Here is a 66,786-nt window from a genome sequence, read left to right on the forward strand (position 1 = left end):
TTTAAAATTAAAATTAAATTGTATCATTCACACATTCACGCACGGGAATCGAACCCACTATTCCTGCGCGACAGGCACTATCACTTACTGACTACATACAGCCAGAGAATTTTGATTTAGCCTACAAATGTGAATGCAGAACTTAACTTAAACATTTTAAAAATTTAGCCCAGTATAAGTTTACCTCAAGAACCGAATTTTACTGACATCGGATTCGGCAGTTAAAAGAATTGTATCGTCTAATTGTAAACCTAACGTTTTAATTACCTTAATATTCTCAATTCAAATTCAATAACTAGACATCCATAATTCACACGAACGCTTTATAAAATCATTAATAATTCCATTAATACATTATTTACTCATAAATTGTGAAACAATGGCCACGTGCCGGCGCCAGTGACGCCCACAAAACAAAAGAGGTAATAAACCTAGACCACCGGGTAACAGCCAGGTAATGACTCTGAATAGATAATAAACAAAAAAAAAATATTATCTATTTTTTCCCGTTTTTTTTTACCTGAAAATGTGACGGGGGTGGGGTCTGAGAGGCGCGGGGAGCGTGAATGCGGCAGTCTGGCTCGCACCACGCCAGCGAACGCTACTCCGCAACGCAGTGCAGTGAAAAGGCCTAAATACAACGAAATATATTACTCTCTTGGACTAAACAACGTTTACCGTGTTAAGATAAGATTGTTATATTATTTTACTCAGTCTTGTGCGTGCCGTGATCGATCGCGGATAATTAACGTTTTTTTTATATATTTGACGAGTGTATTATCAAGTTTCACAGTCAGTGCGTTCGTAAACAGTTGAAAGTTTGGATTTTGACGTAAATTGGTAAGTTTTTTATTTAGTTTTTTCGTGTATAATTTTATTTGTGGACAGTAATATCGGGTTTAATATGTACAAAGTGTTTTTTTTGTAAAAAAAATATTGATTGTTTTTTTTTTAATAACCTAATTAGGAGTTTGCTACGTGTCAGTATCCTCCAAATAGTAACTTAATCTTTGGGTTAAGTAAGTGTATTTTATTTTACAAATACCCGCGTTGTTAAAAGTGTACTTTTAAATGCAAAACAAAAAGTTTGAACCTAAAATACCAAAAAGCATTTCAAAATGTTATTTCTTTTTAAAATATTCAACTTTGTAAACGTTTTAATGTTACTTGATTTAAAAATAGTAAAATTGCGATGGGTAAATCGTCGCGTGCCACTTTAGGCCTATCTACAATGTCAGTTCATCGATAACATGTCGATATCACGCGTATCTGCTTAATATTTGAATTAGAATTACGAAATATGATCTATTCACTTTCACAACTATGTTATTTGTTATTAACTAATCTTTTTTTATGTATATTGCCTCATAATCTGATTGTTGCGACGCGAAGTCTTGGAAAAAATATTGATAACGTTTCAATAAATAACAGTTAATAACTCATTCTAATATTCAATGAAAAAAATAAATAGATAAAAATAATTCACCTGCAGAATAGGGTTGAATAGAAATACAAAAAAAATAAATAGACTTTGAAAAACTAAACTACTGCAAAGACATGCAGTTTAAAATTAGAATCTTAGAAATACATTTAAAAAACAAGGAAATTGTAAGCTGCCAGTCCGATAATGGAATCGGTCGCGTGATGCCAACAAAAAAGAATCGATACATCTAGCTACCTCGACTATAACTGTAAATATAATTAAATATTTTTCCTATTTTACTTGAAAAATGTACGTATTTTATCTCAGTCCAGTTCCTATAATGATTTATTTATATCAATAGTATTTTCTCACCTTGCCGACGTTGAGTGTGCGAACAAAAATATTATTTATTCGATTTGAATTTAAATTAGAATCGATAAAAAATAATCGTTTGGTGCGTCCCGCGAGTTCTTTCGAGATGTGTCATTGAATGTTTAAAATTAAAATGAATTTGTTGACGTTTTTTGATATTATTAACGACTTTATTTGGAAAAAGAATTGTTGATAGGTAAAATATTGTTATTAATGTTTCTAGTGATAATTAATAGTTTCAAAAATGATTGCCTATTATTTGCTTAGCCTTGTCTTTCGAATAAGTGTTGCCAAACGAAATAAAAACGTTGGTTAAAAAAAAATTGTGTACTTAGGCTTAAATATCATTTACAAAGTGTACTAATTATATTAGAAATTTGGCTTTCTTTGAATCTGCGACGAAATTATGCGGCAGTAGTCAATAAAAGCGTTATTTAAGCTATAGCTTGACATCCATTATTATTTATATTACGGCTTTCTCATAAGCTAATGGCGGCTCTTGTATTTATTCGTAACTTTACGATATCGAGACATACGAGTGTAAACCATGTTATATAGGTAAATTAGTGAATAATTATGAATCCGTTTCACGAAAAGAATCATAGAAATACATATTACAAAAGATAGGCAGTGGGACCTTATGAAAGTTATTAAAAAAAATACAATTTCAACTTGTAAAAATTCTGACCTCTGTATTAATTATATTTTAGTGACTACGTCTCAATATATATACAATATATAACATAAAATCCCGTGTAACATAGCAAACCACTCTAAATTACCATTTCCTTTACAACTAATTAATTTATATGGCCAATATCCGGTACGCCCCACGCCCCTCGTGTTGCCACCCCCAGCTACTCTATAATAAATCATTTTCGCGTGTGGCAACAATTGGGGACGATAAGGGTAAGGGTGCACCTCTATTGTTAGAACGAATTTAATCTGATGATGCGTTGGAAAAAATGTATTTCGTATTATTATTTTTTTTGTTGGTATTTTTCTGTTTGTGATACGTTTTTTTTCAACTGAAATTGAATCGCTATTGTAATGAAATGTACGTAGATTCGTATAAACGTTGAAGCTTGAATATTATCTGATTATAAAACTAGAAAATAGTATTCTTAGATACCTAGGTAATCTATAAGGTCATTATGATGATGATGATGGTGATGATTGGGGGGTGCTAGGTTTTGACAAAGGATTTTTTTAATAATATACTTACAAATTAATTATTTTTATAAAAACTACTCGTTCCTGCGTTTGCAACTTGCCTTGCTTCATATAGCTCGCAAAACTGATAGGTAAAAACTATATATGGCCTAATTGTATAGCAATGTATCGCAATACTCCCGATATATCTGTCTCGTCTAAATGTTTCTTAATTCCGAATTTATATAAACTAAAAGTCAGCCATTATAGTAGCTAATGAAACGAAGATATTTTTATATCGAATCATCTTCTTTCAAGAATTACCGCGTCTTGTATAATAAAGTTAAATCAACGCACAATATTAAAAAAAATATCTATTGTATTGTATGATATTTTACAACTTGCTTGTTTAATTTAAACTTGGACGTTAATAAATAACATTTTAAAACACAATAGTAACAGAATAACTCACTTTGTTGTTAAATAACTCGTTTTTATACTATGAAAAATACTATTCAGAGACAACACTTGTCTACGTATTTATAAAATATATATAAAAAAAGGACACAACCTTGTGACATGATTGTCAAGTTTTTGAAATAAAATCTTTTTCTTCTTGTTGCTGGGTTGTACGAAAATTTTTAGACTTTGTAAATTTACACAATGTATAAATACCCCTTCAAGTGTTACAGTAAAGTAACTTGCTATCTCATACCCACTTCGTTGGTCAGTATTTTTAAGGTCAAAGTATAAATAAATAAATGCGGAAAACATCACATACATTGTTCTGAACCCAAAGTAAGTTGCTAAAGCACTTGTGTTATGGAATTCAGATACAACGAAGGTGCCACAAACAGAACCGAGACAATGTAGAAATGTGAAATTTTACATTGACCCGACCGGGGATCGAACCCGGGACCTCAGAGCTAGCGACACCTTGAAACCGGTGCGTACGCCACTCGACCACGGAGGTCGTCAAGTCAGTATAGCCTTAGACACTCGTAAATAACTTTCAATTGTAAAAACAATTTCTCAAATCACTTTTCTACTAAACCTACGATATACTCTCGCATATTTATCGGGATCGCCCGACTAGTTTCGGACCTAACCGCAGTCTTCTATTGAGTGTTAACGCGACGGCAGGAAATCGTATCTTTATAATCATATTTGTAAGTATAGATAATTCTAAACAAAGCCTCTTCCTATAGCTCAGGTATTAAAATATTAATGAAATTATGTAGTCATGCGAATGAAGCATGAGATATAAGAATGTCTACAATGATTATTAAATCGTAGTGATAATAATTACCGAGAATACTCTAAATTGTGACTATATTACAACCTACCGGCTATTGTAAACTTAGAAATGTATATTATAGAATGCAATAAAGATATTGTGTATTGATTATCTTAGTTTAAGAGTTTAGTAATGAATCGTTTAAATCAGGAATCATTTTTAAACTTCAGTTAAAAGTTATATCTATAGGTTGTGATATGCATAGGCATGAGAAAAGTTGTTGGATGTCTCAATCTATTAGAGTTTTCGTTAAATAAACGTTGTTATTGTTATCATATTTCAACTAAAACTAAACTGACTAGTTGGTTAAAGTTATAAATTGTAACTTAAATAGACTTTGTTTTTATAGACCTCGACTAATGAGGTTTAATACAAAATCAAATCTGAAACAGCTAAGATTTAATATATGAGTACTTGCGCAACTATTGAAAGTTTTAATATAGTAAATTTTCTGGAAACGTCTGATCCCACAACCATATACTTTTTGCAAGAACTTCTAAAAAAAAAAACAATATAAAAAAAGAACCACGCAAACCCAAAATAAAACATCCGAAAAAACCAGAAAACACAATTGCCCACTATAAGTGTAACAATAGGCCTTTCGTATTCATACGGCGACCTCGGTACCAATAGTACCACGTAAAGTACCACCGGGGGCAGCTACCCCCCGTGGGCGTGACGGGGTAAGCCACGCCTACTCGATTTATTACCAGTTACCCCAAGTCAGGGTTGAACACAATTTTATGTGAAGGAAGATTTTGATTCAACCCCGCGACTCACCAAAAAATATATTCGAAATGCAATTTTGAGTAAATTGAAAGTTTTTTTAAAGCTTCATAGTTTGCAAATGTTTTTTTTTAATCATAATTTTATAACACTAAGTAAAGTATATTAATAATGCGATATATTGGACAGTGACATACTATATAAATATTTGGACAGTTAAAAGTATAGACAAATGATGATTATATAATATAAAATTAATTTAACAATCTTCGATACATATTTCAATCTAAGTTGAGTAGAAAGTGTATATAAAATACAATTTACACATTGTGCTTTCCACAAATACTTGAGAACAAGACAGGAATCATAATTTAAGATAGTAATAATCTTAAACTAAATTATATAAATGAGTGAAATATGTTTGTGCACGTTCAATCTTTTGGAAAATAAAATAAAATAAACAAATAAATTCGGACAACATCACATACATTGTTCTGAACCCAAAGTAAGTTGCCAAAGCACTTGTGTTATGGAATTCAGATACAACGAAGGTACCACAAACACCCAGACCCGAGACAATGTAGAAATGTGAATTTTTACATTGACCCGACCGGGGATCGAACCCGGGACCTCAGAGCTAGCGACACCTTGAAACCGGTGCATACGCCACTCGACTACGGAGGTCGTCGCAAATAGTTTTATTACAAAACATTAGTCTTTATCAATTAAATTATGTCTAAAATTCTTCAATTATGAAATTATAAATACAATTTATATACATATTTTCCTTTAATTATCTTTATTAGAATAAAAAATGTAACAACTTATAAACACTTTTGAGGTTTATAGTTTAATCGATAAATTAGTCATTTATCTCTATCTTTTAAGCTCTGATTTGCCTGTTACAATATGTAGTATGTTTATTTTCGATAAAAGTCATACTAAATCCACCCCTTATTATAATACTAGCCTTTAATAGTACAACTGTTGGGTTTCCGAAGCCAAGTTACATTAATCTAAGCAATAACGCCAAAAATCTCGAGAAAGAAGAAAAAGTGTATTGAACTGACAAGTCAAAGTCACGTCACTGGTCGAAAAGAAATGACAATTCTAAAAATTTGTAGTTTTCTAATTATTTTCTCTCATAATACAAATAGCTAGTAGAATATTCTTATGAAAAACTAGCTGTTGCCCGCGACTTCGTCCCCGTGGGTAGAAGATATAAGTTATGATTTATACCTGCCCTGCTATTTTTACATTTTCCATTGTATCTTCGTTCCTATTAGTCGCAGCGTGATGGTTTATAGCCTAAAGCCTTCCTCAATGAATAGTCTATTCAACACAAAAATATTTTTTCAATTTGGACCAGTAGTTCCTGAGATTAGCGCGTTCAAACAAACAAACAAACAAACTCTCCAGCTTTATATATTAGTATAGATATAAACTAAAAATGGAACACCTAATTAAAATGACTTCGTAGGTACCCACGATTCGCTTTAAAATCCTCATTATTCTAAAAGATCTAACATCACTTAATTAGGCAGCTAGCGTAACGTGAGGGGATCCCCGTTAACAAATACACCAACAGACAAACATCCTAATTGGCCATTTGCTGCACTTTGAATCTAATGCCCGATTAACTTGGTAAGGGTTGATTTAGCGATGATAATTCGAGATGATTTTCATCATTAAGCGATGGATGAAACTATGGCGCTTGTTTTGTTTTTTTGGATGGATTTAAAACCTTGTGACGTAGGACAAACATTGAAGATATGTGTACCAGACAACGAGACTTAGGACAAGCATTCGCAGATCACATACCAGGACCCCGATTCTGCTATCTACAATTTCCGATGAATTAATGGAAATTCGATTCAATTGGCATTCGTATTAATTCTAAGCATTTTTCCAACACATTAGAAATTCAGTACGGGGCGGTCAATGCAATGCAATGTAGACAAAAATTGGGACTAGTTTAAGCAAAAGAGGATGATTGTTTTGTAACTAAGTGGCAAATACAGTCGGTAAATTTGCGCTGGTAAAAACAAGATCGGCAGAAATGAAAACTGACATGTTTGATCGTTCTGCTTAGGCTAGTTTTATTAAAAAGAGTGCGATATTTTTTCTTAACAGGGTTAGGTTGTAGTCAGTTGGAAAAAAAGCAAATTAATTAGGAAGTATTTTCAAGTGCAAAAAAAAAAGATTTTCAACTGTATCCGGTAGGATTATCAGCTGAATAAAAGGATAAGTTAATCCATCATTTATCAGATAAAAATATTGATAATTTTTCCAATACATTGTTTCATTTTACAGCAATTTTACATTTATAATCTCGGAACTCTGAAATAAAAAACTTCAATAACGATACCTTTTTCTAGAACCCAAAAAACAAACGAAAATTGATTTTTTACTTTTTCGACATTTCCGTTTAAGAGAGAACACCCTATATTTCACTAATTAGTTAGAAAGGCTTACAAAACTAATAATGCTATACTGATATTCAATTATAATTTGTATCGGTTAATTAACTCCAAATATCGGTGTAATTAAACAAACCGAGCTTATGGTATCTCTAATGTTTTGTTAAAACAATATGAATATATGTCGAAATATCATTTTGTCAGTCAAATGTTAAAGTTGGAAGCTATAACAAATTTAGAAGAAGATTATTTTTTGATATCATTTATGACTTAATTTTTTTACTTTATCAAAAAACATGCCAATATTCTCAAAAGTAAACATCAAATTCGTAGACTCTACTTAATTTGGAAATGTTGTTACTTTAAAGACAGAATTGATATGTCTAATGTCTACAATTAAATAGTAACAATCGAATCGTCTAAATGAATTGCACTGACAAGTCAAAGTCACGTCACTAGTCGAAAATTTTCATAGATTCCTATTCAATACATGAAGCTTATAAAAATTACAGTTTTCAAGGCTTTGGATATAACGAAGTGTCATTGTTCTTTTGTATAATTGAGGCAGTATAATAGGTATTTTTTAGTCGTCTTACAAAAGCAGCCCAGTTCATGTATCCGACGTAACCCCTAGGCGCGATTATTATTTTTTTATCATTATATTAAATACTATCTACTTGTAACATGTGCATTATAATAATGTAGTATTATTTTTAGGTAGCTACTCCAATTACTTTATACCTATTTGTGCCTCTATTTTCTAACTGCTATAGAGTATTTTTTATTGTTCATAACAACCAGTGACGTATATTTTCCACTTTCAAAATACACGTACGAAAACCTGGGGAAAACCTAAACTTGAATGATTTGTTTAAAAAACTTGATAAATATGTCGAATACCTAATCAAATTAACATTGGATTTTCATTTCGTAATTAGATTAGCGAAAATAAATCATCAATTCAATGGTTATCTTTATCCTGACACGTTTGATTCTTATCACGTACATTACACACTTATCAATACTGTTATCGAAAATTTTCGGTAATTATCGATAAAAAAAATATATAACTGATTCGATTTATTTTTATAATAAACAAGTTACATGCGTAATTCTTCAATATTGCCAGATTATAACTTATTTTGTGGTATTTAGATTATATTATTTGAATTGTCAGTTTTTTACTATGGATTTTGAGTTTTTGTCTTAATCTCGGTATTACTAAGTTGGATAGTATGATTAGAGTACTATAGCACCTACTGTGATTGTTTTAAGCTATTTAATTGATTGATGACATTAATTACTTGTTGTTCTATCATAGTTTAGAAAGGGGGGAAGATAAATAAAATCACCATGCAGTCCGATGTATTCAGAAATCGTAAAAGATACAGAGGCTCGAAAGAAAAAGGTATCGGCATTTAACCTAACTATAGGACTTCACACTGGCATTATAAAACATGTCTATTTCTTACAGAGTACTCGTTGTATCTATACTAATAAATAAAACTGAAGAGTTTGTTTGTTTGTTTGAACGCGCTAATCTCGAGAACTACTGGTTCAAACTGAAAAAATATTTTTGTGTTGAATAGAACATTCATCGAGGAAGGTTTTAGGCTATATAACATCACGCTGCAACTAATAGGAGCGAAGATACAATGGAAAATATGGAAAAAAACAGGGCGGGTATAAATCATAACTTATATCTTCTAACCACGCGGACGAAGTCGCGGGCAACTGCTAGTAATATCATATTCAGCTGAAACCTGTGAAGCTAGAACTTGGTAGAAGCATAGATGAGATTTAAATCTTCTGTTGCTAACCTCTTTTGTACTTATCAAAACTTATCTTCAATAGAAGTCTAGGTTATACAATGGTATCAAGATGACCTAAAAATCCATTCAGTGTCGTTTGAATAAAACAGTTTGAGGTTTGATTCGTCGTTTGCATCGCGGTTGACAGTTTACGTAATTCTTTTAAAAGTTCTGTCAAACATTTCCGAGTTTGTAGTTCGATTGATAGACTTTATACATTAATCAATTTATTGATTTAAACTTACATGAACGATGTTACGACTTCGAATAAGGTAACGCTCACTTTGACAGTTGGTTTGACGGACTGTCAAGCATCTTCATCAAACCATTTCAGTGTTTAGGTTGGTGTACTTATAATGATTATAAAATTCTCTAAAACTTTATAACGGTTGAATAAAAACTCTTTTGATAACAATCTTTGTCACGAATTATGATTAGATTATTAATGATTAGCATTAGTTGTATAAATAAATAATAAGATGATGACTGAAAGTGAAATACACCTGAATCATTATCAGTCCTTACATTTTATCGGAAAATCTGGTAAATAATGCTAAATATTTGTATTTTAATATCGTGTAGAAAGGATTAAGAATAAAAACCAGTATTGTTTCTTTGATAATGAGTTGTCAAGTTTATTTGACAGTTGGTCTAGTCGTCAGAGACCCTGACTGCTATACCGGAGGTCGGGGATTTGATTCTCACCCAAGAGTAATTTGTTTAATGACTGCGATATTCTGGATTAATAGATTTCTGGCTGTAAAATTTAAGATTTTCCCAGTACAGGGAAAGGCTAAGTTAACACAGGGTGCTTGTGACGTAACGACTTCGAAAATTTTTAACACAGAAATAACGTCACGCGTACGTTCTATTCACTGTAATTTGAACAATTTATGTTTGTGAGACCAAAGAAAAAATACGTATCCATTATTATTAATTACAAAAAAAAAACATTATTTCTATTATCGTGCAAGTTATAATACATTGCCGGCAATATTAATCATCTTTCAAACCAAAGCTTGACATCCCCGCAATGAATTGCAAATCGCACAATATTTTCGCCTCATTTAAAGAACCTGAATATAGACAAATATCTAAATTCATTAATTGATCAATACGTTGTCAAAGATAATTAGTTTATCATACAGCTTCTGTTCCTTAGTCGATAAATTATCGTTATTTTAATGCCTAATGAACGTGCTTCGTGTATTTGATATCCGCAAGATATCTATCGGCCTTAAAAAATTTAATATTCGCGAGAATAGATAGCACTAATTAATTTTTCAAGTCGCAATCCAGTAGCTATTGTTAATTCATTGTTTTAGAAATTAAATGATTATATCTAATTTCTAAGAATACTTAGGTATACTTAATAAATATTATGAATTTAATTACGAATCACGCACACGAATGATGACAGAAAAAAATGGCCGTCGTGAAAAAATTGACGCGTTTATGTTATCGATAAAGTATTTACTTATACCGAAGTGTTATTTACTTGTATAGTTGTTATAATGTTTAAAACTATTTACAAATGTGACGTTAAACACAACTAAGTACTCGATGATAGTTTATTTTATCTTCTAGTCCTAGTGTATGAATAATCTGTGGACTGTTTTTGCCGCCGAGTCAAAAATTATCACTAATATCAATAACATAAAGTATCATCAGGAAACCTGCATAATTAAGATATTGTCAAGCTGCAACAAGCAACTGAAACATAACAGGTTATACATCAACCACTCTCAGAAGAATGGATCGAACGCGTGTAGACACAGTTTTAGTCTTTTATCAAAAAGATAATTATCTAGTTACTTTTAAAGTCTATTACCTGTATAGTATTTTATAGCATTATAGTCCTAATTACATTCCTATCGTAACTTATTTCCGGAGCGTAATCGAAAAAGATAAAAGTTTATATCAAAGGGATTGCAAAGTAAAGAAGTAAGTATAATCGCGGAAGAAATTATCATTAGATAAATTGAAAAAGGTAATATCTGGTCATTTACGCTCTAGTCATTTCCCAAATTACTTATGAAAGACCATTTCATGATACCCGTCAAATATCTTGTAAAGGCTTCAACTCCAAGTCTTGAAGTACTATTTGACTGCACGGATAGCCGAGTGGTTGAGGTCACCACGCCAAACCCACTGTGCGCCACGTGTCGCGGGCTCGATCCCCGCGTAAGACAAGCGTTTGTGTGATCCACGAATACCTGTTCTGAGTCTGGGTGTCTTTGTGCATGTGATTTGTTTGTTTATGAAACACTCCCCAAAACGATAGAATTCATAATTGCGCGAGTCATTTTTATTTAAGATAAATAACATATTTTTGCTTTGTGGAAACGAGACGACGCTCTATATGGCATATAGCGGTATCTCTTTCCCACATCTGTAATATTTCTACTATAATAGGTGGTTCTAAGTCAGGCAGTCCTGTAATATGAGTTCAGCTGAAACCGGTGAGACTAGAAGCCGATGCTAACATACTTGGGAAAATATGTAAAGACTAATATTTACCAAGCAATTATTTTTTAATTACATTATCTTAGTAAGGGTTTTTCATGATGTTTGTTGATTAGTAGAAGTTTTACGATGATACGAAACATTTTTATAGATAACAGACGTTGGTTTTAATTATTGGAAAAAGCTATTCTATCAGTCTAAATTAAGTACTGGAATATATTAATTAATCTAACTTAATGATAACTCATTCAAAGTTTTCAATCAGGCTTTCCATCTCTATTGTATTAGTGGAAGAGAGACATATTATCATGCCGTCTCGCTTTAATACTTTAAACAGTTTTACTTTGAGAGTGCGTGGTAGGTGGTCTCTCATTAAAAACTCTTTTGAAAAAACAACTAATTAGATTTCAATGAAACTTTAAACACGGCTAATTAATATCAATAACTACTTTCTAAACTGAATTAAACAAACAAAACCACGTGTCAAAACTATATAACAAACGTTACAGCAAAAAGGTCACGTAATAAGTTGAAATTGTTTAAAAAAACAAGATAAAACATACACTATCTTTACGATAAAGTTATCATGATTGAACGACAGGCTGACATCAAATTATTTTCCAATACCAGTGATTCTAATGATAATACTAGTTTACACCTGTGACTTCGTGTGTTAAGCTACGCTTGACGCGGTTGGTCTGTAGATGGGTGGCCATCTTTGTCGTAACGAATTTCGGAAGGCACGTTATATTGTGAGTCCCGGTTGTTATTCATACATACTTCGACAGTCGTTACAGGTAGTCAGAAGCTAGAAAGTCTGACATCCAGTCTAACTAAGTGGTGTCAGAGAGGTGAACAGTTGTCTTTTAAAAGCGAGAGCGCGTAATGAACGGCATAAAGCACCATCTCACTTCCACAATAACATACTTCAAACTTCTATATACGCACATACATAGTCATTCATTCTTGAACATTATAAAAGTTCCCATCGTTAGATTTTTTTCTCATTTATTTACGAAGCTGGCGCCATATTTGATGTTGATTGAATCACGAAATACTCATCCATGCTTACATAGCTAATCTCATTTTAACGCCTATGCTTTAGATTTGTTTGCTACTTAAAGATACGCTATTTTATGCTGTAATCTATATCTATACTAATATATAAAGCTGAAGAGTTTGTTTGTTTGAACGCGCTAATCTCAGGAACTACTGGTCCAAATTGAAAAATTCTTTTTGTGTTGAATAGACCATTCATCGAGGCAGGCTTTAGACTATAAACCATCACGCCGCGACTAATAGGAGCGAAGATACAATGTGAAATTGTATGTGTACAATGGAAAATGTGAAAAAAACAGGGCAGGTATAAATCATAACTTATATCATCTACCCACGGGGACGAGGTCGCGGGCAACAGCTAGTTTTAACATACATGTGTCTTTAGACCATGGCATCTACAGTTCAGACTAATCTATGTACTGTCCAACTGGTTGTCGGTTTATAACAATATACTTCGCGTATACGTCCTCGCTTTTACAACAATAAATAGTTTTGTAAACAATGAACATTTTACAAGAAAACATTGGAAAGAACGGTTAAAGCTACGAGAACTCGTACACCAACTGTAAAAATTACTTATCAGTGATGATAACACAGAGTTCGAATTAGGTGCAGACTTTGACAGTCGTTACGAGTAGAAAGTCTGACAAACAACCAGTCTGTCCAAGGGGTATCGTGCTGCCCAGGTAACTGGGTTAAGGAGGTCAGATAGGCAGCCGCTCCTTGTAAACCACTGGAACTTAGCTGCATCCGTGTATACTGGAATCCGACCCCAATATAGTAGGGAAAACAAATCGAGGGACAGAAAACAAAATACAAACGAAAGAAGCCTTCAAGCAACTTTTGTCAGAAGCATTCTGCATTCAACATAAACTCCCCGATGAAAACTATTGCAAGCTACATTTAGCATAGCGTAGCATTCAGTGTAGCGATGCATTAAATGAATGAATTAAAAATCGCTTACTGATTGAGCAAGCATCGTGTAGGTACGATGATAAAACTGTGATTATATTGGTACCAAGCGTTTACGTGTAGGCAGAAGGTATACCATGATTTATTAGCAAGAAAAAAACATACCCACAACTTTACTTCAATATATTCAACATTATTATTGCGAAAAGTTGGCAGATGAGACATGTTCTTACAGCCTAAAATACATTGTCACTAATAAAATTGAAAACGGCAAACATCGGCAGATATGTACAAGAACAATAATACAAAGTGCTTAATTGTATGGAATATACAATGTTTTTTGATAAGGCAATTGCAAAAAAAAATAAGTGGATTAGAGCTGTCACTATCTTCCATACATTTGAGCAACTCAAACATATCTTATAAAATATCACTTGCCCTTACAAAGATACTTACAGTCCCGTTAATTCAAGGCACTCTTAAACACAACATACCTCCATTACAAAGTCGCTTAAGCAACATACAGACAATTTTATTAATGTATACACACAAAAACAGTTTAAAAAACATATCGTTAGCCAGAGTAACGCAGTAGCCACAAAGATATTTGCTTCGTCACTGCCGGCTCCCAATTAGGAATACGTGAGGTTGGGTTAGAAGCAAACCTACACAATGGAGGCTGTGTAAATGTATTTCTGTTACCTATATAATTTGTAGAGTCATTCATGAATAAGTTAGAGAAAATGGAAGGTTGGCGCCAGAGTAGAATTGTAAGAACAACGTCAGAATGAAGACAGTTGACGTTTTAACTTTCAATCTATAGTCAAAGACAGTACGTCCTATTGAAAACTGTTTATAATCGACCCGTCGACCTGGCCACGCGTTTCGGCTAAGGTGTTATCGTTAAGAAACCAACATGTATATATTGAGAGTGTTATAACCATTGACAGTTTAAAGAAAGCCTAGCTTGAAGAGTGTGATTCTTTCAGCGAAAGTGTAAAATTACCTAAAGAATAAATAGCTTTAAAAAAGTCATTCTAAATTTAATAACGAGTAGACGGAGTACAACGCATCTTTCTGCATAAAAAGCTAGCTAAATATCTAACAATGATCACAAAGCTATGCAATAAAATAAATCTCAACAAAAATAATACTAAAAATAGAGTCTGTTGTCATTCTAAAATACACACACAGTAAAGGGTAGAATTTATAACATAACCTAAACAAAAGCGCCCGCCATTTTGACAGCCATAAACAATCGACTTTTTTTTTCAAACAGGCAGATGTACGAGCACATTATGCCTATGTAGTAAATAGGTAATTTGACAATGAGTATGAGTCCTTTTATCATTATTCGGGGGGTGATGGGACGCCCCTTTTTAAATAGCCAAACAGCCGTCAATTTGAAAGGTAATAATTATAGAGGTTTGACTAGTTTCACTTAAAATGTGTGTAATTTTGTCTGGAGTGTGGTAAATAAGGTTTCTTTTTTCTTTCTGTATGTTTGTTACGCTTTAATTTTGGATAATCGACCTTTTTGATACATTAACTAAAGCGTTTGTTCTCTAACGTATTTTATATTTAGATAAAATCCTCCTTTTGAATTTAACCTCCTTTTCCTCCTTTTAATTTAAAGTCAACAGGCTTCAGCTACGTTTGAGCCTAAGCTACGCTGGATTTGGCTTCCAAACTTTTCATAATTATACTTGAAGCAACTGCCTATCAGTCATCCACAACCCATCTTACTCTATAACGCAGTCGTCTATTATCAGACTGGGTGGCCTAGCAATAAGAGTAGATGGATCAGAAACCTAGCAACTTTAGCCGAGTGATAAGTCACCACGTCAAAGTCACTGTGCACGACGTGTCACAGGTTTGAAACTCGATTAAAACTAAGAAAGCATTTGTGTGATCCGCGAATGTCTTTGTGTTTCTGACTTAAATGTTTGTGATACCTCTCGCGACACATGGATTAAATTCCTTTACGAGAGTCGGTTATATGAAATCTACAAAATGTCTCTACATTTCAAACGATCGAAAAACATACATTCATACCGAAATAACTTTTATTTAAACCCTCCCGCACACGGTGCAAAATGAAACTAGGTTTTTTTATATCTCCACTACACAATACCACATAAGTATTTGTTAGTATCACGTACAAGCATTCACGAACAAAACTGACTCTATAAATTAACTTTGTTCGATTTTTAAAGTCACGTAGAGGATGCATTAATTAGAATGTGCGTGTTGGTACGAATGAAAAGTGTTGCCAATCTTTGAATGTGAAATTTTAGATTTATTGTAAAAAGGTTTTTTTTAATGTTTTTGGAATTCTGACGAAAATAGAGTTCACTTTCTAAATCGATTTTATAAATTTGTTTTGAAAATATCTACCTTTTATATTTCCTCCAAGAAAACACATATTATATTACACATAGATATATTGTGAGCTTTGTTATTATTATATTCATGTAACTAACATTGAAGGTTTCTTAAGTCTTTTTTCTTAGAACTCCATTTAACTCTATCAGTAAAAACCCTATAAATGTTTCGACATTTTACGTTAAATAATATTTCTCCAAACATACGAATGTTAAAAACGGTCTGTAAGCTCATAACTCACATGTTTTATTTACAATCTAGGTTTCAAATAAAACCTTTTTCTTTAAACCTCACCGAACGGAATGACAAACGTATACCCGTCTCGCTTACTCTTACACCCGCACTTTCGAAGTCGTAACCACGCCTTACAACACCCTGGTATACCTATCTTTTTCTATCGCACACAAATTGTTGTTGCGTCTCGCTCGGGCACGACTATCGATTTACGCCGTTCCAAGTTTGTTTACCCGACCAAATTCCATAGCTATATTTACTTGGTTATATCGTTATAAGTTGTGTGAACTACATATAGCCGGGTTATGTGTAATTGTGTTTGTGTTGCCAATGTCGGCGAGTTTTTTTCCCTAGTTTTATAGAAATAGGTTTTGATGAAATTTTGATTGCTTGTTTTTGATTAATGGATTATATGTTATGTGACTGGTTGTATACAATAAGGATACGGTACGTGTGACACAATGATGTATTTTGATGGACGTCTTGCGGCAAATTATTCATCTTTGTTCGGTTTGAGTGGGCGTTACGAGTAAGTACTCATACCTACCTACTTATAGATAGATACAGATGATTTTTCATTACAGTTACGTATATTATTATTACCCTATCTAGTTTGTTAAAGAAGAATTTCTCTAGTAACCTGGAGAAATATGGTCCTATGAAAATTAGGAATTGGGTAGTTTCGTTTTCAGATATTCTGTTCTACTTATTCATGAAACCTTTGTTTTAGTATTTAAGCATATACAATACCAGTCTTTAAATGTCCCACTGCTGGACTTAAACCTCTTTTCATATAGGGAAGGTTTGATCATTGATCACCACGCTAGCTCACTGCGGGCGATTTCAGATTTCAATATTTAGAATCAAGGTTTCCTCACGATGTTTTCCTTCATCGTTTGTCAGTTTTTAGCATACTTAATGAAAAAGTACACATAACATAACAAAACTTACATTTGTACTTGGGAACGCGCAACTCGTGCGTATAAATAATTAATAAAAAAAATGGACGTAAGTAGGAAAAACACTACTGTTAATGGCACTAGCAAAATACAGTAAACTAATGCTTAAAAGTATTTAAAATTGTCATTACAAACCTTATTTACCTATATTTTAATTCAGGCTGCAAATTGTCAACTCAACGAAAAAAAACATTAATAATGTAATTAACACTTGGTGCCTACGTCATAGTCATAATTTTAACCTTTCAATGAGCTCTTTTATTTTTAGGGTTTCCTACTGAAAAGGCAAAATGTGAACCAATTATCAAGACTTCTTCACCGTTTACTCGTCTATCGTCGGGCTATAATTCATGAACTATGATAATTGGAAAAAAAATTGCTAATGTATTTCTGTTGCCTCTATAACATGTTAGTAGTAACTAATTTGAATCCTACTTATACGGAACCGACTGATTTTGTATCTAAATTTACCGCATTTTACATGAAAAAAATATCTTCAATAATTAATAATAATTTGTAATTATCTTTCTCAGTGACGTGCGTTAGTTAGTTAAGCGGTTAAATAAGAAGTTAAAACATATAAATGACATTGTTGACAAGCTGCCAACTTAACCACAAATCTGGCAGTTATCAGTTAAGTCTTAATATACGTAATCATTAAAAGTTAGCAATCAACAATTAATGGTTATAATTAGTCAATAGCTGAAGGATTATATTAATAATATAAATTTTTCGTGTAATTTTCAAATTTGTTTAAGGATGAAACTGCATTTGTTAATAAACGGAATATATTATAATTTCATGTGACTTTTTTCATACAAAAAGTCTGTATAAAATTATAAATGTAGATAATATTAAATATTAATCTTTCCCTAATAGCGACAGTAGTTATAACCTAGAAAAAAGGAAATTAAACTGACATTACCTAGACAATATCAGTTAGGATTTTTTTTTCTTTAACATGTATTCAATGAAAGACATAATGATTTAAGACTAAATATATATATAGAAGCTAACTTGACTTCCATAAAATGAAAATCTTTTACTTCAATTAATAATAAACCATTTCGTAAATATATCATTGCAGAAAATCCATTCAAAACTGCAAATTATACATCACTACCCTAAGTGGAACGCACTCCACAAAATTAATATTATCAATTGGCAACATTGAACGATGGCGGTCACGTGTGCATTGTTCTGCCAACATTACGGAACTACAATAGAAAATATGAAACGCATTGATATCGTTTAATGGGAAACCTTATGGTATTTAGATTGTAATCAGATTAATTTAAGTATTATTAGCTATTTATACTTCGAAATATAATACTTGCTTTTATGATATTGGTTTAATAAAACAACAATTTATATAAAGAGAAAATTTACAAAGACAAAGATTTATTATTTCTGTAAGAAATCTCATCCAGCAGTCCTGCGAGAGGAGAACAAAGTAGAAAAACAGACATAGGTGCACAAATTTACAGGAAATAATAATAAGACCATATACGTGTGCAGCCAACTACATCTCTCTTCTCTCAATCTTAATACCTTTCTGAAGATGATGTCAAACGTGGTGTCGACGTGTGGAAGTTACCTCTAGGTTTTAGACTTTGGTTAACACACAGAAGAATTCCCAGGCGTGATGGTTTCTTCCACTGGTCTTATCTGGCCAATTAGGATTTCAGTTTCTTCTTTGGCCAATTGTTACACGGGCAATTGAATAATTGATCATATTGAAAAGATCAGAAATACAATCGCTACTCGTGAAATATAATATTGGCTGCAAGAAATTAGCGTAGAATCGAAGCTGACACCAACATTGCTTTGCAGAAGGAAATAGTGTCATAATAATACGTAGAAAGCACTACGAATCGTCAATATTTGCAATTAAGAACTTACAAATTATTTACATCATTATTTTAGGTTTTAATTTCTTCATTGTTTTATTAGTATAACATATTGCGAAACAGAAACGCTCTTAATTTTGTAACTAATCATTTACAGACAGTTTCCGTTAAAATCCTTTATCTGAACGCTATTAACTTAAAAACTATTTTTATAAGTTATTCACAACCTAAAAACCATTCAAAATCGCTATTAACACATTCTCAAAACATTTCAGTTTAACTCCGCCCTAAACGTTAATAAAGCGCAAAAAACCCAATCTGAGTGTTGCCAGCCTCTCGAAGCACAGTGGGCTACTGTGCTATTTGCCAACACGGGCCATTACGAGCTCCCTGGGGAATCCGCCCCCCGGGGCTTTGCCTCAATTACGGAGATAGCAGTCTTTATGCGTCCTTATTGAAATATCCCTGCGGTTTATTAAATGCACATGTTACGGTCAAAATTAGTTGTGGTCGTTTAGAGGTAGCGAGATTTTGTTTTAAATTATCTTGTTTATTATATTAGGTTAATGCTAATAGTATCGAGTATTTGTCGAGTTAAAATTGAATTTAACCAATCAAGGAATCAGTGCATTTCTAGTTTTTTTTTTTTTAAATGTATATAAATAAGTATTCAGAAATGTATGCTCTTCATGTAGCGCTTGTTACAGTTCTGTTTCTATGGTTAATTAATTGCCTAAATTCGATACAAAATTTGTGTTTCAAGGATTATTCGTAGCTTTAAAAATCACTTGTATAAAAAACAGGAATAAGCCCAATCCAAGTCGGTGCATGATGTCGAGTACCAAGAAGTTTTCTGATGGTTTTGGCCAATAAGACTCCAAGCCATTTCAAATCACATTTTCGCTAACCATCTTGAAGACAATCAAAAGTCCATGGCAACTTCCTCCCGGAGAAATAGAAGCGTGGTTCTGTAATTAATACTTCTATCATTAAAACATACAGCTACTAGATTTTTTTAAAGATAATATGTACACTCACTTACAATCTAGCAGGAAAACAAATTTTCCTTATCTCTTTTTTGTATTTTAATATCTTTTTGATATGATTTAACTGTTGTTATTGCCTACATTTTTTTTGGCACTGTCTCTAACTCTGACCGTTTACCTGGGAGCTAGCATAGGTGATATCAATTTAGAACCAAGAGAATAAATGCTTAAAATAACAGTTATATATCATCTAATAGTTTGATTTATAATCTAATCGAAAAAAGAATTCTTCGAGCGCTACAGCTGACAAACACTTCACATACCTATATTGTGCTGAAAAGACGAAATCGAGACACTTGTCGAAAACAAATTCCATTCCCACTTCTTTTTTTATTGCCCGAAACTGACGCACTAGAATCAAACTAAAACTATCAAAGTATACAGTCAATTAAAAAAATAAGCCAAAACATAACCTAAAAAAAACTTAACTTTCCAAAATCAAATCATAACCACACACTTTTTAAACATTCAAAACGATAGACACAGAAATACGAAATCTATTTTCTCGACCCCTCTTTCCCATCCCTATCAAAGCGCAATAATATGGCGAGTAATGACTGTATCGAGTTACATCCCTCGAGGTTCAAATGATTTGCTTTCAGTTTTGTCCGCATTTGAAGCACTGTACTTCTAATTATTTTTTTGTGTACAACTCTTGGGAGTTGCTCTTTTTGAGGATCGAGTTGTGTTTGGGGAAGTTTTGGATGTTCTGTTTACTATTTTGGATCGCGACACAGTGGTTTTGTTTTCAATATTTGTCTAAATGGTAATCTAATGTTTTTATTTAAACCACCTGATAGACGTCACTAGTAATGTAAAGAAATAGAATAGAAGGTAGGATGTAGTATTGGACCCTTGGATCCACATTTTTAGGTAACAAATAAGGTACGGTTCCCAAATTTTGGTGATGTCATCATCGTCATCTCAGCCTATAGCTGCCCACAGCTGGACATAGGCCTCTCCATACGTTCTCCAGCGAGTGGTTCATTGCTACCTGCTAACCTGCTGTTGGTGTGTTCAGATCTTTCGTAAACTTGTGAGTCCATGTTGTTTCTTTTACTTTATTTTGTTAAGTTAAAAAAAAGATTAAAAACTGATTAATTATTATCAAACTAATTTCAACGGATTTCATCGCGGTTTATTATTTCGATTATGATTGCATCACACGACATAAAACTCTGCGGGTTTAGTAATATTGCGTTATTTACGAAATTTGATTTTGCACAATGTTTTAAAACAAAGTTCAGTCAAGTTTGCAATGCTGTTTCTACCCGTGATATTAAAAACTTAAAATAGAGATCTTAACGTAAAAAACCTGGCTAAAATTAGTTTTCAGTTTGTAACATCGCGAAATTAGAATCCCAAAATTTGGGTTCAGAATACCATGACACCTAGGTGCAGAAGGCCATGCAAGCAAACAGTTATTATCTATACTAATATATAAAGCTGAAGAGTTTGTTTGTTTTAACGCGTTTATCTCAGGAACTACTGGTCCAAATTGAAAAAATATTTTTGTGTTGAATAGACCATTCATTAAGGAAAGTTTTAGGCTATACACCATCAAGCTGCTATCAGTAGGAGCGAACAAAAAATCATAACTTACCCATATCTTCTAACCACGCGAACGAAGTCGCTGGCAACAGCTAGTTATTAATAGAATTGCATAAAACTCACAATAGATATAAAACCATGTCAATAACAATTACAAGTTAAGATAATCTATTTCGATAAAGAAAAACACAGAAATACGCTAGATAAGTCATCAATGAAGGAAATCTTTAAGAAAATCTCGAAATCTGATTAAAAAAATATCGCAGAAGATAAAATCAAAATATTATCTGCGTATCTAGGTAGCATTTTGAGATTATTATTTATTATATATAGTAATATATCTATTTTGGGATCTAAAGGATATTTAGGTACGAATACTAGTGCAGTAATCGCCATTTTGCTATGTCACGTAGATTTTCAAAGATAATGTTATCATTATGTAGATATTTATAAATCTTTGCTATAACAAAGCAAGGGACTCAATTTTGAAATAGAAATTCTATAATTTCAGTACATAACAGGTACACTAAATGACTAAATGAAAAACTAATAGAATAATACCAGCCTATTTACATCCCAATGCTGGGCACAGGCCTCTTCGCATATAGGGAGGTTTGAGAATTGATCACCTTGAAGTTTTTTTTTTAATATTGCTACTTAGTATTCATAAATACAAGTAATATGAGAGCTAGTGGCCAATTTAGTTCAGTTTATGAAATAAATAAAAATTTCATAGAAGAAATAAAGGATTTCAACCTCTTATAAATCGTTTATAACGCCTTTTAAGAACGAAGTTTTAATGAAACCTTAAAATGTAAAACTTTTGCAAAGAAAATCTAAATCATCTTAATTAAAATTATACAAAAGCTCAACCATTTTACAAAAATTCTGACGCTATGCATTCCATTTCCAAAATAATGTTCCATTCAATATAGATGTTCCAATTTCAAAGACACATTCAAATATGGAATGTTTAGCAACTGTCATGGCGGACAATAGGAGACGTTGTGCCTTCATCCTAAATACTCGTGTCCAATAACATTTTTTTTTTCTATTTTCGAATATGGAATAAATATTTGGGGCTACCGTAGCACTTCCGTTAATGTTGATGTCAAATTAAAATATTTTTGGGGCAACAAAAAATGGGTACGCTTATCCTGATAAACGAACTATGAACTGTTTTTAATTTTATTCCGAAATTCGTTACACAAATATTTGAAAGTTAAATCTATCTTTCCTCCGTTGTCGTAGTATTACAACCAGCTTGTATTCCGAAACGTATTTGATAAGTTTTTGTCACTTATACGTAGTACGTCTTACTTGAACTTTTCTATATTTGAAAATATATTTAACAGTAGCTTTTCGCCCGCGGCTTCCCCCGCGTCGATGTCGGTTATATCGCGTTTCCAAGAGAACTCTTCAAAAGTCCGGGATAAAAACTATCCTATGTTCTTTCTCAAGGTCAACTCTATCTCTACCAAATTTCATTAAAATCAGTTCAGTAGTTTAGACGTGAAAGCGTAACAGACAGACAGACAGAGTTACTTTCGCATTTATAATATTAGTGATTTTTTGGGAAGTAAATATATTTTTGGGTTTTGAGTTACATATTTGGCTACCACATAATATATTTTCTGATATAGGAAATATCTACTTTCTAGCTTTGCTTTGAAGTCTACTAATTTAGGTTATCTTAATATCTGCAAAGGTAGGCAAGTATCTTTGACAGCTGATGACGGAAAACGTAAATTTTATGGCTTTGGAGTAAATGAACGCTTACGTATGTGTAACTTTATCGTTTTCGAGGTACTCGTTCCACGATTTTATTGAGATTTTCTCCCTTCCTGCCACAAACACGACCTTCCAATTGAAATATTGGTCTAGATCCCTAGTAGAATATTACACAGTGAAGGTTAACAGCTTCTCAAGCAAGTTAGCAAGTTCTAAACTTAAAACTTGAACACGTAACAAATGAACCTAAAAGTTCCAAATTCAAAACCGCTAAATTTGAAAATGGAAATAATATAGATACGATCTATTCACGCTGCCAACCGCACAAAAAGTGCCGAAAGCGGCATTGTGGTATCGACAAATGGTTACTCGGAAAAAAATACATGTTGGCCATAGAAATTGTTAATAGTGTGTTCCGATGCGCGAAATTTGTCACAATGGTGGCCCCTGGTGGGCAATTATCACGCCACGCATTTACGTCTTTGTCAAAACACGGCGTGGTTAGCTGCAGCTTGGGATGTGGGCACGGTATTGGAGAATTGACATCCAATTTACTAGTACATGCCTGACAATATTAGAGGTTGTTGTGGTCTCTGCCTTGTCTTTTTCCAAGTTATAAAAAAAAATCTTCCAGTTATGATGGCGCAGTTGATTTGATATAGAGTGTCAGTCTATCGTTCTACATTATCCCAAGATATTTTGTGATCGACAAAGCGAAGTTTTAAACTTTAATGAAAATGAAAAACTATTCGTATTTTTATGTGATTATGCTTGCATTCAATCAATATTGCTCTGTAGTAATCCAGCCTTATTAAAACCCTGATTTAAAGTTGCCTGCTCTAAATTTTGAAGTAGACTATAAATAATTCCTAGAACCTAATTTAATTTTAATATGAGTTACGAAAGCGGAGGTCAAACTATCAGAGACCAAAAACATTAGTATGGTTAACCTTAAAATGCTTTATTATGCATCATAAAATAACAAGTCAAACTTGATTGAGCAGACGAAAAATTGTGTCAGAATTTGCATAAAACACAATGGCGACGAAAGCTATCTAATAATGATGAAGAAATATTAAACTTTACGTTTCACCGACATCGGCCAACGACGCATTAAAAAATTGCTAATATATTTCTTTTTTTTTTCTAAATATCTGTGACTTTTGACCCCTATTTGCGCTCGCTTTCTCAATTTGTCATAGTGACAGGCAGTGCTGCCAACTGCGCAAACAAAACGAGGGCGCGAATGTTTGTTTTCCTTCACACAATATGGAGGCCGTTTACAATGTTATTATTTATGGCGTTCATTGCTTGACAAATAGATTTTGGAGATCGAAGCGGAACTTTTAATGTCTCTTTTTTTATTTCATGGACATAATTTTATTGAGGTAATAAGATGAAATGGAGTCTTAAAGCTTGTGAACTAATTTGCAGTTATTGCAACATTGTTTTTTAATTACAAATTAATAGTGAGCAATACTCGTTAACAATCTAAATGTGGAATCGTTAAATTGCCGATGTCGATCCTTTAAAAAAATAAAAATGACAAATGAAATACCCATTTTTTCTCCGTTCGGAGAGAATTTGCACAGAATTTATGTGAACGAAAAAAAACTTGGGTTTATAAGTAATTGTCAAAAAATCGTTGACGTGAAAATTGTTCAAAACCACCGACTTTTGGGAACGAGTGTCCTCAACCAAGTATACATTAAGTTATACAATTGAACACCTTTTAAGGGTTTTGTCGGCTACACTAGAACTTCGCTTAAGCGGAAATCCTTTACAAAAATCTTTATATAGACACAGAATTTTATACTTTAACTGTGAAGTAATAAGGCTTTGTATCGCTTAGCATATCTTTGGATCTTACAGATATTATCTCAGTCTTAGGATAATCTTTTGTTGATAGATTACGAGATGCGAACAGTGTGGTTTCTTAGAACCACTGAAAGTGACAATCTTTATTTTTTTACATTACTCTTACTATGTAAATAGAACTAGATTTTTTGTCACTCAGATCTCGGTATTGTAAACAATATGGCTGCAAAAGCTTTCACTGAATCTTGGTCTAAATGTTACTTTCACACGCATATTCGCGTTGTGGTTAATTTTCGTTGCTTCTCCATTTAAGAAGAGGTATTTGGCCAGTAACAGTTAGTACGAAAGTATCATATTAAATTGTAGAATACGATTTAAACTTAAAAGACACAAACAAGTACCTATTGGTTTTGATCCTAAACATCAGTTTGGAAAAGTAAGAAAAAGTCACTTCAACTCTAGCTCTCAAGTTTTACAAAATGAAGAGTATTCAGTATCCCTTCTGATAAGGTTTTATTTAACATTCATTACTCTGCCAAATACATGCCTTAAGACCTGTTTCAATCATCTCATGAACTCATAATATCTACAAGTTTCTTACAAATTTTGGCCTTCAATTTGCCTCCAATCCAATCCTAGAAGAATAACCCAAATCACCCAAAGTTTTAATATCATACACATATCATACCGCTTTTTCGTATGTCATCACTCTGATACGGCTTGTCAATTTTTTTTCTAAACACAAAGGCAACACGTGATAGCCCCTCAATTTGGCAAAGGCAACCCAGGTAACAGCCAAAAAAAAAATAAACGTGACAAAATGTCAGTAAACATGTACCTACTACACGGACTACACCTTTGCCAACATTACAAAAAAAATAAAGATTCTATACAAAGCGCGCGGCGCAGTCAATGCAATTTTTTTTCTCGGGTCTTGTATGAACTATTTTCTTTGGCTCGTTTTGAAGGCTGTGTGTGTTGTAGTAATATCTATTGAACACAAAATGTAGCCCTTTAATATAAAGGCTGGTATGAGTCAATAATATCATACATGTACCTATGTACATTTTACGGAACTATTACTAAACTGTCAACTTACGGTTTTATACAACGATATTTAAATTATAGCCTGCTTAACCCCGTTCATTCGCTTCTTTTATAATATTTTCACTTGAAAATGTCTCATTACACTATCTTGTAGAGACTAACTCAGTTTTAACGACTGATAATATTCCCATAAATTACAGGGAAAATGTTTTACAATTTCCTATTTGTGGTAAAACTCATAAACCTCATTTAGTTATCGTCTAAGACCGGCTATAGCATGCTCTATCTTCCTACGCCTCTCTCCTATGTTTAACAGTAACTCTGAAATGATTTCTGAGCAAAAAAAATAATACCTTATGAACACCCAAAAATAGTCTTCCAAACTTCTAAAGCGAATCAGTTTCACTCAAACAAACTTCTTTCAATGAAACCCAAAAAAAACATAAATTTTGAAATACGAACATCCGAATCGTGACGAATCGAACGCTTGACGCTCATTCAAATATCAAATTTGGAAGGCGTTCCACGTGTTTGACTTTAACCTTTTTAGTGTTGCAATAACGAAGAAAAAAATACCATTGTGGAGGTAATTGTAATGTAGTTTGCAGCAAAAAATCAATCGACATAGCTTATAATTGAAATAGGCATGCGAGAGCTGTTTGCGTTGTGAATGTATGAGCCGTAAATAATTGCTGCGTTTAATGTTCAGTTGCGCGAGAAAATTGGAGATGTATTGACTCCATCATATAACAATTTATCTTGCATCAAATTGAAGATTCATTCAAGGATATAATTGCGATTTAGTTACTTAAAAACGACTGTACAGTTGTAATAATATTAAGACGTAGTGAATTCTTGGTGTACTTAACGAATTTCTCTTGTTCCAGATAAAAATGTCACTAGCGCGAAAATAAAGTAAACGCATTAAGCAAACCGCAAAAATGTCAATACACACAAGGAAGAGGCTAATGCGGTGACTAAATACTTTTGCGTTAAAAAAGAAAACAAATCCAAAATGGCGCTGCTGACGAACTCAGCGTCGGCGACGGGGCCGTCGGCCGGCGGGCCCACCGCTCCTCAGGCCCACTCGGCCACGCCGTTACATCACTACTTCCACTACTTGAAGCAGCCGTCACCACTCGCTCAGAATCCTTACGCTCACCACTCGAGCGCTCACCACATGGGCATGGGCCCAGGCCCTCTGGGTGGCCTAGGCCCTTTTGGCCTGACGCCGCACGGACTTGAAGCTGTCGGATTCCCCCAAGGTAAGGCCTCATTAGAGCTGCTTGTTCTACACATTTTCTACCATACGTTTGATAATGTTATTCCTGTGTATCCGAGGAATTTCTTTAACGACGCGATTGCGGTTGGATTACGTGTAGTTACGAAATAATGATGTGTACGGTTTAACGTTTTCAGAAACATCAAAGGTTTTAGTTCTGAAACTATTCCATGAGTATTTTGTTTATCTAGTTACTGTATTTATCTACCAATTGGCTTGTTTCTTAGGTGATTTAAATTAAACAAAACAATTCCGACTCTAAAGTCATGATCATAAAGTCCATATTACTTTAAAAGTTATTTTTGACATTTAAATGGGAAAACCTAAACCTTGAACAAAGGGAAATAAGAAAGGCAAACAAAAGAAAAACAGAATCGTCGGTTGACATGAAACAAGATGGTAACGAATTTTATTTCGGATCCCAAGTATTTTGTTACTGGTATTTTACATGGTCGAGTGCTATTATTAATGAGGTACCTACGCTTTTAAATTATTCTCCATTTTTTTCCATCCTTCAGAGATTCTAAGGCAGAAAAAAATACGGGTACTACCTGCTGTAATTTAAAAATAATCTTTAACGAAACATTTCTTCAAAATCATTTTCCAAAAAATTGAGAATCTCAAATTTAAATTTCAAAACAATCGAAGCATCATTTGCTTCGATTGTAACTTAAAGAGAAATGGTCGTATTAATCCAAGGAACATTTAATCCAGTCTATAACATAGAAAAGGCCATAAAATCCATATTGAGACTTAGCCATAAAATATTTGAATTTATGATTGCCCCGACTTGGTTTACAGTACCTACCTACTCCATTATTCAAATTAATGACAGCAATTTGTATTTCTTGACAATGCACGAATATGCCCAACCAATTTAAATATTTGCATAAACTTTTATCGTTTTAAGTGTATTTGTTTTTGTCTGGCCATTGCTCGCGTTTCGCTCTAAGTGGCTGCTAGTTATTCTTCTGTCACTATCTTTATCAGTTCCACACGAATGTCAGTTATTGCAACAAAAACCATCCTTTGTTCTTAGTTGCAATTCAAGCTATTCCCTTGCTACATTTTATCCAAATGTGTGGAGTGGTTTAGCAGTTAAACATTCATATTCATCTTCAGCGTGTCTCCCCAGCTTCTTGTCTTCCTTCTGCTGGACATATACCTTTCCTTAAACATGCCATACCTTCTTTCAGCTGTATCAAAGACTCTAATCCAGTTACAATCCGAAACTTACCTACATTGTACGAAAACCCAAATGACGTTCTTGATTTTCATATGTTTTACCTGAAATAGCATTTAGCCTATCTTTATGTACCTACTACCTAAATTCATATTGCAATAAACGTGTTGAGTATCGAGGCTACCTATTGACCATTATAGTTATTGTACCTAAATTCGTGCCCCGAATAATGCTTAAAACTTTCTCACTAAGATAGGTCCTCGATAACCTATTAGGTTAAGAAAAGACCACATACAACTCACCTAATTCTTAAGATCTAACAACTCTAAGCTATTCAACATTTACTGAACAAAAATCTAAACAACACATCTAAGGAGAATCACGATATTGATGTATATAAACATCTACACGTTCTCAAGTAGTACCATCAAAACAAAGGAGAAAGGAATGATGCATAATTTACGTAGCAAGAAGACATCCTTGCGAAATAATCAAAACACACCCTCAACCCCCCCCCCCTCCCGCCCCCCCTATAAGCCGCTTATCCCCGCCCTGTGTTGCCAGGGTACCAAAATGTGGGCGAAACGGGAAGTCGCTTGTTAGTTCGCTTTAATTAGTAGCAAGTTTGAGTTTTGATGCTGGCAACATTTAGCGTGTTGTGTTTTTAGACCCTTTTTAGGTTGATTGTAAACGTTTTTCGAGTTTTTTGATTCGTGTTTGTGTGTCATTAAAAATGAAAGAGTTCTGTAGGTCCTACGTAGGTGAAAGATTTCTCTATCTTCACCTGTACTAGTTCAACATAACTTAGCGAAACTAACTTGTGTCTCTCACGATAATTTTTTGTTTAATGGCAAAGGTATTTACATTAATTCCTTTTCCAATTTATTTGATATCAAAGCCAGTAGATTAAAATCACAAACAAAAAATAACAAAAATGAATAAAACATTTAAGAAACATTCAACGTTCTTAATATAAAATTAAACCTACGAAGTTCGTTTTAAGAAAAAAATGATTTACCAAAAACTGACCAATCACAACAGATTATAATTTTCGAAAAAAAGAAAATGGAGTCGACGTTTTTAATTCAAAGGGAGGATCTTAGGACCCGGATTAACTTCCCTTCGTTTCTCAGAAGTACGTTTTGATACTGGTTCTAAATAATTGTTGAAAGAATTGAAATATTACTCGGTGAAATTTCTGCGTAATTCTTGTCTCAGTCGAATAAAACCTTTTCTTAGTAATACTCGGACTGACTCTCTAGTTTTTAGTTAATGAAAATTATGGATTGTAATTAAAACTATTTTTGTTTAATGAGAATGGAACTTTGTTTAGTACATTAAGATAGTCGCCTCTTTTTATTTTATATCACGACTCCCACACTAGTAAAGTTTATCTTTATGTCGCGGGATGTTTCACACACATATGTAAGTCTTATACACATAGATACCCAAAGAACAAGAATTTATAGATTACTTAAATTCTTGTCATACATCGAACGCACAGCTAAACGTGCAATGGATGCATATTTATTGTAGTGCAATGTTTTTATGTAGGCATCTGATGCCGGGTTTTACTATGGAATACAGTATAACCCTTACTGGGTTATACTGTATTTCATGGTTTGTGCAAGGCACATTGAGATTTGCTCTGTAGAACGCAAGCCAAGTTCAATATTAACTAAGGAAAAGTTTTAGTAGGAGTTCTTGCTGGCAACATAAAAAAAAAAACTAGATAATCTTCAATGATTTTAAAATGATGAACTAATTGAATGAAGGGATTATCAAATTCTATTCAGAGCTAAAAATTGACAAGATTTCGTGATTCCCCAAAAAAGGTATTGTCAAAACGCAAGGGGCATATTTTTAGAGAAATAACTCAAGTAAAAGGGCTTTAAAAAAGTACAGTGCAGTATCGTAGTGGCGATTTATAAAAAAATGGGTTCGTAATCCTCAAAAGGGTTGTTCCAGGAAATATTCAGCGATATTTTTAGCATGTGGATTAAGGCAGCCATCTTAAATTTGTAAAAAATGTGTTCTCTTTCTTTAAGAGTTTTTTGTCACTAATCATTGACGTTTATTTGCAAAAGCCTTAAACGGAAAAGCGTTAACGAATAACAATTCAAAGTTTCTTTTTCTAAGATTAAATTGTCTTCAATTAAAACTGGATACTTGAACTCCTGAAACTACTGGAACCTCTACTGGAACTTCTTCAATAAAATGTATGCAAAATTAAATTAAAACCAATTATGAATGCGAGTTTAACAAATTAATAAAACCTCGTTAGAACTAAACATTGCTTCTTAACCATAAAAGAGATATTAAATTTGTAAACATAGTTACGGCCTGCCAACCTACTAGAACCAATTTACTTTAATACGCCAATAAAATGAATCCAAACTTCCCATTTTAATCCTGACACCGTCTCTTTCTCTCCCGAAAATATTTATATAGCTTTCTCTTTCTTGCGTTCAGCGTAACACTGTGGCAGCTGGCCGTTCGTTTTTTGAATCTTCGTTTTTTTTTTGTAATCGTTTTTTATTGGCATCCCTTAGAATTATATGGCCAGTTGCTTTTTAATCTTTTAGCGGGCATAATTAATTCGTTTTTTTTTCGTTTATGGCTATCGGAAGCCGGATATAGAATAATGGTTATTGTTAAGTTGTTGATATTTATCTATTTATTGAATAAATGTATTTATTTAGATGCTCGGCGTAGTTTTGTATGCTATTTGTATGATTAATTTATGTTGTATATTTTTTGGGAGGGAGATTTTTGTAGGCTTTTCAGTTAAAGAAAAAACTCACCACCATTTTGATACTCTTTAAATTGTAACTGTTTAGCACAATTTATTTTCTTGTTTTTAACTTCGATTAATATTGCAGAAATGACTAACAAACATAAATATTTGTACCTCATTATAAAATTTGACCACAGATATTGCTAAATATTTATAAAGTTTTTGTGACATTTAAAAAAAGCATCTAAAAAAAAACTTTTCCAATCTTTTGTCATTACCTGTCAATTCCATTTTTTTTTTTCTATTTAACCACCTCGTATGACACCTACAGTCCCTAGAGCTCTGCCGACCTCGGCCGGGCAGCAGCGTGATAAACAAACAAACGTAACTCAAGCGGGCTGGATTACGTCACTTGGAAGGCTTCGATAATCAATAGGGCACAAGGATAGGTCTTATACAAGGAAACGTACTTTAAAAATAGGCTCGTGGAAGAATATAAGGTGGAATGTATGGTGCTCGTGGCTAAGCTATAACCGCATAAGTGAAACGATCACAGGTTAAGCTATGCTCGACGCGGTTGGTCCGTAGATGGGTGACCATCGTTGTCATAACGAGTTCCTCCGTGTTTCGGAAGGCACGTTATATTGTGGGTCCCAGCTGTTATTCTTACATCTTTGACAGTCGTTACAGGTAGTCTTCTGACTACCACTACTAGTCTGACAACCAGTCTAACCAAGGGGTATCGTGTTGCCCAGGTACCTGTGTTGAGGAGCTGAGCAGTCGCTCCTTGTAAAGCACTAGTACTTAGCTAAAACCGGTTAGACTGGAAGCCGACCCCAACATAGTTGGGAAACAGGCTAGGCCGGTGATGATGTATAGGTTATTATGGTAGTTTTTGGGCGGTTGTATTATCCTTCTATCCCACTAATATCAGAAACGTGAAAGTTTATAAGGATGACTGTTTGTTCCTCTTTCAAAAACCACTGATCGCATTCAGACGAAACTTGGTACACAGATAGTTTATAAACAGGATTAACACATAGGATGTTTTTTTATCCCGATTTTCCTTTGGGCTCACGGACATCAACTAGTTTAATATTGAAAATGTAAGAAAAACTAACGCTATAATGTAACCAGTTACGTAGGCTCTAGACAGACGGACTGCATTTTGACTGCACGGATAGCCGAGTGGTTCAGATCACCACGCCAAAACCACAGTACGCGTCGTTTCGCGGGTTCGATCCCCGCGTAGGACAAGTATTTGTGTGATCCACAAATGCTTGTTCTGAGTCTGGGTGTCATTGTGCATGTGATTTGAATGTTTGTAAAACCCCCCGCGAAACAAGGATTAAATTCCTTTGTGCGGGAGTAGTTAATAAAAAAAAAATCAATTGCAAACCAACCGTTACAGCAACCGTCTCACGACTGCACGCCGACTGCAATTGGACCGTACGGTTGGTTTGCAGTTCTATTGCAGTCGTGTCAACTGCATTCAAACTGCATCCGAACTGTAAATTTGCAGTTGGATTGCAGTTGAAATGCAGTCCGTCCGTCTAGAGCCTTACGAAGTGGTTTCTGAGCGGGAACTCAAAGAAAAAACGTCGGGTTTCTTTATGATATCTTATGACAGCCGACAAAGATGTATTAATTATGTAGTATACATCAATATCTTCTCATACAAGCTTAATAACCATTTAATTAATGTGATTAATTAACTTGCAAACTGTATTCAATAATACTAGCAGTGTAGATAAAAATAACTCACTTTGTTATCCATATTCAACAGCTATTTGAATACTTAACTATAAAAAGTCCGAAAAATATTTGAAATGCGTAAATAAAGTCTGTATATTATGCTTTGATACTCAAACTGAATCGATTTTGATGAAACTTAGCAAACTGGTAGCTTGAACTGTGTAGAAAGGACATATGTTACTATTTATCGCGATGTCTAATATCTCTACAGGTGGAACCCGAGGATCTTACAACTCATAATCATGTCAGTTATGGAAATTAATACTAAAAACACCAACTTATGGACGTCCCACTGCTAGCCATGGCTTTGAGCATTGATGTCCACGCTAGTTAACACCAGATCTTGCGATCTTAGATTCCAATATTCGAAAACCAAGTTTCCTCACAATTTTTTTCCTTCGTCGTTCGTCAGTGATGCCTTAGTCTAATTAAGAAGGTACATATAACTATTCCAAAGTCACATTGTTATTGTATAAAAACTACTAGCTTTTCGCCCGCGGCTTCGCCCGCGTCGAAGTTGGTTATATCGCGTTTCCAAAAGAACTCTTCAAAAGTCCGAGATAAAAACTATCCTATATAGAGAGACAGACAAACAGACAGAGTTACTTACGCATTTATAATATTAGTAGGGAATAGTAGGGATATGTGTTTGACATTTAACGTGACCAGCTGATGCCTGATACCGAATTTGCTGCTCGTGTTACAATCAATAAAGGTCGTTTCATGTGAAGCCCCACAATACTTAAGGAGATTTCACATGGGCTGTTTTAACGGTAACGTTTTTATTTTTACTTTTTAAATGTATGTGGGTTAGTGTTTTTAAACAATGTATTTCGAAGTGTAAACTGTTTGGTAGATACGTTAAGATGATGTAATTATGTCTCCATTAATATTTTTTTTAATTGGCCTCTTGGTCTAGAGTTCGTGGATTTGATTCCCGTCCAGGACAAGTATTTGTATGTTTAGCACGATCTTTTGTTTTTGTTTTAGACATGTATTTTGGTGTTTCCGTAGAGTTTACTTATGTCACTGTGGTCCAATTTTTAAATATAAAACAAAAAAAAACTTTAACAACCAAAATGACAAAAAAAATCTAAGTAACTTTATTAACCACCGTCTTTAATCCCTAATCCGATACATCAAAACTGTATCACAAAAAAACTACTAAAAAAGCTAACAATTTTTCGAAATTTTAGGAGCTTTTTAACAAAACGTAGGCGCGATTAACTAAAGGTCCTTCACACACCGATCGAGGTCAAAACGTTGTCTCCAAGACCAGTTAAATTAACCATCATATTTTATAATAAGTTATAATAACCAAACTTTTCATATATCTATAGAGATGTTGACACCGCCGCACCGATATAAAATCTCTTTGATTTATTTGTACACGGATAAAATATAGTGTTTGTCTGTTTGGTTTAGTATCGGAAACGCGTGAACGATTTTTGATAAAACGATGCACTTTAAAGTTGTGATTAAAATTGATTGACAGCTTTTAGTATTAATGTTGTTCATGAAATGCACAAAGAAAGTAGCAGCAATGAAATTTAACAGAATTGAAAAGTTACGTCGTTATTTAGATTATTTTTAATATCTTATCTTCAGTGCAAATGGTGATTCGTTTAGAATAGATTAATTATACAAGTAAGTAAGTAATGTCATTTTCGTATCGATAGTAACAAAGATATACGAAAATGAACCTTATTACCTAGATGTTAAGGCTGTATTAATGCAAAGTGTTACTTCTAATAAGAATTTCATTATACCAGCATGTCAAGCGTTTTGTCGATACCTACACTTAATTAATTATGTTTATGTATGAATACTCAACGATTAGTTGATTAATTACTGTACATATAACATGTTTTATTCTTGCTCTTTTGAATAATTTGATACGTCTAAGTAGTTCTTTACTTTGAATACAACTTTCGTCATAAAAACTTGGGTGTTTTATTATCCGTTTCGTTAGATTTTTAAGGCTTTTTGACAGTTAGAAAACTATATAACATTTAAGACTTTAATTCCTTCGTACAGGTTTACTCAAGGCTCAAAGCTACTGGTATTTCACATTCTAAAAAAAAATACATATAATATACATAAAAACATATTCTCGTCTTAATAAGCACATTACTTTACAAAATAGGTAATCTAGAATTAACATAAGGCTATAAAATTTTTACTACCGTCCTACCCGACGTAAAAAATATTGTCACACCAAAATGGTCTTCTGTCACATATCATCAGCTCCAATTACGACTAAGAGTAATAAATTATATTAAATTTATCATTTATGAATTCCGATGCGGCGAGCGGCTACCGGCGGCGGCCCTTTGACGCACCGCCATCTTGCCGCAGCCATGTTTGTTTTGTTTTTTTTTAGGGATCCGTTAATATATGGGAATATATTCAAACATTTATTTTACGATTAATAAAAGAAATCAAGTTGTAGACTTTAATTCGAGTGTCGATATTTTTAACACTTTATGATTTTTCTTATTCTAGATATTTAGGATGTTTTTGAATCAATCTTGTAATAAATATGTGCGTTGGTGGTATTAACCTAGGTTTTCATTTTTCAAGTTATTTTGTCTTTATTTTGTTGATTGATTCCAAAATGTTGTGGCTTCACGACTTTTTTAAGAAAATACCAAGTACCTAATCTAGATAGCACACTACTTATTTAACGTAGCCAATAAACCATTCGATAGTAAATTACGGTCAATTCCATTAATAATTAATTACTTATTATAAAAACATCACACAAGTCAATGTTTAGCAATAATTTTACAATTCACACCAATTGCTTCTGCATGCCTTTAAGATACTAACATTCATTAAAACAACGCTTGTGCCTTAAAAATACAGCCTCATACACATTAAAATAAATTAATCGCAGCTATGATTCAAAACTTGAGGTAATGAAGAATAATAGGGACAATAAATTACGGAACCCAAAGCTTTTACAGCCTCAAAACACTATTACAACACTCTTATTCCAACGCAGTAAGATTCAAAATCGTCTTCCCCATATTCAACTGTTATTCCAAATTTTTCTCTACGAAGAATCACTCTTATCTCCATGTGATAAGGTTTAAAATCGCGATTCCTTTCTCAGCTGTCATGGGGTATTTTTTTTCTTTTTCTTTTGACACGGTTAATGCAATGCTCCTGTATTTGTCAAACTATATCGGTAAAATGTCATTTGGTTGACATGACATGTTAAATTTTTGCTACTTTGATAAGGCTGTAGTTAGATAACTTTGTGGTTTAACCGAAGTGTTTAACTGGCGGTAGTTAAGTTTGTAAGGTTATTTAAGTCTTAATATGTTAATTATTATCTAGGTTTTTGATGTATTATAGGTCTTAAAAAGAAAATTGGATAGATAAACATTTATTTGTATGTCAGGACGCCTTTTTTAGATTATCATTATAAATGTACTTATATCATTCATATAAGATATATACATATTATTATTTCTTTATATACTGACTAAGTCAACGCAAGTCATAAAAACCTCCAGCCTTAGTCAGCTCCAGCTGACTAGCTCACCGGACATCCTCGCCCGACACATTTCCATCGCACAATGTTGTAAAATTTGTACTAAAACCTAATTTTCTTTTCACATACCTAAATCAACGGTATTTAAGTCAAAATGGTGATTTCTAACATCAAAACCATCTAAAGATAAAAATTGACAGAATAAACTAAAAAACATCGTCCTAACCTAAAACACAACAACACCTAACTTTAAAATCATCCTCCATATTTAATTCAATTCAAAATCTTTTATGCATGAAAAGAAAACTCTTAACCGTGTGAAAATCGACACCGGGGTTTTCACGGCCGGGTATTTCGGGCCCCCGTCGCGTTCGAGGGTTAATTCATTTGTCGCAACATCCTACGTGTTAGTTCTGGTTGATTTCACAACCATTGTCACAGCATTGTTCTGTATTTTGCATAATTCAAGATGGCGGATGTGACGTTTCGTTTGACAGTTTTGTTTTTTTTTTTTCTTGTGAAGTTGCGTAAGGTGTGATGCTGTAAGCATTTGCCGCCGTTTAAACGAAACCACAGCTGTGCTATTTATATATTTAAATGATTTTTCGGTTTTCTTTTTAACATCAGGCGTCATACTACTTACTACACTCTGTTTAGCGAAAACCTTTCTTTAATTTGACTACGTCGGTGAAAGCTACAATGCAGCAATCTTAAAAATACAATTACACATTATCTATATTAAAATATTCACATATATCATGTCCAGAATACCACAAAATACATTGAAAAGTCCCCACTTCTTCAGCCACCGTCTTCTCTGACCACTCCATAAACAATTGCCCATCACACCTATTATTTCAGCACGTGCCTACAAAGCACTCCACTGCCTCAGTCAACCCTCAAACCGATACCGAGTATACCAACACTCGGGGGCCTTTCCCACCCCCAACCCTACAAACGCTAATTGTAAAGTCAACACTCTGTTTGCTCCGAAAACGGTTTTTAGAGATTGTTTGTGTTTTTTGGCAAGTGCATCGACACTTGGGGGTTAACCTTTAGGTGGGTGATGTGGATGTTGCAATGTTGTTTTTAAGTTAGTGTTTAGGAAAATATGCTTGGGGATGGTCGGATGCATCAAAGTATACGAACTAGGGCGAGGTTTTTGGTAGTTAAACTTCTAAATAACACTTTAATTTGATAATGTTAAAACAGGTAGGTAAAGTTTTATTAGCTCTTTCAATAAATTGACTAGTTATTTGAATTTTATTGGCCGCTAAAAGACTCCACAATTATTTATATAAATTCTAAAATAAACTTTAAATTTTTCTCTTCTATTTTAAAACAACATCTTTCGATAATACAAGCTAATAAACCTAACATTTCTCTATATTTTTTCTTATTTATCTAACTTCTATTAACTAAAGTTAATTTTTCAAGAAGATAATATATATTTTTCCTTCATCCCCAGATCAATATGAAAAACCTTGGAGTTGGAGTAAGTTCAACATATTTGTTATTTTAACACTACTTACAATACAGCTCTATAGTCTTTTTAACAATAAATCTAAAGCAAAATAACGCTTATTCCATTTCTTTATTAACCATTGCATCTGTATTTTAACAGACTTTGAAATCGATGAGATCCTTTTATAATAATTCTTTTATTTTGGCAAAACCACCTTCTTATTCAGCCCTATTCAAAAAGGTCTTTTCTTTTCAACTATTATTTTACTAACCTCTTTTCGAACACATTTTTTAATTATTTTTTAAGATTTTTTTATTATATGTTTGGAGGCAATTATAGTAGATTCGTTAGTCAGAAAGAAAGATTTAACTTATGACATTACGTCACAAAATTAACGATTTATACTAAGTTCTACGAATAACATATTTAAATCATATTTCTTGTCCCAGAAACACAAAAAAACTCATCTTCTACTTAATAATTTATTCACAATTAAAAATATCCGAACTTTCCCAAACATCAAATGTTACAACTTACACTCCACCTCCTTTTAACTACATCGTTCACACTACAGTAGTCTGGCAACACTGGCACGTGTATGACGTCACTTGGGGCGCTAATTGAATTATTGTTTACATTTTATTGATGCTTGAAGGACTTAGGAATTGTCCTTTCACACGTTGCTAATAGGACGCGTATTTTGTTAGTATACGAAACAAACGGTGAAGGAAAATATCGTGTGAAAACCTGGATTCCAAATATTGGAATCGGAAATCGCCAACCCGCAGTGAGCTTGCGTGGTGATCAATGCTTCAAACCTTCCCTAATTGGTAAAAGGCTTGTGTCTAGTATTGGGATATTTCAAATATGTTTTTATAGTACCTACATTCTAAAAAAATAGAAAACTTCTATTCCGTTCTAATTGCAACTTCTTAAAATTTTAACAAGTTAAGTCATCTAGAACCATGACTTTTACACAGCATTATCTATAGATGTAATATATGTATGATACTAACGAAGTTAAGTAATAATTTCTCAATCCTTAAGATACGATCCTTTTTAATGTTCTACGGTCTCACATAATCATAAAGATACTTAGTAAAAATAAAACTCTACGATCTAGACTAGAGCTAAATCGACACATAAGTAGAACCTACAAAAAAATTATAAACATATCCCTAATCACAAACGAAACAAATGCAAAACATCCAATCCAAAATTTTCTAAATCCATCTCGGGCAGACAAACATTTTCTTTAAATTCCGAACACCGAAACGTCATTATCAACAGCCGGGTCCCCGCCAAACCATCATTCGTAACTCAACACTCAGAACGTGCGCACGTGTCTGCCACGCGTTTAGTATTATCTGTTAGCACAGCAATTTACACTGAATATTTGTACGCATAATTAAGTAGATGACTCGGTTATAAATTGGAGTAGGTTTTAATGTTTTTCGGTTTGTTTTTATTGCTTTTAGTCTTGGTGAATGGTTATTTATATGCTAGTGTCATTTACAGTATTTTATGCCAATGAAATAGATGAAAGTTAAATTCGTGTAAATCAATCAAAGATCTGGAATTATGTAAAACGAAATTAAACTTTTAGTCAGGAATATCGATGATTCTCGACTCCAAGAAAAGCAAAGATTTCGATCGCTTATCGTCAAAGGCGCACTTAGTCAAAAGCGCAGAACGTCAAAGGCGCACAATGTCAAAAATCCTGCTGAAACAAACTAATTGCTTGACATTGTTATTACATATCTAAAATTCGTTATTTTTCTTAAGTAGAAATGTCAGTCGAATTATTAAAGGAAATAATAACCCACTACAGGCAACTGAAGTTCACAAAGCATTCTGGGAAAATCTGTAACACATTTTTCTTTTTCTCCCTAAAATTTCCAATCCAAGTCATTTCAATTCGTCCTCTCAAAAACCATTAAAACAATTTACCGCACCACTAGTTCGTAAGATGGGAGCAAAAACAAACTCCCCTATTGCTCAGTCATTAAAGAAATAAATCGCAACCGAGAATCGAACCCCTCTTATCTCGGTAGCCCACTCGTAACATGTTTATCGCGCTCCCAAAGATACGTTAATCCTTCACGGTAGAGTGAGATGGGTGTATTGTAGTCGGACCTCTTTTTCTAGAGCAAGTTAGGTAAGAACCTTTTGATAGGAACTTTTTTGTTTGATGGAAATTGTTAGTTTGTCTGCACGGATAGCGGAGATCTTAAAGCTAGTGGACGCGAAGTGTCGCAGTTTCGATTCCCGCGTAAGACCCACAAATACTTGTTCTGGGGCTAAGTGTCTTTTGGCATGGGATTTGAATGCTTTAATTGTGTCTTTTATACATATAAAAAAAAAACTTTATGCCTAGGTATTTGAATCTCTAGAATTGTCTCATTGTTTAGGTCCAAACGACTTTGGAAAATGTGGAAGAAATACACGATTTAGAACAGTAAAAATATCTGCTAATCACCGCTCTACGAATTGACTAAACGCAAATCTCACACATAACATAAGGTATAAAATACGCAAGTCTAATATAACCAATTTTATCACTTACAATAACGATACCATAATTTATTTATAATATTACTATCTACCCCTACATTCAACTGTAACAAATAAGCAATAATTTATTAGATATATTTCAATTTCTTGACAATTCGGTTAGCACACCCCTACTAAGGGTTACTACATTATCATAGTAATAAAATAACTCATTGCATACTGTACCTATTAACATTAATATAGTTCTTATTTATATATAGCTAAAGTTCAAAATTGAACATCATTTATCAGACCCTATTTTCCCGTTGGTAATCTATCACAACTTGTCATGTTTCGCACCCCTAGGGCAGTGTTGCCAGCGCAATTTATGTGTTAACATGATTTATAGGCTGGCAACCCTCGTTTCAGTGGGAGTTGCCACCTATTTTATTATATGGAGGGTACTTGCTATATGTTACGGTATATTGAATGTTTCACTAAATTTACTTTACTTACAAAATACAATATACCCTCTTTGCGGATTCAAAACGTTACATATTTACCTATATTTGGTAACCATTGCACATATTTTCTTCACTTGCAACCAAAAATGTATCTCGGTGTAGCGTAGACCTGTTTGTATACCAAACTAATAATAATCAGAAGGCTTACCATCACCTCACAAAGTATTATAATTATCATTGCATCTGTGGAAGAGAGACATCGCTCTATACCGCGTATAGTGCTATGAAGCTTCCGCATCTCCAATAATATTACTTAAAGAGGAAGGTACTCTAAACAGTCTGAACTCAAAAACTGCAGAAACAAAAGTACTTTTAATCATCAGACACCGTCGCAATCAAATACCCAACATGTGTCAAAAATGAAATACCAATCTCTCGAAGAAAATTTCATCAGCCATTTTATTTATTTACACAGCTCTGTTACACTAATTGTATCTCAACAAACATTTCGTGCAAACCTTACACATCTAATCAAATACGATGTTGTTACCCTCCTCCATTCTCTTTTAAAATAACAATCCGCTTTAAATCCGAACGCGGCCATTAAAAGCCCCCTCCGAAACGTCAGAGTGACAGTTGACGATTCCCGCCATTTGAGAGAAAGGTTCGAAATAGAATGTAACCAATGTATTGTTATTTTAAATTAATATGCTAATTTTAATGCTAATCGAATGCAAATTTAATAAAAAATTTAATTATAGTCAAATGTCAAATCAAAATGCATGTGTAAATTTTTGAGGTTACGAAATTGAAATCGATTGAATTTGTTGCTGATTTCATGTAAAACTTATAAAGTTTGATGCTTAAAAAATCGAATTGATCTAAAACAAACTGTGCTAGTGTAACATGTAACTTTTTTAATCCCCTGCAGCTGTGCCATCTCTTAAAAGTATTTTACACGTCATTACGGTCCCCAAGCCCCCGAGGGACAGGGCGTGGGGTCAAACGCCGTGAAAAACGGGAAAATAATGTGTTGGACCCCCTTTATGTACCCAACAAATTAGCTTCACGATTTATTTTATGTGGTTTGTTTAAAGGTGTTGTTTTTTTTAAGGATTTCCGCCGAGAAATCGATATTTTTATCGGTCAAGTTTTTTTTATTGAAAGTTATTCAAACCATCTGGTCAAGGTTTATCATTATTTTTTTATTTAAAATTTCATATTTGGAAGCCTTACTTAAAAAACGCACTAAATGACTAATTTATCATTTATTTTCTTTAAACATCTCATGAAATACTTTGTTTTCAGGTCAAATTGACGTAATTTGACCGTTTTAAATCTAGCACTATTTATCGATCAGATCTAGAGCTTAGTAAGGTGACTCCTACACGAATATACCATTAGTAGTCATGGGTAGCTATATAACAACTGTAAAGATACAATCTTGATGCGTTCGAAAAAACGTTTCCTAACATCTGAACTTCATTTTGTGGTAGTATTAATTGTACTTTAGATTTGATTGAAGCAGGAAAATGTTTTAAATTTAAAAAATAGTAATAGATCCAAGTGTTACCCACACTAAAAAGTGCTAATGCTGTAAAAAATTCTAGTCAAAGTTTAAAGCATAATTTTATAGAAGAGAAATCAAGTAGCTATAAATTATTTTAATGCATTACTTAACTTAATAATCCCCTAAGCTCTTGACTATCTCATTAGAGCAAAATTAATTTCCGAAAGTAATTATTTTTTCTGATAACCCATTATACTTTAATCAATTCCACCATACGTGCCCATATTTATCAGAATAATAGAAATATATTGTCCAAAATGGGCACAAATGACTAATATTGTCAACAGACCACGTGTGCACTCCCAAAGATTTTATACAACGACTGCCGACCCCTAAAAACCGAGCCACGTCATAGGGATTACCGTACGACTATTGTCAAACGACAATTGAAATCTATCCGTCTTTCTCTAACGACCCCCTTTTCTATACGAGTGAAAGGGACAGATATACGAATACATTTTCACTTTTCAACATGTGACAGATTTTGTGTGAAATGTTTGTTTGGATACACACAATGGGTTGCCAGTTTCAAAATGGATATTGTATTATTTTTATATTTTTAATCCGGTGCAGCGAGCGAGCTGTTTTATCAATTCTTTGAATAGTTGATGTAGATCGCGTTTGATCGTTTGTAATAGATATGCAGTTTTTTATTTCACGTTTTGAAAAACGTTTGTTGTTATAATGAAAGCAATGGCAATGTCAATGTAATCGTAATAATGAAACCCTGAAAAAGCAGTCTTCTTATTTAATACATGTTGGACAGTCTAATTTTACTTAAATTCTAAAAATAAGAGTTACATCACATATATACAAGTTTTAAACACATTAAAATGTTAACTCAAGCCAGAAAAAGTTATTCAGCAGAAACACGACAAACAAAAATGTGTTTATTAAAGCTAATGAAATCATTGTATATATAAATTCCAGGAATTTAAAACATTACTAGCTACAAACGAAGTGTCAATTTCAACAAAATCCAAACGTTTTCACATCGGGCTAACAAATGTAAAAACTGACAGACATTCTCATTTGTAATATCAATTGTACAGTCGGCAACAAAAGTAAAAGATTGCAAAAAGTTAAAAGGAAGGTCAAATAGAATTAATGAATTAATGGTGTTTCCTGAAGTATTGTCGCTATGTCATAACAAAACCATATGATATCGCTTTTAAATACTGTTAATTTATTTATGATAGCAGCCCATACACGTCCCACTGTTGGGCACAGGCCTCTTCTCGTACAGGGAGAGTTTGAGCATTGATCACCGCGCTAGCTCACTGCGGGTTGGCGATTCAGATACCAATATTTGGAATCCACTTTTCCCACAATGTCTACTTTCACCGGTTTGTAAGTGGCGACTTAAAATATTAAAAAGTAGAAATAACTTTGCCCGCTTTGGGATCGAACCTGCACCTAGTGTACCAAATAATAATTTCAACTATAATTCGCAATAAACACCTATTACTACATACCACTTAAAAATACAGTTACAAAATAAATCTGTTTCACTTATCAACGTATGTTGCCGACTCTACAAAACCATATTGCATCTAACTCAGATACTTGTTAGATCTAAGCTTAAGGTCTTGTAACAGGAACTTAAAGGTTATTGCTCCATTTGAGTCTAGATTTCTGGTATTGCTACTTGTTATTCGACTAGCGTCAACATAGCCGCTGTAGCTATGTTTATATCTAGGCTGAATCATTCGAAAGTACGTCTATCTATACTTTTATAGTTATGACTAAATCGGGCAGGCATCTTCTCTCAGTATTTGTAACATATTTCATTAATGTCGGGCTCCTATTAATCGTAGTTAAATAGTAAATATTGTCAATAAATGGGCCAGTAGTTCCTGAGACTAGCGCGTTCAAACAAACTAGCTCTTCATCCTTATAAAAATCAATAAAGTTGAAGGCGCAATATTTAATACCACTGGCATCGCCAAAAAATGCCAATTTTCGTTTTCCAGTTTAATTAAATTCTTCTAGAAATACGAATTCATGCTCAAGTGCCGTTTTGGTAGAAAAATGTAAGTTATCGAATCGCCTTCGGTATCGTGGTGACCTACACTCAGCTATCCGTGCAATTGAAAGCCAAATACCTACGTACTTCTAAATAAAAAGAAAACTACAAGTAAAGCGAAAGGAGAAACACGTTCACTTTCCAAACAATTCATTACCGATAATCTTTCAACAATAGTAATACCACACTAATCCTAAAAAGACATTCCATAGCCAAAAACCTCCTCGTTGTCTATGGGACACAAAAGCGCGCGCTCCAACGACAAGCAGTCTACCTTTGACCAAAGACAAGACTACACGTAAAACATCATGTTACAAAGCTATTTATCAAAGAAGATGACTAAAATGTAAGTTATAATTTGTAGAAGACTAATGTTTATGATTTTTAATGTAGGATTACATAGTATTAGTTGTGAGCGAACTTTTGTTCGTGTATAAATAATGGAGGATAAATTCCTTCGTGAAATGTAGTTCATTCTTTGAGTGAACTGTGTCGTTAGTTTCGTTCATTCTTTAACTGTGTAGTTTGTAATACGCGTAGCTTTGTTTGTTTTAGTTTTCACTGGGTTGATAAATGATGTGCGTTTTTAGCTGACGACCTCCGTGGTCGAGTGGCGTACGCACCGGTTTCAAGGTGTCGCTAGCTCTGAGGTCCCGGGTTCGATCCCCGGTCGGGTCAATGTAAAAATTCACATTTCTACATTGCCTCGGGTCTGGGTGTTTGTGGTACCTTCGTTGTATCTGAATTCCATAACACAAGTGCTTGAGCAACTTACTTTGGGTTCAGAACAATTGTATGTGATGTTGTCCGCATTTATTTATTTATTATTTATAGCTTCTTATCTTATGGTTGATGTAGTATCTGATGACAGTTTAAACTGTTTGCTTCTGACGTAGTTCACTGGCATAACAGAAGTTACTTATCTATGGCTAATAACTTTGATATAAATAGCCCGTAAACAATCTATCAATTGAATGTTTAAAGATCAAAGCTTAACAACGGTAGCCGGTTTCATAAAAATTATGAGCGAAACAATTAACCGCATACCAGATTAATAGCCTATTCGGAAAAACCAGTGGGGATAGTGATGGGACACGATAATCGAGCCGGATTAATCGATCGATTAGTATGATCGATTTGTTGATAGTAAATTATGAACGGGAGATAATGAAAACTTTATCTCACGTTCACGTTTTAGCTTTATTATTTATTAATTTTGTTTATTAGATTTTTCGCTAGGTAGGGGAATGTTGATATTTATATTAATAATTTAATACGATCAATATTTAAGATTCCTTAAGTTTCTTAATTAATACAATATCTAAGTATTATTTATTCTTAATTGTTATTATTTATAATTCAGCTTCTTTTGAGTTTCAATTTGACCACATTTTTTTCTACGGATTCATTTGTTTCCTGCGGATCGAATTCTGCCTGTTCCGTTTTTGGTTTTCAATAATTTGGTAATCAAGCTGTAACTCCAACTCGAACTCGAAGTTCTATCAAAGATGATTCAGCTATTTAGACGCAATAAACTTTACAGACAGACAGACATTGTTATCAGTAGGCATTATTAGTATGGATTTAGTCCCACACTTCCAGTTAATATTTTACATAATGCTTAAGTTTCAATATAGCCTTAAAAGAACGTTTAAAATAAAAACAATTCGACCCACATCTAATAATAATATCACTTAAAAATTATTATGCAAATCCCTCTAAACTTAAAAACAACCTCTACATATTTTAATCTGTAGTAAAAACAGACAACTATCAAATTAGTCCGATTTTACTACTAATTAAGGTTGTGACATCTACCTAATCTTGAATTTTAGTAGCACAGACTATAAAAATATTAGTAATTGTAGCACAACACTACGACTTAACGTTGAATACAAATAACTAGAGAACTTTACGACTTTTTATTGATATGATTTAAGACATAAAATGTGTTATAAATTATATGTTTTCTTCCATGACTTAGATTTGTAGATTTGTTATAAAATTAATACTACTAATAAAAAAGTGTCGTAAAAATATGAACCCAGAAGTCTTTTAAAATAGATATTATTTTAAACATATGCGGACTTATTTTAATTAGTAAAACGGTTTTTTTAGTTATACACGTATTAACTGTTATGGAACAAACAAACATTTTTAACAAAGAATTATTTTCTTTACATATTTTATAATCCTTAAAAATGGTTTAGGCAATCGCTACCATTTGCCAGATGATATAAGAAGACCCCATATTGGAGGAAAAAGCAGATCATAAGCTGTAGGATCCTTGAAACAATGTCCTTTACAACTTATTTATGTCCTTAACAAATGTTGCTTAACCCCGATCTGAGTTTTAACAGTCTACCCATCAGATATAGCCTAGGCCCCAATTCTGCTATTTACAATGGCCTATGAATGAATCGAAATTGGAATAAAATGGCATTATTCGTATTATTCTAAGCAATTTTCCAACTCAATAATTGGAAATTAAGTGCAGGAACGGTCAATACAATGAATTTTCAATTATTGTGATGTCAGAATGCTTAAGAGTATAGGAGTAGTTTCAAATTTAATCTAATCACCATTAATACATCGGCAATTATAAATAATGGTAGTATAGTGATGTAGTTCCTTGCCGGTTCTTCTCCATAAAAATGACACTTTGGAACCGTGCAACTAGAGTCAATATTGTAACGATTTAAAAGTGCGTGGAAAACGGCCTATTTGAAATAAAAACTTTTGGCTTTGAAATGAAACTACTTATCAGGTATCATAGCAGGTCACTGGCAGACCATGATACCTGAAAAGGTGTCGAAACGTCGGGAACTGAAATCCAAAATGAAACCGCGATAAAATCCGTAAAAGTAGTTTCATTTCAATGTCTAACATTCGCGTAAACCTAAGAAACCACTAACTTTTGACTTTATAGATAGTTGGCCCGCATATAGACAGAAGGTCAGGTAGCGATGCCTACTTACTTGTGTGCAGTACCCTAAGCAAGTATTTAGACCAGTCTAGCAGAACACCTAAACTGCTTAAAAGGTTAACGATCGTTCAAACGACGTGATACTTCGTCCATTTCTTTCCTTGTGACTTTTACACCTCTGATTTTACGATTTTTATGAGTTAATTTCAATGAATATGAAATCAATTCAGAAATATTTGACACTCTTTTAATGGGTTTCGTCAGTTTTATGTGTGACTTAGTTTAATCCATAAATGTCTAAGAATTCCAGACAAAAATCTTAAGGTATTCGTGACAAAATAGACTTAGATTATATTGTGTTTTAAAAATGCACACAAACCTCTGCATATCTACCTATCCAAAAAAATAAGAGCTATAATATTAATTAATGTAAACCTCTATTGCATCTAACTGTATACTTGCATTTCATTTTTTTTCACTAGAGCCATTGAGATTTACGATTTTGAAAGCTTGTCTCGTCTAAAACAGGATTCCTGCCGATGGTTCTTATAGAAATAGTTACTCCTTTATTTCAATTAACCGTCAACGTTAGAGAAATTCCCGTGCGTCGCACCCATCTCCACGGCTGTACTCACAAATAGCCTTATTTAACCTACTTCAAAGATCTTCTCAATTAGTTGATTATGTTTTACTAAACTATATTATCATTTGTCAACAGGCGTGAACCCTCGGAAGCAGCGTCGTGAACGGACGACGTTCACTCGCGCGCAGCTGGATGTGCTGGAAGCACTGTTCGGCAAGACGAGGTACCCGGACATCTTCATGCGGGAGGAGGTGGCCCTGAAGATCAACCTTCCGGAGAGTAGAGTACAGGTGAGCTGCTTTTCGAGGCTTAGAAAAAAACCATAACTTTTCCAACTTGCAACAAATAGATAGCACCATGTTTTGTCTTTACGTTAATCTATCGACTTGAAACCACTAACCTTCACTAGTCAGAGAGGCACCTCGTACAAAGGCTTCTCGTACTTGAGACCACGGAAGATCCTAGTAATCTACGGTATACCTCCTTGAAAACATAACAACAGATATATGTAAAGATTTGATCGAAAAAGTGAGTGTAGAATCCTCGATTATAAAGAAAACGGTTCTGATTCTTCTTTTCGTTTTAGCTCTATTCGGTTTAGCTCTATAAAATGACTAGTCTCAATCACTCAATGACTTATCGGAAAGTTAATTTTAGTAAAGCTGCATTTTCATTATATTTGTCTATAATATATTAAACTGTGTGCTGCCTACCTTTTCATAACAAACCAATACGTATAATCAAAATTCATTTTCTTATATCTAAACAACTCGACCCACCTTTCGTAACCCATAATCATAATCTAGTTAATACATTATAAAACTACCATCAGCCTTATCAAGCAAGCGGAGAAAATCCGACGATTATTAAGTTTCAATTAACTCGAGATAGCGCATCTAATACTGAATATAATCCGTCATAATGTGAGCCACCCAAAACGCCATTAAAAAATAAAGTTATTAAATTGAACCGCAGTAGTCGGCGGACAACGCTCGACTGAATTCTAATTCGTTCAAACACTCAATTTATATCAACACGAATAGAGCATTAACGCGCCCAATCGAATTACGTTCCGATTTTGAAATTTGAAAATCGAATTATTCGATTGTTTTGCGTTGGCAGTTGTTAAGTACTTCAAAGCTTTTAAGGACCGTTATAAATGGTATAACGGGTAATTTGAAATGAGAACGTTTTGTTGGGGTAGAGTGAGAAATCTTATGACGTGTCAAAAGTATTAAATCTTGCTTAACTTTCTTTTTTCTTTGTTTGGCACATTATTTATATAAGCAATCGAACAATTTCTTTATCGCTTATAAAAGACCTTTAGCTGTATAACTTTAATTGCAGAGAAATGTAGCAATTAACCAAAAATTGTACAATCGTTGCTAATATTATCATTAGTTGCGTCTTAGTTCACGAACTACAGTATTATCAGCAATAATTACACACATTCTGCTCTTGCTAAACGTATATATTCACTTAACCTTATCAACTCATCTCTGACAGTTATACCGTCAGTTAAACTAACTGGCTTTGATGTCGCCGTACGGAATCTGTTTATCATTAGTCCGGTTGTAATTGGCAGGCAGATTACTGATAAGCGATGGTTTAAAACGTGTGGGGTGAGTTGTGACAGGCGTTTGTTTAGATTTCAAATTGTTTGTCTCATTAAATTTTGTTAGTAAGGGTTGTTTGTGTTTATTTTTATTTTAATGATCTATGGTTTAATCTTCTAATTAAAAAAAAATGTATAATAAAAAAAGCAAAAATAAAATTAGATACTAATCTTATAAATGTAATTATAATGAGACCTTTAAGAAACTGAAAAAGAAAATCAATAATATTTTTTTCCCCTGCCTAAGAATTGTCATTTAGAAGCCGACTCATTTTATTTTACTATTTTAAAATACTAATCAAAATAAATAGCAACTTTTTTTATATCAATCTGAGTATCTGACCATGTATTTTACAATCACCTCAATACATTAAAACAGAAACAAACTTACTATATACATACATTTTCCTATAAGCATAACAACCAATACAAAGCCCTTACAATTAGTAACACATCTGTCGTTTTGCTGTTTTCACAAAAACGATATTAACTCATTATTAGTTCGCGGGGTGTAATCCGGGACAAATGTTCCGCAACACGTCGACTCACGACTGTAAGGATTGCTGTGACTATCGTGACTTCGTTTTATATTACTTGTTAATGATTTTGTGTAAGGGTAACTATGAAATACCGTGCATTGGTTTATGCATATCTATTCTGATCGAAATTGTCTGGACTTCAAAAGTGACTGTGACCCCTTGAGTTTGTTTCGACATTTCTTCTCAGGGTGAGATAGGAAATGTCGACTTCAGAGTTCTCAAAAAAATAAGATGACATGTAAAAGTGATGATATATCCTACTTACAGAATAAATGATTTCATTCGTAAAAATTTTGTAGTAGTAGATTGTTTTTTTTTCAATACCACCTCTCTGGATCTAAGCAATTTAATCGTTGTTTCTGAAACGTTTAAGTCACATTCGAAAAGACAATTTAAATTAAAAACTTTCTCCGTTATTTTCTTTCACTTCAATTCGAAATGAAAAAGGCTTTTGTTGTGTTTAAAGTAGGCCGTTTTTGAGACAATTTTAAAACGTTACAATAATGTCTCGAGATGCATTCGGTGCGTTTGTCGTTTACGCGCGGTATTTTTTGATGACACCATAAAAGTTCAAATTTAAAAACTATAAACATCAATTTTAGATTTCCCTGCATTTACGTCCACAGTCTTTTATTATTATAAATAAACAATAGTACCTTTTATATACCTGAAACAAACCCATACAAAATAAACACAACAATAAATTCCCATCTTAAAATCCTTCAATACTGTAATAAAAATCACACATTTGTAACAAAAAAAATAAAATAAAAAGTTCCCCTACCATTTGCATTGCGGGCAACTCACGAGGTTTCAATAAATCACTTTTAATCCGTTGTGCAAACTGCAGGCGAGAATGCGCGAGTAATTGGTGAGAACAAATACGAGTAGTAGCGAATACTAGCAGTTGGGGTTAGGTACAGCAGGGTTGGCAATTTGTGTAAATGTAATATTTTGTGATCTTGTGTAGATAAGGTAGGATGTAGAGTCTTGTAGATTTCTGATCTCTGTGTTAACTGCAATTTCTTTAAATTATTTTTTAATAAGTAGTAAATTAAGCTGTATTAAAGAAATCCTTTATGGTTGTTGAGTTTAATTACTCTTATTTCAATTGTAAACATGATAAAATAATGATTTTTGAAAATTTACAATTAAATAAATACTAGTAGGACTGTGTCCAAATCGCGTTGACTTACCTTCGAAATAAATAATATCATTTTCTCTTTGCCAACAGGTCTGGTTCAAAAATCGAAGAGCGAAATGCAGGCAGCAACTACAACAGCAGACCAACACTCAAATATCCAGTAAATCATCATCGAGTTCCAAAACGACTGTCTCCAGCTCCAGCATCAAAGCCAGTTCTAGCTCTACAAAGATCACCACCTCCAAATCTCTGACCAGCTCTTCAAACGTACCTACAACACAGAACTCTAGTATCACAACCTCATCTCCAAACCTCCCCATCACGCCAACGACGTCAGTCAGTCCACCTATTAACGTGATCTGCAAGAAGGAGTCAGCTGGATCAAACTACGAGAGCTCACCCTTAAACAAGAACAATAGCCTAACGTCCTTATCGCATTACAACTCTAACGAGCTGAGAATAAGCGGTAAGGAGTCGTCGCCTTCGGAGCCGGTGTCCAACATCCACGGTTACGGAGTGACGCCAAAACAGGAGTTGTACAGCAGTCCGAAGAGGTTGGATTACGCTAGCAAGCTGGATTACTCGGAGAAGTTTGGGAGCAACCTCGTTAAGGACCAGTATAGTTCTCGGTTGACGGGGAACTTGACTCCTTTGGGGTCGAACTCCTCGATCATGACTACTCCCTCGCCGCCCATCACTCCTCAGAGTATAAACGGGCCGGGGAACGTGTACCACCCGGACAGCTACAACAGTTTCCACTGGCCGGGCAGTTCGGACTACATCAGGAGTTACTCCACGTCACACCATCATCAGGGCTACGGACAGAGCGCGTATAACTCGCCCTATTATCCCAGTCAGGTAAGCATCTGAAGTCTTTAGACATATTTTTGTTTTATCCTTAGATTTATTTATAAAATGATGAACTTAATCTTAGCGGAAATATATTTATATCTTACAATTTTTATCTCTACTTTCAAATTTTAAATGTCAAATTGTTATTTTACTATGAGAAAGTCATTAATTTTATCACTTTTTTTTAATAAATTCTGTGGCTTATGACCGCTAAGTGTTTCCGTTTTATTTAGTTAAATGATTCGACTTAATCAATCTTTTCGCATAATTACGAAATTCATCATTTTAATATTTAATTAGCCTTGCAAGTTATAACCTCAATGTTAATTTATTATAAAAATTCGACAAATTCTAGCTTTTACTAATCCCACAAAATGACTAAACTGTCAATCATTTTAACTTTAATAATTAAATATGTCCATGAATATGAATAAAATTCTTTCAACATCAATATTAATTTAGAAAAACGATAACTTTTAAATTTATTCTTATCATTAATCTGACGTAGGTAATATTGCTAAATTGAAATAAAGATAAAAATATAGTAAAAACGAATGCAAAATGTAAGTTCGATATAGGCATCAAAAATTCACGCTTAACAGAACTCCAAAACGTTTCAAATACAAAATATTCTTTATTGTGTACATAGGTTATTAAAAGTAGTTATAAGTTTTCAATATTGTACTCTGCTATGATGAAATGATCTTAGAGGCATACAATAATTTATTCATATAATATATCTGGTTTTAGACTAAAAAGCCATGTTTTAACAGCTACAGAAAACAACCAAAATTCTAACCAGCCTTAACTTTCAGATGGAATACTTCAACGGTTCATCAGTGAACCAGACGCACGGCAGCCACCACGGGCACAACCTCACCGCCAACGGCAACCAGCTCTACAACCAGGTGTCCTTCGGCAACCCGTCCCCACCGGGGGCGTGGGCCTCGCACCACAACATCCTGTCTTCAGGCCCCGAATCCCCTGAAAACCAATCCCAGAATTCACCACATTTAAGCATGCTCCAAGCATCTCAAATCACGAACTTTTCTAATTCAGGCAACAGTTACTTTGCACCAGAAAAATATGGTATTAATATGGTGTAGTAAATCTAGTCCTATATATGTAGTTGTAAATATGTTTTATATAGTGGGTGTGTGAAAACAGTGTTTCGGAAGTCTGTAAGTTTTTGAGTCTAATTTTTTCGTTTTTTTTTTGGGTTTTCAACAAAAAATGTACGAGAACTTACATTTTTTGTTTAAAACATCACGCCACTCGTATTTTTTTATAATTTTCATATTTTTATTGAACTTTTATTTACATTTTTTTTTACTTTTTAGCATAGAAATTTGAATATTTATTAAAATACGATGTAAGTACATATCAATAATATCAAATGATTTATTTTTACAAAACATACAAACTTCCTTAAAACTGTTTATATTTACTTAATGTAGAATGCGTTATTATAATGTAAATTACTACTTTGGACAGGAAGTGACGTCATATTTAGAAGCTTTAATAAAATCAGAGGTTTTATTTTAAAAGTTATTTATTATAAAAATCTAGTAATTATATATGTTACTGTAAACATCGAAATACTAAATATGCTGTCAAGTCTTGTTTAAATTAAAATTTACAAAGTACAGAAATTTATTTGACAACCAAACGCTACTGAGTTAACGATTTTCAACGAACACTTAAATATTGAGAGGCCTAACTATATGTATCGAAGGACATTGTTACAAAGTTTTGTATTGTTGACATATGAACGCCAAAAATCAAGAGAATCCTACCGAAAAAGACATCAATCCATTAAAAAAAAAAAACAAATAATTAAAAAGGATTTATTGAAATTCTAAATCTGCGTTCAGTATGCTGAAAAAGGTAAGGATGTGCACTTTTACCCTTGCTTTCTTGCGTCTTTGTAAAAAAAAAACATCCAGAATCATATCACTTATTATATTTGAAACGATTAAACTTTAGGCTATATTTAGTGACGGAATTCGCTAAATTAACGAAAAAAACAGTCGTCACTTATATTAAAACGTAAACAATTAAAGTTAAATACTGTTAATAGTATATTTTTTACTGTTAAGACAACAAACTTTTGTTTGGCTGAAACACCAATTTTAATCTGTGAAAATTAAGGCCTAACCTGTCAAAATGACATTGTTTTAAGTTTTGAGAAATTTAACAGAAGGAAAATTGTTTAGTTTTAATATAAGTGACGTCACATAGTTCTATTGTATATAAATTGTACTTTAAGAGTTTTATTTTGTATATGTGTGTGCTCCGAATGTATATGTGAGTTATTATTGTCTAGTTTTAAGCGTCGTATTTTTTTATTTTTTTAGACCAGTGACAACCCTGCCATAAGTTATACAATTAATTTAATTCGGAAAACAAAAGTGTTCAGCGCCATTTTGTATTCGAGAATTTATTGAATTCTAAAAATAAATTTGTCTAAACTTTTAAATTTAGAAGCATTATTGTCACATTTGTTTAAAAACTAACCAAAAAAAGATATTTATCACCAAAATATTCTAAAATTGATTCATTTAAAATGCAAAACCTTATTGTAAAACAAACAAGTCTCACAGATAATTTGTTGAGCTGTTTGAAAAGAAAAAAATGAATAAAGATGGCGATTGAACCTAAATATTGGCGCCAATGCGATGCCAACAAAATGGTGACTGTAAAATAGTAAAATAATGGCTCGAAATAAATTCGGGTCTTTAAAATCACATGGAGTAATTTAATGAGATTATTAGTTAATTTATATTATTTTACAAATTAAACGGTGAGTGTTTTGTTCGAGAATATTGTCGCTAATATCTTTGTTAGTGGTATAAAGTATCGAGCGAATGGTATTATTTACACATCGATAAATAAGTAACAATTTCTTTAAAACATAATGAAAATAAAAATGGCCTAACAAATTATAACTAAATTAAAAATTAAAAACAATGACCACATTCTTTATTCAATTTTGTATTTCGTTTTACTAAATCGATGTTTAAGGGTTACCAGCCGCGAAACAAAACCTCCCAATTTGGTAGTATTTAAATGTAATGAAATTGTAATTTATAGTAAATATTAAGCTTGGACATAGCTAAGTTAGTTAAGTACATTATGTGTACCGTTCGATGAAGAGTCAGTGTATTTTTTTAAGTTAAGTTGTATTAATTATTAACTGATAGCTATTGAAATATTGAATCCGAATATATGCATATAAAATAAATTTTTGGTGTTTTATTCAATACCCGTGAGACGATTTGAGAAAATATTCTACCCAAGACAAATCAGACAAATAGAAGAAGAGAAATAGTCTGAAAAAAGACAAACTGATTACATATTTAGGAAGCATTATAACTTCTAATTAACATTTTAAATAATAGGTGTACCTATTACGTAGATATAGCTTATTACGTAATAGATTATTAAAATGACTTTAAAAATGTTTCTATAACTTAAGCAAATAATAGCAAAAATGATTTTTCCAAAATAATTTAGAAACTATTAATTATTAATGTTACACTACGTCATTAGGTAAATAACTCGGACTAGGAATTTTTGATACAATAATCCACAATGGCAGGCGAGGAAAAAAGAAATAAAAAAAAGAATTCATTTACGTTCTTATTTAAAAAATGATTCGAAGCTATTATTCTCTTTCCAATATTTCTTTCCAAATCTGTTTTCATTACAAATCATTTGTTAAAGACTGAATACTGATGCTCCACTTACATAAATTAGTGATCATTTCAAAAGTAAGAGAAACCAATTTTTTTGGTCAATCATTCCGTATGTTACTGAGAATCTTAAATGTGACAATAATCACAATCTTGAAGTAAAACAATTGCAGTTGTTGAAGCGAAACAGCGAAAAGTACGGACAGTATAACTTGGCGCTTCGGAAAAGAGATAAAAGTTTGTTAGAGCGAGATAAAAGTATACAAGCTAGTAGTGTGAAAGAAAGACAGCGATATTTTGTAGCTTCTACCCGACGTGCCAAGTTACACTGGCCGCGTTGTAAGGGGCGCAGTCCGCTGTCTGCCTTATAATACTGCAAGAATCTGACTTTCAAAAGTGGTAGGAGGTATCACACAACCGTTATGTTAATTCTCAATAATTTTAAGAATTTGTACTTTTAACTGATATCCAAAAAGGGTTTATCGTAAGAGGATCCATAATCATTTAATCGAAATATGATTGGAACTTTTTGGTAAGCGCCAAATTATTTGCATTTTTCTGGTCATTCTCATTTAATGAAAGCCTTCGATGATTATTTTGATACAAGTAGGTATAGTGCAAGGAAAAAACCGGTACAGGCATTAAGTCTGCTTAATAATTTTACCTAATTTACTAAAAACACACGAAACAAACGTATACAAACTTAAAAAAATGTTATGATAAATATTAGAACAATGGGGAATTTGTTATTGAAACAATCGCTATTACACGATCAAATATTTTTTTTAACATAATACCAGTTTTCTGTGAGAAGTGTATTGTTGCATCGAGGAGCCTAGTCGTTGATGTCACCAAGCAAAACCCACTGTGCGCGACGTATCGCTGGTTTGATCCCCGCGCACGACAAGCGTTTGTGTGATCCACGAATGCTTGTCCTGAGTCTGGGTGATGTTGTCCATGTGACTTGCATTGTTGAATGTGTGTGAAACCCTCGCGATACAAGGATTAAATTCCATAGAAATGGGACTCTTTTTAAAAAAAGACTGGCTGTCTGTTTTGAAGAAAGATGACCTTTATCACACGCTCTATTTCTAAACGCGTGGCTTACATATATCACGTAAGCACATGTTTGTCTAAAACATACGAAATAATTATTAATAACAATAAGAATTATCGATAACAACAATAAAAAATAATAACAGATACAGCGTGACGTTGAAACGTGATTACCCTATTTTTTGTCAAGTCATGCAACATTGACGAAACGCGTGTTAAAATATTCAATATGATTATTAGAATCCATTCAATTATCTAGCCTGAATTTGACTATCGATAATTTACTTTAGTACATTTCTCGTGATTGCACATTTAGCACAGCAGCTGAAAATTGTAACCTAATGTACAAAACATTAGGTTACAATTTTCAGCTGCTGTTCAATTTATAGTTCTCATATACGAATATTGTAATTATTATAAGAATCGGAAGATGCCTTATGTGACCATTATATGACATTTGAATTTTTAAATAGGTATTCGATTCATAGTTAGGTAAAGCACTCGAAGCACGTGATAAGCTGATAACACTATCACTTAAAGCAAGACTGTCAGTAACAAAACATTTCTCGTACATCGTCATCCTTCTTCTACAATTTCAAGAAGCTTTCAGTAATGACCCTTTTTTTTGTTAAGGCGGGGAAATACTCATGGACACCCACTTCCTCGGGGAAGGAAATGAGTAGTGTTAGACTTTTACTGACTAAACCTGAACCGCCGTGCTACGTCATCCGCGTTTTTTGTCTGTGTATGGCAATGCGTTGCAATCCTTCATACACCGACCGCTTTCAGGAGTGATCCTGGTACACTATTGCTAGTTTTAAGTCTGACAAACAAATCAAAACTCATATTTGATCCCAAGGCACGTAACGGATCCCACGGATGTTGGGTGTGCTTTAGAGGTGAATAAAGAAGTAGTATTTTGAATGTGGACTCTGCGACTTGCTTTGAGAGGAAGGGTATAAAAAAAAATGTGTGATGACCTCAACCACTCGGCTATTCCTGCAGTCTTTATGACTTCAGTTGGTTTACCAACTTAGAGATTTAAGTAATTATCATCATAATCACTGCAATGATTAATGAAGTGTCATTCGCCAGGTGCCACGAGTACCTGAACATTAGGTAATTAATATTTCTTGTCAAGATAAGATTATTTATCATTTTCGTGAAGTCACCATTTAATTCGATGTTTACCTACTCTCTTGCATAAGAAATTATACTTTTATTCTGACCAGTTTTTACAAGCCTATCCATAGATAAAATTGATGAAGTCATTTTCTTTTCTAATACGTCAAATGCAGGATAAGGATTGAATTTGTGTTAAATGAAAACTTGGTGATGATATAATTTCTAGTTTAAGATTGCGAATAATTGAATTTGGTTTCCGTTTGTTCGCACTTAATAGGTAATAAATAGTTTTAATCGTTCTTTCCATTAATTTTCATTTGTATAGCAACAACTGAAATTCATTCAGTCTAGCTGTCACGTCTCTTGAATACAGCCTGACTATAGGCCATGAGACGGAGATACAAACAGCAGAGACTCAAAAATAGAATTTCACCGATTTTTTAGCTTCGGTATAAACCATTATTATGTTTTACAGCAATACCCAACATCTGACATAACAACAGCTAATTAAAATACAAAACCAAAGAACAAAGGTGAAATATCGACAAATGAAATAAAATCAACCGTCCGGTACGTCGTGTGGTTGTAACGTGAGCCGGGTTCGACGACTGAAGCCGTTTGCGGACGTCCTACAACGTCCGTAACTACTGCGACACCTCTAATTAACGTAATTCGTCTATACTTTGGTATTTCAACTGTTTATCTATAACTGTAAGTACTTGTAATATTCCATAACTTTGAAGCAACGCCATCTAGTCTCAAACTAAACAAAGCTTGAATTATGAGTACTAGACAACTGATAAACATCCCTAAATATACTTCTAAATACCTATGCATAAATAGCACCCAGACACAGAACAAATGATCGTGCACATCACACAAACATTTTTCCTGGGTGGGAATCGAACCCACGGCCGTCATCAAAGCAGTCAGAAAACGATTAAGTTATTTATTAATATTATTCACGTATAGAAAAGTTTTGGGAATAACATTTCTTCTCGACAAGTGACGTTATTTTATCTGTCCAATACTTCTTATGGCTCTTGTCTTTTCTTCTTTACCAATTCTAGAGTTAGTTGTCTGTCATTTGGCATCAACAAGGATGAAAGCGAGGGTTATTAGGGTTTCCTATCCAAAGGGTAAACAATTTACGCTATTACTAAAGCCGCGATGTCTATCCATCTGCCTATCACCAAATTTTGTCCCATGAATCATCATAGTTACACACTCGGTTTATATAATGTTTGAGATTCTCGATTAGTGGCAATCATAGATAAAAGGAAATTGCACATGACAGCACTGCATTGTCACATTGCAAAACAACACTACTTCTTAAACTCGTTTGACTTAATACCATTTTTAATCAAAAAATCCTTAATGTCTAACAATCATTCCAACATTGGGTTGTGTGGTTCAAGAACCTTTAAACGCACTTCAACCAACAAATTCAACAGTTTTAGCATAATCATTTAAAACAGGGACTTAATTTAAACCTTACCAGATTATAAATTCTTGGCTAGTTAGCTATTTAAACATTGCAGTTTAATAGGCAACATAATGAGCATTAAAACTACAAATTAAGTGTTCACTTAAATTTAATAATGAGGACTTAATTATCTATTATATGAACAAGCTCTAAGTACAGTCGGCATAAAAAATCAGTTTACCGTCAACAACTAGAGCTACGTTCTAATATAAGGTAAGTATAATAAGTGGAAGCGTGACGCAATGTATTCTATATAGTGGCATCTCATTCTCTCTTCAGACCTGCAATATTACTTTAAGACAGCGAAAGGCCCCGCGTTTTGGAATGAAATGAAATCATTTATTCTGCAAATACATAGATAACAGTAAACGCAAACCGCGTAAACGGTTTTGTGGGGCATAGATTCTAAGTTCTAAAACTCCTAATAAATAATAATACCTAATTTATACTCTATACTAATGTATAAAACTGAAGAGTTTGTTTGTTTCTTGAACGCACTAATCTCAGGAACTACTGTTTCAAATTTAAAAAATATTTTTGTATCGAATAGACCATTAGGTAGGTAGACCATCATATAGGTTTTAGGCTAGGTTAATAGGAGCGAAGATACAATGGAAAATGTTGAAAAAACAGGGAAAATTATTCATCTTTGAGGGCTTCCGTTCAAAAATTCCTAACTTATATCATCTAACCACCCAGGCGAAGGCGCGGGCAGCAGCTAGTAAATAATAGTTAGTTCGTCATTACTTTTAAATGTAATTTTTTAAGCTAGCTGGAGCCGACATTTCCTAGCTGCCTATATACGTCCCACTGCTGGGCACAGACGTCACCCCAGACGAAGTTTAAAGTATTGATTTCAGTTTCCATTATTTCTAATCCAGATTTCCTTACGATGTTTTACTTCTCCGCTACTCAGTAATGGTTAAGAATAATTAATAAAATACACCTAATCTTTGATAAGGCAAATTAGTAGTTGCCTGTTAGGATCGAACCTTCATCTCGAGCTTATAAATTTATGCATAACACTGCAATGCCTCCGCTTCTGCTTTCGCTAACTATACCACAATTAGACCAAGACATACAATATTAACTATCACTGATTATGAACACTTATTACCTCTTTTAAGGCTTACGAATTCGAACCAAGATTTAAAAGATTTCGTTCTATGACAATTTCAAATAATATGTTGTAATGTTAAAAAATCTACATTTATATTCCATTTTGTTCGACAATTGATTTCCATTAATTTATAAACACATTTGACATATCCTTTTAATGTTTCTTGTTTAAAAACTATTTTTTTTAATACAACGCGATTTAATCTAATATAAAACAACAATAACGAATACGAAATCTAATTAACCCTCAGATGTCTATTTGTTAAATACCTACTTTATGTGTCTGAGTAAAAGTCCCATGAATATTGAAATTTATTTAATGGAGTAAGTATTAGGGCTTCAGACAAAAATGGTAACAGGATATTACACCTACTTATTCCATGATGGAGATGTAACTAAAATGGTCCTTGCTTCTAATCATCGCATCCATCCAAAGATTCTCATTTCTAAAGACCCAATAAATAGCGGTAACTATAAAAATTTCGCTTACAAACATCTACAGACAGTTTCATTTGCCGCAATAGCAATGACGCATGAAAGAAAAAGGTTTTATTAAAACTCCAAGTTCCCAAAACATTTTTTCATAAACTTCCAAGTGATATCACGAGATACATAAAAAAACTACTGTCATACACAAAATGTCAACGCAATGTCGTCGAAATTCGTCCCTCGACAAACTCTGTTGGACTTCTTTAAAATTAGCTGTTTAGACGGGCCCGTTGAATTGTGCGACACACATAGCTATACCTTACAAACGCAAACTTTACTTGTACCCACGTAGATATTCCCTGGAAAATGTATTTTTATTTTATTGTGGCAACCCCGCTTGGGTAACCTACCAAGATGGCGCGAGCGAATTTGACACTTATGCTTTGATGTTACGTGGTAAAACGAGTTGGCGGGAAAGGGAGTTAGAACGTTTGAATTGAGAACGCCCCGCTTCGAGCGTACGCAGTAATGTTTGCAGCTGTATATAGTGATATGATGCTGTCTCTCTCTGTCTCGTGGGGTGTCGGTATGGTGATGTCTCGCGCCGGTGCGGAGTTAAGCCGCTTATCTGCTGCCCGCACGCCGCGCCCCTCGCTCCCGGCTGCTGCGCGTAACTCGCCACATTCTGCAATTCGTTTAGTTTCCATTATTTTTTATTTTGTGTAATAATAGTAAGTAATAAAACATGTTTGATTTATAGTTATTGCTGTTATAACTCCTACTAGCCACTAGTCAATGAGACGGTTTTAAAAAGCGAACAATCCAAATAATCTCGTAATGTTATAAATAAATTTCAATTTGGAATGAGAGTTTTAAATTAATCTGGTTGTTTTTAATATTATTAAATAATATTTTCTTTTCTATAATTATTTTGCTGAAGATTATTTTTTAAATTTAAATTTAACTGGTTATTTGCAGATTGTTACCTACGTATACTTGATATGGATTTTTTTAATAAAATGCGACAAAAAGCTTTTAAAAACTACGAAATAACGATTACCAAATCAAATGAACCACTTACTTTATTCGTTTGTGAAAAAGTTACATGAAATCATAAATATTAGCAAACTCAAGATTTCAAACTTACCTACCCTTTTCAAACAGTCTGTTCTGTCAAAAAATATTATAGCTCTCACATTTTAATAAAACTGACTTTTAGAAACTGAAGATACCTGGTCTTACACATTTGGTCTTTTGAAGTCCAACAATGTCGTGATTATAGATTCGGCAATAAATTTAATTGTCTTGCCTTACTGCGATTTCGGGATATTTTTGTAAATATTTAACAATGATTTCGTTTTTCTTCTGATATTTAGATTAAAAAAGTTTGCATAATTAAATCGTTGTTAACACGAGCGATTTTTAAGACAACAATGAAAAAAAAATCGTTTGGAACTTTAAACGCAAAACCAATTATTGTTACTGATTTAAACAATGAAAACAAACTTTAATCTAAGCATACATTTCATTTCGAAACAGTAAAAACTTTTAATAACAGCTCTTAATAGTCAAGAAATTTCTAAGAATTACCTCCAAATATGTTCAGAATGAAACTTCGAGGTATATATTACAGCGAGCAAGAGAGCGGCCAAGCGCACTCTCGCTCCGTCACTAGCTACACATACATACATACATACAGACAACATATATAGCTATATAACGACAATCGATCAACAAGAATTTTTAACGAATTTTCTTATCAAATTTTGAAATGTCATAATTAAATTTTGAGGTTAGAATTTACGTTGTCGACAGAATTTGCGAATAAAACGTATTTTTCTATTCCTTTAAGTAATAATGAGGTATTGGTTTACATAAAAGTTGAGAGTAGTTTAGACTTATTTGGAAAAGTTAATGATGAAGATTTTTACGAATTCGTTAATAATTATAATAAAATTTAAAAGTAATTAAAATGACCTAATTACAAACAAACGAAAATCATTCAGGGGAAAAGATAATATGATTTTAAAATATTTAATAAAAAATGGTTGAAGATATTATACAATATGAATTGAATAAATTCATTATCGATGCTTATATTTTCAATGCTCTCTCTTTTGCATCAAATTATGAGTCTTGTAATAAAACTACGGAAATGTTATAAGAAAACAATTTTTCCGTGTTTTGTTCTAAAAATGAAAAATAAAACAAACATATTTGCAATAAACACTTCGTTCTGACGTGTACCTTAGTCTCTACATTTCACGTCACAGATGCAGTGACAAAAACAAAAAAAATCTTAAGATTGATTTAAAAAGGTAGGTTTAACGTATGCCAATATGGCGTTTAGTAATTCTGCTAAAATATATTTGACAGGAACATGAAGGAACTCATCACTACTTATTTTTTAAAGTTTTATTTTGGAGACGAAACAATAAATATTTTAACAAAAATAACCAAGCGCGATCATTATTTCCATGTAAAGTCATGGAAATAATGATCATTAATCATTAATTTATGCTTAAAAATGTTAACAGACCAATAGAGCTAAAGTATTAATTGTCACGTGATCATATTCCTAGGTGACTGTCATAGCTAAAATTTATATTTAGATATATTTCACAACAATTAAATGAAGGTCGCAAAATCAATATAGCAAGAATAAAAATCACAAATTACGCACGAATGTGAACAAAACAAGAACATAAATAAATACTTAATTCTGCAACTTTTAATAAATAACCAACTATAGTATTTTGTGACGCAGATAACAAAATAAGTTATACTAAATTTAGTAATGATTTGATATTTGTATATTCATAAAGTTTTGTTTAAATGAAAACTAATTTTATTCAGCCATTCTTAAAATTCTTTCAACTTGTAACGTTCATATTTTCTACCATCGCTGACTCTAACCAACCCCTTAAGGGCCCACCCTTGGCAAGGGTTTTTAAGGGATTAAATATAAGAGTTTGATCAGACGTCCATTATAGTTGTTTCAATTAATATGTATAGACAATGTTTGTTGGATGTTTATGTCTCCTACTTTTGTACTAAAACAATGATTACCACGTTGCTATAAATATAATCTTGGTTTTTGTTCAAAGAGGTTGACCGTTGACTTCAAATTGTAGAGCCAGTTAAAATCTTTAGTTTTCCAAACCTGAGTCTAAAGTAAATCGCAATAGCGTCGTCAAAAAACAGCCTTTAAAAAACGTATGGTACAGATTATTTTTCACGACCATAAACAACTGCTATTTGTCTTCGACCTTTATTTATGGCATTCGTAGCAATAGCGGCTTAACAAAATACTCATCTGTGAAAATTAGTGTGTTGTCGTCATGGTTCATGAGATGGCCTTATGACGGAAGGTCGGCTGGACAGATAGCGGAACCCCTTAAACAAGCATGGTTGATCATTTCAGGACTCGGGAGCGCGTTACTCTAGTCTTGCCTTTCTCTTTATCTTGAAAACAGCGATAGTCTTGATATACTACAACGCTGCCAGCCCTTGCCTTATATTGCCATATTATAAGGTCTATATTTCTCTGATTTCTTGTTATAACTACCGCATATAAGACGAGTCGACTAATATCAGTCAATATGCATTCTCCATCTAATCTGCAGCTGAAACTGTGTTACCAGTGCACAATATGTGAACACATTATGTCGTATCAGTGGGAATGTTGCCAGGTGTTGTCAAGGCGGCCTTTTAAGAAATTGTATTTAGGATGTCAAATGCCGTGATATTGTTTGACATAAAGTTTGACATAAAAGTAGGAGAGTCGAGCTATTTTTTCAGCTATTATGTTAAAAACCTCTTTGGAGTTTACATAATCATTTAAGTTACACATAAACTAAAATCATCTGATTCTTTATTAAACCAAAGTTTAATATCTTTCAAAATCAAATATAAAAGTTAATAATATCGATACTCGATTCCAAGTGGCTGTATGAGTAGGTGTCATGGCGCGTGTTTTATAAACGACGCCATGGCGCCACTCGACACCGCTCACAATTCAAACAAATAATAAATAATAATAATAATCTTTATTTCAGAACAATGTCCATACATAATTACAAAATAATAAGATTTATAGTAAAATTTGTGCGCGTATAAATGCTTTCAGGATGTCTGAGTCCTGCTTTTCCGCAATAACCTGCAGGATGCTGTTGGTGCTGCTCCTGACCCTGCTCAGTAGTGATACGAGCCGCTTGCGTATTACCGCGTGGAAGCCGTCTACCCTGGCTTCCGCAAACATACCGGAGGCACTGCAAAAACGGGGCAACCCCAACAACATCCTAAACCCGTTGTTATATTGGACACGTAAGGCATTGAGCGTCCTCTGCGTATATCTGAACCACAGGCTGCACGTGTAGAAAGTCTGACAGTAGGCTTTAAATAGAGTGACTTTAACTTGTTTACTACAACGCACAAACCTGCGGGCCAGCATATTACTTCTAACCGCCAATGCCCTACGTTCCGTTCTATGTCAACCTGGTCCTCAAGGTCCTCTGTAACGTAATGTCCAAGATATTTAAACTTTTCTACCCGCTTTAGTTCAATGCCATTTAGCTTTATTGCGGGCACATTCAATGTACATTTACCGGGGGCCTTGAAAACCATGTACTCGCTCTTCTTAGCATTGTACATCAATCCATGCTGAATGCTATATGTTTCACATATTGCAAGCAACTGCCTCATTGCACTTACAGTTGGGGTCAGCAGCACCATGTCGTCTGCGTAACTAAAGTTGTTCATACAAATGTTGTCAATCCAGCATCCACTCGTGTGCTGCTGAGCCCAACTATAAGCTCATTCACGTACAAGTTGAAGAGCCTAGGAGAACTCAAACCACCTTGTCTCACCCCGCACTCCAACCTGTACGTGTCCGAGAAGGCATTTGCCCACCTTACATAATTATTCTGGTTTTGGTACCAGAAATGAAAATCCGTTGTACCTGTGTAGGCACGCGGTTTTCTTGAGTTTCTCCCATAACAAGTCATACGACACAAGGTCAAATGCCTTGGAGAGGTCAAGAAAGCATGCATACACAGGTGTACTTCTTTCCGTGTAGTATTGGACAGTGTGCTTCAGACTCAGAATTGCGCTTTCAGTGGAAAGTCCCGCGCGAAAACCAAACTGAGCATCATGAATATTAATATTTTTATCAAGTTCTGAGTCGAGCACACTGTCCAACACCTTGGCCACAATTGTAGCCAAGGAAATCGGTCGGTAATTGTTCTTATCAGACAAATCTCCAGTTTTATTTTTAACTATTGGTACTACGATGGTTTTCATAAGGTCTATAGGCAAGTACGAGTGATTCAGACATAAGGTAAAGAACATTGCCAGCACACGCGGTAAATGAACACCAGCGGTATTTTAGATGCTCGATACTGAGTCCATCATGACCCGGTGACTTGCCCCTAGACACTACTCACAATTTGTCGAACTTGTTTAGCAGACACCCTATACAAT

The 66,786-nt window shown here is 33.5% G+C and overlaps 1 protein-coding gene across 2 annotated transcripts; it reads left to right on the forward strand.

The window, feature by feature from the left end:
• The first annotated feature begins 541 nt into the window (after positions 1 to 541).
• On the forward strand, positions 542 to 54,336 carry LOC113505485 (homeobox protein OTX1). 2 transcript variants are annotated; one of them, XM_026888210.1, is made up of 6 exons: positions 542 to 840; positions 27,147 to 27,524; positions 38,187 to 38,213; positions 48,381 to 48,535; positions 51,634 to 52,401; positions 53,211 to 54,336. In XM_026888210.1, the coding sequence occupies exons 2-6, from the start codon at positions 27,275 to 27,277 to the stop codon at positions 53,499 to 53,501; spliced, it is 1,491 nt and encodes a 496-aa protein (XP_026744011.1). In that variant the 5' UTR covers positions 542 to 840; positions 27,147 to 27,274; the 3' UTR covers positions 53,502 to 54,336. The 2 variants fall into 2 exon arrangements, with proteins under 2 accessions (XP_026744011.1, XP_026744012.1); XM_026888211.1 differs by lacking the exon at positions 38,187 to 38,213 and having other exon boundaries at positions 543 to 840.
• The last annotated feature ends 12,450 nt before the right edge of the window (positions 54,337 to 66,786 follow it).

This window comes from Trichoplusia ni, chromosome 26, assembly GCF_003590095.1.
Source record: "Trichoplusia ni isolate ovarian cell line Hi5 chromosome 26, tn1, whole genome shotgun sequence".
NCBI classification, from domain to species: domain Eukaryota; kingdom Metazoa; phylum Arthropoda; class Insecta; order Lepidoptera; family Noctuidae; genus Trichoplusia; species Trichoplusia ni.

What these genes read in the sequence shown, in the direction of transcription:
- LOC113505485 (XM_026888210.1), top strand. Translation starts at nt 27,275, where the DNA reads ATGGCGCTGCTGACGAACTCAGCGTCGGCGACGGGGCCGTCGGCCGGC. An exon ending in TGAAAAACCTTGGAGTTGGA is followed by an intron (nt 38,214 to 48,380) that starts GTAAGTTCAACA and finishes ATTTGTCAACAG; the next exon opens with GCGTGAACCCTCGGAAGCAG. An exon ending in TTCCGGAGAGTAGAGTACAG is followed by an intron (nt 48,536 to 51,633) that starts GTGAGCTGCTTT and finishes CTTTGCCAACAG; the next exon opens with GTCTGGTTCAAAAATCGAAG.